The 71,083-nt window shown below is 35.6% G+C and overlaps 7 protein-coding genes across 9 annotated transcripts in view; 6 read left to right on the top strand and 1 right to left on the bottom strand.

Annotated features, from left to right (window-relative positions):
• LOC132631079 (zinc finger BED domain-containing protein RICESLEEPER 2-like) overlaps positions 1-1,845 on the top strand; it is a 2,675-nt gene extending 830 nt beyond the window's left edge. The window contains exons 2-4 of the mRNA XM_060346681.1: positions 1-421; positions 1,099-1,264; positions 1,731-1,845. The exon at positions 1-421 is cut by the window's left edge and continues 398 nt beyond it. Of these exons, the coding sequence (XP_060202664.1) occupies positions 1-421; positions 1,099-1,264; positions 1,731-1,845 (702 nt within the window). The remainder of the gene's footprint in view (positions 422-1,098; positions 1,265-1,730) is intronic.
• Positions 1,846-11,686: 9,841 nt separating this feature from the next.
• On the top strand, positions 11,687-18,661 carry LOC132631710 (uncharacterized). Of its 2 annotated transcripts, none has more exons than XM_060347389.1 (7): positions 11,687-11,919; positions 12,023-12,167; positions 13,479-13,580; positions 15,506-15,618; positions 17,223-17,506; positions 17,604-17,694; positions 18,042-18,661. In XM_060347389.1, exons 1-7 carry the CDS (start codon positions 11,809-11,811, stop codon positions 18,483-18,485), a joined length of 1,290 nt encoding a protein of 429 aa, XP_060203372.1. In that variant the 5' UTR covers positions 11,687-11,808; the 3' UTR covers positions 18,486-18,661. The 2 variants fall into 2 exon arrangements, with proteins under 2 accessions (XP_060203372.1, XP_060203375.1); XM_060347392.1 differs by having other exon boundaries at positions 11,710-11,919; positions 12,010-12,167.
• Positions 18,662-19,938: 1,277 nt separating this feature from the next.
• Positions 19,939-23,162, bottom strand: LOC132631709 (uncharacterized). The gene is made up of 2 exons (XM_060347388.1): positions 23,002-23,162; positions 19,939-20,443 (listed from the first exon to the last, which is right to left on the bottom strand). The coding sequence occupies exons 1-2, from the start codon at positions 23,049-23,051 to the stop codon at positions 20,206-20,208; spliced, it is 288 nt and encodes a 95-aa protein (XP_060203371.1). The 5' UTR covers positions 23,052-23,162; the 3' UTR covers positions 19,939-20,205.
• A 2,770-nt stretch (positions 23,163-25,932) lies between these two features.
• LOC132633978 (probable aquaporin TIP5-1) lies at positions 25,933-27,843 on the top strand. The gene is made up of 3 exons (XM_060350320.1): positions 25,933-26,212; positions 26,563-26,807; positions 27,280-27,843. The coding sequence occupies exons 1-3, from the start codon at positions 26,074-26,076 to the stop codon at positions 27,664-27,666; spliced, it is 771 nt and encodes a 256-aa protein (XP_060206303.1). The 5' UTR covers positions 25,933-26,073; the 3' UTR covers positions 27,667-27,843.
• Positions 27,844-29,432: 1,589 nt separating this feature from the next.
• LOC132631708 (putative nitric oxide synthase) lies at positions 29,433-37,699 on the top strand. The gene is made up of 13 exons (XM_060347387.1): positions 29,433-29,958; positions 31,041-31,226; positions 31,828-31,914; positions 32,014-32,093; positions 32,450-32,531; positions 33,630-33,650; positions 33,785-33,830; positions 35,400-35,518; positions 36,166-36,279; positions 36,383-36,490; positions 36,579-36,668; positions 37,007-37,116; positions 37,242-37,699. Exons 1-13 carry the CDS (start codon positions 29,566-29,568, stop codon positions 37,477-37,479), a joined length of 1,674 nt encoding a protein of 557 aa, XP_060203370.1. The 5' UTR covers positions 29,433-29,565; the 3' UTR covers positions 37,480-37,699.
• Positions 37,700-39,401: 1,702 nt separating this feature from the next.
• On the top strand, positions 39,402-52,159 carry LOC132631707 (structural maintenance of chromosomes protein 2-1-like). 2 transcript variants are annotated; one of them, XM_060347385.1, is made up of 21 exons: positions 39,402-39,915; positions 41,159-41,839; positions 41,970-42,113; positions 42,203-42,493; positions 42,599-42,784; positions 42,905-43,069; positions 43,148-43,207; positions 43,389-43,451; positions 46,310-46,401; positions 46,554-46,650; positions 47,380-47,496; positions 47,659-47,877; positions 48,750-48,890; positions 49,021-49,188; positions 49,278-49,462; positions 49,611-49,704; positions 49,775-49,863; positions 50,005-50,230; positions 51,243-51,317; positions 51,583-51,711; positions 51,830-52,159. In XM_060347385.1, exons 1-20 carry the CDS (start codon positions 39,598-39,600, stop codon positions 51,697-51,699), a joined length of 3,528 nt encoding a protein of 1,175 aa, XP_060203368.1. In that variant the 5' UTR covers positions 39,402-39,597; the 3' UTR covers positions 51,700-51,711; positions 51,830-52,159. The 2 variants fall into 2 exon arrangements, with proteins under 2 accessions (XP_060203368.1, XP_060203369.1); XM_060347386.1 differs by having other exon boundaries at positions 51,583-51,748.
• Positions 52,160-69,111: 16,952 nt separating this feature from the next.
• The window catches only part of LOC132631706 (structural maintenance of chromosomes protein 2-1-like), a 2,347-nt gene continuing 375 nt past the window's right edge, over positions 69,112-71,083 (top strand). The window contains exons 1-4 of the mRNA XM_060347384.1: positions 69,112-69,162; positions 69,304-69,529; positions 70,542-70,616; positions 70,882-71,047. Coding sequence (XP_060203367.1) covers positions 69,344-69,529; positions 70,542-70,616; positions 70,882-70,998 — 378 coding nt within the window. The 5' untranslated portion in view covers positions 69,112-69,162; positions 69,304-69,343 and the 3' untranslated portion in view covers positions 70,999-71,047. The remainder of the gene's footprint in view (positions 69,163-69,303; positions 69,530-70,541; positions 70,617-70,881; positions 71,048-71,083) is intronic.

Genomic DNA, 71,083 nt, shown 5'->3' with positions numbered 1-71,083 from the left:
GGGTCCTCTTCAAGTGTGAAATCAAATGCTTTGAGAACTAAGCTTCACTTGAAGAAACAAAAGGAAGATTCTGGAAGTGGGTATGCTAAATCTGAGTTCGAAAAATACATTGGTGAAGAACAAGAGCCAATAGATGAAAATGAAACCGCCATTGAGTTTAGTATCTTACGTTGGTGGAAAGTTAATGCTCCTAGATTTCCTGTTCTTTCAGAGTTGACTCGTGATGTGTTGGCTATTCCGATTTCTAGTGTGGCATCGGAATGTGCATTTAGTACCGGCGGTCGTGTACTTGATTCGTTTAGAAGTTCGTTGACTCCTAAATGTGTGCAATCTCTTATTTGTGTTCAAGATTGGCTTAGGAAAGAGACTAAATCTGTTAGTGTGGAAGAACGTTTGGATCATCTTAAGGAACTCGAACTTGGTAAGATTTTGTATTTTTTTTTATGTGTTTTAGTGAAAAATAATATACTTTTTTATGTTGTATGACATATTTGATTAAATTATCTTTAGACATGACAAATAGTGGAAGAGATCCTTCCATTGTTGATGTATGATTGCAATTTGCTTCTTTGTTACTAGTGGTAAGTTCAATACTTTATTTTGTAGTTTTGTTCTTTTATCTTGAAAGTTATATTCTAACTTTTGGTTTTATCTATTTTTTTGTTATTTTCAAGTTCAACCATGCCTTCTAGAGCTCGCTCACAAGTTTAGGAACATTTTGTGATGGTTCAAAACAATGAAGAAGGGTGTAAAGCTAGGTGCTTAACATGCGGTGCGATACTTAATTGTCATAGAGAAAATGGCACATCTAGCTTAATGAAGCATATTGAGAGATGTCTTGAAGATAGGCGGATTCACCTTCAAATTTAAGCTTATGTTTTGAATTTGGTGAATTTCGGACTTAATTATGATTGTTATGTGAGACGATGGATTTAACACTTAGTGTTACAACTTATGTTTTGTATTTGGAGCTAAAATTTAGGACATTTATGTTGTTTGGCCGTTTGGCTGTTTGGCTGCTGCTTATTTTATCGTTATGTTGTTTGTGTTGCTTGTTTTTGTCTTGTACGTTGTTTGTTGCTGGTTTTGAGCATTCAGATAACTATTGTTGCTATTGCTACCGAAACTATGCTGCTGCTGCTGAACTGTGCTGCTGCCATAGTTTCAGTTGTGCTGCTGCTGCTGAACTGTGCTGCTGCCACAGTTTCAGCTGTGCAGCTGCTGCCACAGTTTCAGTTGTGCTGCTGCTGCTGCTAAAACTGTGGTGCTGCTGTTGAAACTGTGGTGCTGAAAGCCTGAATTGAAAACACCGAATTGAAAAAACCGAAACCGAAACCGAACCGAACCAAACTTCAAGAAACCGAAACCAAAAGAACCGAACCGAACTAGTTTGGTTCGGTTCGGTGTCCACTTTCAAAACACCGAAACCGAAATAGCCGAACCGAAGTATGAGAAAACCGAACCGAAGAACCGAACGCCCACCCCTAATTGGAAGCTAGACACAAACCAATTATAAAGATGTTTGAGGATAGTAGAGGTAATGACATCTAAATTTTTGTTCTTCATTATTTCTTTTACTCTCTATGTATACTTAATTATTAATTATTATTTTTCATGAAGGTGATGAACATGTTGAATGAAAATGAAGTTCACAACCCAATTTTTTTCCAGCTGATCCAGTTCCCATCCAGTCTTATTCACAGACCAGATCTTCAAATGTTATAATGTAGTTCACAGTCCATTAGCAACACTGTATTTCCAGATTTTGAGTATCCAGACTTTGAGGCTGAGGATAACATTGCTACAAGGCCAAGGAGTTTCTCAGAGGCAAAGACCAGATTTTAATTGAGGCTGTTGCAAAGTATACCAGTTGCAACCAGGTAGATTAGTTTTGTTGGTGATGCAAGTGGTGTGAGTGTGCCATCAAATTTGAGTACCTCACCAAAGCTGAAATGTCAAGGAAAGACTCCCATAACTGGAAATCGGTTGAACAAACAAGGATGTAACGACCCTTCTGGTCGTTATGGGAATTTAGGACTCCATTGGGAATTCCGAGGCCGCGGGTGGATTCGTAGGGCGTCTTTTTGTATGTATACATATTTTGTGTTGTGTTTTTGAGGCCTTGGGTGAAATGTGGGGTGATAGGGGGAAAACTAGACAAAAAATCGAGCTTACTGCCCAAAATGCACCGCTGTGGCAGTGGGCTGACCGCTGTTGGGAACGCTGTGGCGGGCCATTGGCCGCTACGGCGATGCCGCTATAGCGGGGTGGTGAACGCTATAGCGGTGAGCGGATTTATCTTGGGTCCGCTATAGCGGTGGCTTGGCCGCTATAGCGGGACCGCTGCAGCGGCGTAGTGACTACCGCAACAGTCGACAGGAAGGCAGAATCAGGTTTTTAATGCCTTAGTTTTATATTTTCATTCATAACACACCAACACACTTCCCAACAAGCACCTAGAGAGGATTTTCAAGCTAGGGCAAGTTAACCTTGAGAGGTAAGTCTCTTTGCTTTCCATTCTACCATTCCATTCCCTCCGTTATTGTAATCATCTTCACGGGTCTATAATGGTGAAAGTGAAGTAGGAACCCTAGAATATCAATAAACCTTCTAAACTTGATGGGTTGGGATTATTAATGCGTATTTATCATTATTTAAATGGATTGATTAGTTGCTATTTGTCATAAATTGAACATTTAGAATAGTAAACTAATTGATTGAGACCTAGGGTTCTATAAAAATAGTGTCTTTGCCATAGAAAACTGCTTGTAATGGGAATGTTTGATAGAATGTGGTATAAATTGATGATTTATGAATATTAGGGGCTTTGATAGGTTGTTTATCACCTAGAAAATCATCCACCCTTAGAATGGGGAGAGGGAAGGGTATTTATTGCCTTGGTATTTGCAAATTGAGCAATGTGACTCATTAAGCCTTCTATTTTTAGACCGCAAACGTATTGAGGCTTTGAGGAAAGGAAAGGCTGTAGCAGAGTGACAGGCATTGTTCCAGATCTACTTTGAGGTAAGTTACGGTTTACTTAAGTTAGACTTTGGTTAATTGATTGTATGTTTGTGATTTCCTTAGGACAAAGCATGTCTAGTTTTCATGCACGACATTGTGTGGCTAAACTCTTATGTGAATGCGAATTGAGTGTTTGTGTAGGCTTCGTGCCATTATTCCTGTGTGATTGAATCTGCAGTGGATGTGTTGTGATGAGAAGCTAATCTAGAGCCTGTTTGGATGGGCTTAAAATAAGCAGCTTATAAGCTGGAAACAGCTTATAAGTCAAAAAAAAAAAGTTGGGGTAGGCTAACTTATTTTTTTTGGCTTATAAGCTGTTTTCAGCTTATAAGCTCCTTTAGATAAGATAAGTCAAATGGGCCCAATTATATTTTTGGGCTTATTTTATGCACAAAATAGCTTTAAGCTGGCCAGCCAAACACTCAAAAAAACTGAAAACAGCTTATAAGCAACTTATAAGTCAATCCAAACGAGCTCCTAATCTTTTCAATAGTATTATGACATTGAAATGATGAGTTGAGTATTGATACTGAAAGGTAAGAAATAATGTTATGTAAGAGGTATGAAAAGACACACATGTGACCTAGATTATGGGCTCGTGGTCCGAGGATAGTTCTGGAAAAGAGAGGTACATTGATTTGTCCCGCGTCCGAGGTTCGTTCCGGAGCGGAGGTTTGCGCTCGGGTCCGAGGAGTATTCTCGAACGAATGATACATGGACACCATGGGTCCCCTGCAGGTCATGACTGCTGAGCTAAGACATCAGCTAGCATGTATGTACAGTGTGTGTGGTTATTATGGTAAATTTATTCCCGTTGTTGACTTACATGATTGTGATGCTTGACATCTTGGTGATTTATTGTGATTGTTCTTGGTTGACTTGTTGTGATTTATTGATGTTCCTGACTATTGACTGGCTTGTTTTATTCTATTGATTTTACGAAATATGCATGATACTAATCTTAGTCGGCCTATGATGCTTACCGGTACATAGTGTTTGTACTAATACTACCTTGCTGCATTCTTTGAGTACAGATTTTGATATAGTGACCGCTGATCGTCCTCACATCTAGCGTGGAGGATACTTGTTGACGGATTTTGGGGTGAGCTTCTTCCCATGCCAGGCCGCCTGAAGATCTTCTTGCTATGATGTCTTTTCGTACTCTAGACATTATGGATTACTTACTTGTTAGACTTCAGATTCTTAGACATGTTTTTGGCTTAGAGTCCTATACGATGACTTTCGGATTTTGGGGATTGTAATAGTTAGAACTTCTGCACTTACTACAGTATTTATGGTATGATTTACTTGTTCTTTTATTATTAAATGAGTAATAATTGTTTAGCTTGATTTATATAAAAAAAAACGAATTGAACGGATAGGTGTTTTGTATGTTGGTTCGCCCACTAGGATTTAGATGGGTGCCAGTCATGGCGGGTTGGGTCATGACAAAAGATTGACCAAGTTGCAAGCAAGAAAGGGTTATTGCAAGCAACAAGTGTAATTGAAGTTGAATGCTAGTGAAACTATATTTATTTATGTTGTATATTATTGGGTACAATTGAAGTGTTGTAATTACTGCCTTGACAGTACATTTAATGTTTTGGTTATAGTTGTTGTGAGGTTTTAGTTGTTATGGGGTTTTGGTTGTGACAAGTTGGACGTGATGTTATCATTTGGTATTGACTTGTTTTTGGGGTTATGCATCTTAACTTGCTATTTAATGTAGTTTGAAAGTTTATGGTTGATATGTATTTGTCACGACCCTAATTACCGATCGTGCAGGCACCTACGTTATTATCACTAGTAGGCGAACTCTTACCTGTTAACCTATTAATCACTAGCCAATTTTAACTTTTTTAATCATTTATACTTAAACAATCAATGAACATGTGAATGAATAAATAGTCTATCAAGTCATAAATAATAAATAATATAAGTACAGAAGTCTTAACTATTACACCCCCAAAATCTGAAAGTCATTGTACAAGGACTCTAACCAACAATGTCTAAAGAATGAAGTATATCTCAAACACAATAACAAATAATGTCTGGAATGTGAGTAGACATCTGGAAAGAGAGATCTTCAGGTGGCATGGCATGGGTAGAAGCTCACCCTCGGATCTAATCGAGCAAACTAGCTTCAAGCTAGAGATGTAGTCTGGATGAAATCTCTGAAACACAATCTGCACTAAAAAAGGATGCAGCAAGGTAGTATCAGTACAAACACTATGTACCGGTAAGCATCATAGGCCGACTAAGATTAGTTCACGTATATAAGCATAAAATCAACAAGATAAACAGATAGACACTTAATACTCAAATCCAAGTCACCGAATATCCCATAACAGAGTCACAACCTAAGATGAAGCTTCTAAAACCACAAGTCTGTCAAGTCTCAATAATCTCACCTGATAATCACAAGTCCAAGTTCCGACCCCAGGTAGAGTCACTAATCCACAATTTAACTCAGTCAATGATCATATCTATATCATAATAGCCATTCAATAAACCATACCAAAATCAGAACTAAACGAGTATATAATAATGCATAATAAGATGTAATTATATGCAATGCAAAATATGATGAAGTACATGCAATGCAATGCAATGCACTGCCAATCACCCGAACTGTACATACATGCTAACTGGTGCCATTGCCCAGTAGTCATGACCTGCAGGGGACCCATGGTGTCCATGTACCATTAGTTCTGGAATCACTCCTCGGACCCGAGCCACACTCAAGGCCATATCCTCACCCCCAGTCAAATGTGCCTTTTCGTATATATGTATATATCATGTACTACTCGTTCCGGAACGAACCTCAGACCACGAGCTCACAACCAGGCCACATCCTCACCCCCGGTCAAATGTGCCTTTTCGTGTATATATATATATATATATATATATATATATATATATATATATATATATATGTTTATGTCACATGACTTTCAATGAGCAATTATCAAGTACCATATATTAAATAATATCACAAGTTCAACAAGAAGATTATATTAACTTCTTCGCCGATTTCACATCACAATGTATGTCTCAACGTATTCCAGTTCATTAGTATGTACGAACTACGAGCAATTAGCAATATCAATGTCAAACACAAATCATCATGCCACAAGTCTTTCATGAAACGTTTCCGAATCATTTCCATCATGTATGAGTGTATGAATGCATAAATGAGTGTAAACATGGTAAATCAATGCAAACCAATAAAGCAACAATGAAGGTACAAGTCACAAAGCCACAAGTCATATCAAGACTTAGATCAGCTCAACCATGAAATGAATCATACCAACCGTCTCAACCAATATAAGAGGCTATGTCCCTCTTTACTTCCACATATAGCAAGTATGGCTCACAACTAAGTCCTGTATCACCAAGATGCTCCATTTTTCTATATATTATCAACAACAACAACAACAACAACAACAACCCAGTGAAATCCCACATCGTGGGGTCTGGGGAGGGTAAAGTATACGCAGACCTTACTCCTACCAAGGTAGGACGGCTGTTTCCGAAAGACCCTCGGCTCAAGAAAAGCATAAAAGCATAAAAAAAGTCAGATAAGGCTAAGAGATTCAACAGTAATTCATACATCAAGTTTTCATCTGAGTACTATCATAAGTATATATCACAGTCCAATTCTAAACTCATTAACCTTTCTTTCTCCAAAGATGTGCTTCACAATAAGAGAGAATTGAGTGCAACACGTATTACAACACAACAATTCAGATGACAAGTCTAATCACAATAACAGGGCAACAAGCCACCATCAATAACAATCAACCTAATAGAAATCCATCCCGAATCACCACAGTATGAATACAACTACACCTTTACAATGCTTAAATAACGGCGACAAACCCACATAATCAGAAGTCATACCAACCTAGCTAATATCCAACCAAACCACCAGGTCCAAAGACCTAATCATGCTTTATCCCGTCAATTCTACACAATACATACGTTTAGCTAATCAAAGTCTAACTAAAGTAAGTCGTAACCTACCTTGAACGCAGAACAGGAGCCACAAATTATTCCACACTAGCCTTTTATTTCCGAAGCGCCTCAGAACACTCAAGGTCTAACAATATGATGCTAAGTAAGCAACAAACCATGTATTTAAACAAGAACAACAATTTGGGGAAGAAGACTCACTTACTTCTACCCTTTTCAATGGATGAAACCATCATTTAATGGTGAATTTATCATGACTTCTATCTCTAAAATCATTAACCTTCAATTCATGGGTTTCTAATCAATTTTACCCTTTCAAACAGATTTTAGGACAAAGTTAACATTTTTATTAGAACCCTAAGTCTCAACATGCAATTACAACCAAAAGAAATCAAATTCCCTTCCTAGAAAGTGATAATCTATACTCCTAGATGAGTAATCGACAATAAAACAACCAACCCATCAATTATTTAAGGCTTTACTAATTCTAAGGTTCTAGGATTTTCACCCACCATAATGGACCTTAAACTAATCATGGAGCTTGAAGAAGAAAGGAAAAAGAACAAATAAAGGTGGGGACTTACCCTCTAAGATGCTTTGATCAATGAATGGAATGAAGTTTGCCTCTTTCTCTCTTGAAAACTGATTTTTGGGGTCTTGTGGGTAATGGTTCGGAGTTAAAATATAAAAATAGGGTATTCTGCCCCCGTTGGTCGCTGTAGCGGTCACCATGTCTGCTGCAGCAGTCCCGCTATAGCAGCATTGAGTCAGCTATAGCGGACATGTTGGAACAGTCCGCACAAAAATGATCATAACTTCCTCATACGGAGGCGGAACGCGACGATTCTTTTTGCTATAGCTTCGTAATTACGTACGGATCTAATGGTTCAATCCTCACACAAAACAAAGGTTGTTTGATCAATATGGAGCCCTTTCTAGCCAAAGACCTACGGCGAAAACATCGAATACGAGCGCAACAAAACCCAAACCCGTCTGAAACTCTTCGGAACCTCACCAAAACTTGTGGATAAGTTCAAAATTATCATATTAACTTGTTGGAACTTCCAAAACATTGACACGGGGTCATCCTAACCAAACGTTGACCGTGGTCAACTCTAACTCGTTAACTTAATTAACTTCTCCATCAATGACTCAATTTACACTCGAACCTTGCGGGAACCAACCCAATGACTTCATTAAGTCATAGATCATACTAACAGGACTTGGGGAAGGGTCAACAAGGTTAAATAGGTCAAAACACTATAACGGCCAAACGGGTCGTTACAGTATTGAAATTATTGTCTAGCTTGTTTGTTGTTTAAATTTAAGATTCCAGTTTTTTCATTTTATAGTTTCAGTTTTGCATTTTTGCAGTGTCCATTTTTCAGTTTTGTTATCCATTTTTGCTTTACAATTTACAGATTTAGTTTTTCCAGTTTGTACTGCAAAAAAACTAAACTAAAACTTTACAATTTACTGTTTTGCTTAACAGATTCCATTTTTTCCAGCTATATTACCATAGGAATTCAGTAATGCACCCCGACGTTTCTAGTTTGTGGTGCAAAAAATCAAACTAAAACAATACCTCAAACACCATAACAAAATACTTCATACACCATAACAATACTTCATACATCATAACGACTAGCTCAACCCATCATCCATGACATTTAGATTACAAGTACTAATTAAAGTTCTTAGGGCCTGTTTGGAAAGCCACCCAGGTAATTGGAATTGAGTGTAATTATACAGTTTGGCCTGTTTGTTTGACCAAGTAATTACACAGTTATGTGGGAATTGAGTGTAATTGAGAGAGTGTAATTACACTCTCCAATTCTCGGGGGGAGGGGGTTGAGAATTGGATGTAATTACACCCTGTAATCACAAGGTTACTTCTTTTTTTTATTATTTTTTTAATTTCTATTATTTTAATTTCTTTTGATTTTTTTTTATTTCTATTATTTTTATTTCTTTTTTGTTTTTACTTTTTTATTATTTTTATTTTTAAAAATATTTTTCTTTTTATATTATTTATTTTTCATTTCCTTTCTTCTCATTCTCAACCTTTACTTTTTGTGGTTCCATCATTTAGCATAACTGTGTTATTATTCTAATTTTTGAACCTACACCTCTTAATATTGGAAAGAATGAGTCAGTAACAAACTTGGCATATAATGAGTGACGTTATTAAAGTAGAATTTCGTTGTGAATGAGGTTATAGACTTATATTTTTTCTTTATTTTGAATTATTTACTTAAGTTACGTTGGAACTTACTTATGTAATGTTTGAATTTGACATAAGAGTATTATGTTAAACTTTTTCTTTTGGATTTTGAATTGAGGTTATATTTTCAATTTTAAGTTATTTGCTTTCACATTGCAGGTTGTTATTTTTCACTTACATTTGATGGATTTTTTTGTGTCAAACATTTGAATAATGTTATGGCATTATATTTATAAATATTATTTTATTGTCAAACATCCAATCCATGACGTTCTCACAAAAAAAGTCTTCTTTTAAGTTTTATAATTAATTAACATTAAATATTATTAATTTGAAAAGATATATCAATTAATTTTTACAATATTAGCTACAAATATATGATTATTAATTAATATATTTTCAAGAAATAATGTGTTATTAAATAACTAATTTAATATCATTTATGAAGGCAAATATTGCTTAAATATTAATTTTAATTTTTTTTATAATTAAATTTATTTTTAAATTAAACTAACTGTATTACACTTGTGCAACCAAACAACACGCTTGTAATTACGTTATGACAAACAAACATGTCGTTGTAATCACACTACTGTGTAATTACTACCCTAGTAATTACACCAATTCCAATTACCAGGTGGCTTTCCAAACAGGCCCTTAAAGTAACTAAAAACCAACTACACAATTATAACATCATAACAAATTACAGCAAAATGTCCAGAAAGAAATTCACTTCATTATAAACGCAGCCAGAAATCCAATGAAACCATAAGCAACATCCTCGTATTTGCAAGTTTCTCCTCCAAGTTTATGAGTTTTTTCACTTCATATTGGTGTCTACTCTCTGAGGCAATTAATTCCTCCTTTATTTTGTTCACTTCAAGGAGGTGTCTAGCCTCAATGACAATTACTTCTTCTTCCAATTTGTCCCTTTTGATCTTAACCACATCCAACGATGAATGTTAAATTTTGAATATTAGTCAATCACTTTGCGGGAACAAAGCATCTTCCCATTCCCAAAGCCCACACGAGCTGGCCTATCCAAAAAAATCCAAACAATACAACTTAATTGAACATTATGAAGCTAAGAGTCGTTTGGTACAAGGGATAAGAGATAATAATCCCTGATTAAATTTGAGATAAGTTTATTCCATGTTTGGTTGGGTTAAAATCTAATTCTAGGATTGTAGTGTTATTTTTATCCCTGTGGGAGGGTGGGATAACAATCCCGTGGGAGGGTGGGATAACTAATCCCGCGATAATTAATCTTAGGATAACTTGTTCCCCAAACAAACGACCCGTAAGAGTGTAGATCCAAGTAAAGATAAAGTTTCAATGAAAATTGTGAAACACAAAATTAAATCGAACTTGGGCCTTGAACATTTGTAGAATTTCCTTCTGGGATTACTTGAAGTCGATGAAGTGAAGTGTTTAGCAATGATGTCACATCGACACTTTATGTGAGATGAACAACTATTTTGAGACATTTATGAACACACGAAGAGAGTAACTGAAGGGAGTGGGAAATTATGGACAGAAACTGGTGCAAGAAGATAATCCTTTGATGAACCTTTGTTTTAGCGGCAATGGTGGAGAAGATCGAAGACGGTGGGTTTTAGTGGAGAAAAAGATGGTGGATTCATGGTGTTTTATTAATGGAAAAGGGCCAAAAGTACTCCTGAACTTTCGGAAATAGTTTATTTATATCCTTCGTTATACTATTGGGCCAATTGTGCCCTTACCGTTATACTATGGGCCAAATATACCCCTGAACTTTTGGAAATAGTTTATTTATACCCTTCGTTATACTATTGGGTCAATTGTGCTTACCGTTATACTATGGGCCAAATATACACGGTCTGTCATGTGTCACAATCACACTGGCTAACCCACTTCCCCCTATAATTACACCTAGATTAAATTAATCACCGGATCCGACTCGCTACTTTATTTCACCCAACCCGTTTTGTTTATTTCAAACCCAAATAAAGTATCCGTACCCGTTTTGTTTAGTTCATTATAGGTTTCGTTTTTGTAAAACATGGTAGTATACAAAAACTAGTGGAAGAAGACAATCCTCTGATGAACCTTAGTTTTAGCGGCAATAGAGAATGGTTTTGGTGGAGAAGATCGAAGACGGTGGGTTTTAGTGGAGAAGAAGATGGTGGATTCATGGTGTTTCATTAATGTTTAGGGCGAAATTAGGATAGGTGAGGTCAAATTTTGGGGTGGGTCCATAATATTAGATGGCATGTTGACTAGGTCCTATGTGGACTCATTAATTAACATGACAATACTGCAGTGGGCAGCCGATAGGCATAGGGGTAAACTTATATTAGCTTATTAACAGTAAGGTTATGAGTTACTAAAATAACTTGCTAGGAATAAATGTATACTATTAAGTCAAAGTATGGACTAAATTTGACCATTTTCCCTTTTTAAAATAATGACTACTACTAGTTGATAGCATGTGTTTGAAAAAAAGTGTAATTAGCCATTGTCCAACACGGTCGGGTCATGAAAAGTCTAAAAGGGGGAAGAGAAGAATGGAGTAAAGTTGAGCAAAACCAAAAGAGAATAAAATAATGGCGGCAATAGTATGTTACGGTCCTTTAATCGACCTCTCTAAAGCAGCAGCTCACATCGACGACTATGTCCAACTCCTCGTTTTTGTTCACAACATCACCCCTATTCAGGTACTCTTTTTCTCTCTGTTATTGCTTATCTATGCCTTAGCTACTTTCAGTCAGTGTTGGTTTAATTTTAATTACTGAATAAGCATATAGTATAATTTTGCAGTACAAGCTATGGAGAAAAGGTGGTGCAGAGGTAATAAGGACTGACATACAGGTGGGTGATGACACCCGCCCATATTTTCCTGTTACAATATGGAATAAACAATTGCCCTCCACTTTGGTTGCTGGAAATATCATTTTGCTTCAAAGTAAGTTTTTCCAACTTATATTCAGCGAATAAAGTAATTATCACTGCATCAACCCTGTTTTTTATTTTTTTCATGAGAAGAGAATTAGTATTAAATATATAGTTTTAAAAAGGCCCTTAAACTTGCCAGTTCATTTAGACACTCGAACTACTCTTTACTCCAATTGATGCTTTCGGTTCAATTTTTGGAAACACTTTTGCGCATGTTCTAAGTTGTCATTAGTAGATAAGTTAACCACTTATAATATATCACCTCCTTTGGTTATATTCATTAGCCTCAATAGGTCGTAACACCTCATGCTTGTTCCAATTGAGGTTGATGTGTATAATTAAGGAGATGACATATTTTGTGTTACCTAATAGATGCTTGAGAACACGCACAAGAGTCTTTCCAAAAGTGTCTAATAGGAAAACTTTATCATGTGTTCAGTTGCTTAATTCGAACAAGCCGTAGTAGAGTTTCTAAATACTCCCTCCGTCCCAAAAAGATTGTCTTACTTTCCTTATTAGTTTGTCCCAAAAAGATTGGCACATATCTATAGCTAGAAACAATTTAACTTTATGAGATGATTTACAGCCACACAAATATCTAAGACTTGTTTTGGACCATACATTTCAAAAGTCTTCCTTTATTTCCTAAACTCCGTGCCAAGTCAAACTAAGACAATCTTTTTGGGACAGAGGGAGTAATATTTACCGGCAAGTTTAAAAGGTTATCGATGTTTTAAGCCTTTTAAAAGTATTTCAACAATACATATAGTTCAATTTGAAAACAGTGTGTGTGCACTACCAACTAATCCGCGGGATATTCTACCACTGAACTTATTAACAACAAACACGAATAATGATGGGATTTGAATTTTGGAAATAAAATTATGAGATCTTACAAGAATGAATGGAAATATACAGGCTTTGTTTAGTATATGACTGGTGAATTTGAAATTATCGAACTTTCTTGTTGTCTTCGCTTTGCATTTGCCTATTTCTTATTAGTTTACCTAGAGCTCATGGATAATAACAAGGTTCATTTTGGAGTTATATGCAAAAAACTTCTAAAACGTAGTATGTCACATTGAAATTTTTGTGGGGTAATGGTGCTCACTGCTCAGTCATTGCCTCATATAGCTATCTCGTCCTCTCTACTTCTCACTTCCATGGAATCTGCTATTGTATAGTTGATCAGGTTTATATATTAATCAGCATTGTTAAATACTCTTGAGTATGTGAGTTTGTGTGTTCTAAACTTTAGTTTTCAAATAATGATGTTGCTCCAATTTTCAGGTAATGCATTTAATAACTTTTTTAATTTCAGATGTTAAGATAATAAGAGTTGGCGGATTAATCGAGGCTAGAACTGTACATTGCTCAACTTTGCAATGTGTAGTCCATTCATACAAGTCACTTGCTTCTAAAGGTACTCTCTCTCTCTCTACAACTCATAAGGTTCTGCTATACTATGGTCTTGGTCACTACCCAGTGTAATCCCACAATAGTGGGGTCTGGGGAGGGTAAGATGTACGCAGCCTTACCCCTACCTGGGTAGGGAGGCTGTTTCCGATTGACCCTCGGCAACCCTCCTCCTTTATCCGGGCTTGGGACCGGCAATGTGAGCGAGCTCACACAGGCGGAGAAGGTTCTGCTATACTATATTTGGTATATATGATCAGGCTTTGGAGTATCAGGAATGCATGACTAGACACTCATTGTTGTAAAGGGTGACTCGAATAAAAAAACTAATCCTTAATGGCTGCCTAGCATTAACTGTTTTCCAGGGGGCAGAGCCCAAGAAGACTATGCATGTTTGGATGCAGTAGCGAATTTATATGTAAAAAAGGGTCATGTGAACCCGTGGTCACCCAACTAATCTCAGTATATAACTCTTAAAATATATCTAGTATTACCTTTTGGCACCCATGCTACAAAAGGCTTAGTGGTGCACTTGGTTGAAGCTAAGTTATTTACCTAGAGGTTCAAGGATCAATCCCCACTTGATACATTTTTTGCTCCTTTCTTTAGTAGTGCTCCCATCTTCTCGAAATCCTAGATTCGCCTCTGTTTGGATGCCAGTGTAATCTTTTCTGAATAATTGGGTGATGCCACTAAATTAACCTTCTTCGAGAGGCTAGTATATCGAGTTACAAACACTGATGAAAGAAAAATCAAGGCAGCTCGAATGCTTATTTCTCCTATGGATATCTGTCATTTTGAACACCATTTCTATCTTCATGATATAATATTTAGATTGCGAGTCTTTGTTCGCCCTCTCTTTCTCTCTTTGTTGCAGATGATAAAGAAATGCATTTTTCCTTGTTTCGTTGAACCTTTTTGGCGGCCCCATTAATAATGTGATATTGCCAATGAACTTTTGTATCAAAATGCAGTTAACCAACATGCTAACTATCAATTACGATAAATTGGATAATTTTTTCGTTTCTTCTTCTTCTTTTTCTTTTTTGCAATACCTTGATGTGATGTGGGTGTAAATTGTTAAATGTGTTAAAAATTGATAAAAACGCTCACAAATATCCAGTCCTCACAAGACCAAGAACAGAATAACCTTGAGGTGTTGGATCAGTTACTCGGAGAACAAAAAGGGATCCCTCCTTGTGTAATTTAGCAGTTCTCCAAAAATAGAATAGGGAATTTTCGGGAATTTTTTTGTTGAGATTAACAAGAATCAACCAATAAAACATGCTTTCAGCCATATAAATACCCAAAAAAGAAATCTATTTCTCTAATCAGCTATTTCTAACCTCTTACAAAATTCTCATCAACTGTAAATGTGTAATCTTGGGAAATCACACCCTCAATCTGTAGTGACAGGAAGCTTATCTATTAGCTTAACATAATCTTTCTTACTAACTTAAGAGAAAAACTTATAAGCAGCTTTACCCGTAGGCCTTTCTCCAAATAGATTAATTTAAACTTTCATGCAGTTATTCAACTAAATAATTGTTAAGTACTATGCTTCGAAAGCGGGTCAGACTCCTCTATGAGGTAGCCACCAGATTGCGATATTTGCAGGAGGGATTTGAAAAATTAGTCTTCGACTCCCATGTGGCACCACCAAACGTGTTGGACAGCCGAATTTGATTTTATCCATGCTTCACTTGTCATGAGTGCCCAAGATAAATTAATTTCTGCTCTCTGATGAGACTTCTAGTACTTAAAATTGTATTTTATGTCTCAACATTAGTTCTTCGCAAACTTTCACAAGCATAAAAAAGGAAATACACACTGTTTGTTTAGTGTGTTTCTTTCAATATCACTGTAGTTCGCTGGAAGCTAGACCAGTCTACTCCAGACCTGGGATAAAATATTGATTTATTGTCTTTGCAGGTGTGGATGAGCTGATGCGAAGCTGTCGAATTGGTATGGCAGCAAAGGATAAGCTTCAGAAAATTGTTACATGGCTGCAGCAGGGAGCTGCTGTTGAATTAAAAACCCATCAAGTATGTATCATTTCTCTTGAAACTTCTGTGCTAACTTTCAGCAGCATACACTTGAGTAGAGACTAGGATTGATCAAGCACCCTTTTCTCCTTCTCAAATTTCTTTTTTCCCTGTGCCCCACCTATGCACGGCTGAGACGTAGGAGGTTTCTTTTCTTCTCCTTAATTAGTCTCACAGTTGATGAAGTCCAAATTTGGATGTATTTATGCTGCAGAATGAATTTATTTGTAGACTATCTTGTCCTCCGTTATGTATTTCAGGCTGCTTTATCAGATCAAACCCCACCCCACTCGGATCAAACTCCTCTGGTAGAAACTTTTCGGCTGTTACTAGGACCATTAAAAGCAATGATTTAATTAAAAAGTTTTTAAACTTGTTGTCCTATTTTACCCTCAATCTTTATTGTATTTACCTAGGAAATACTGGAAATATAAGTTTGGACAATTTTTCATTATTTTAGCTTAACTTTGAAAAAGTGAATTTCTTACAAAGTTCAAGATTAGGATTTGAGTCTAACATTAGACTTTGCTGGGTTATTTATGTAGAAGGTGCAGTACCATGAAGATAAGTCGTCCCAGTTGTGCTGAAATTAAAACCACTAACTTTTACTGGTAAAGAGGATATGATATTTGTCAAAATAAGGAGAGTCAGGTACTCCATCAAATTATAATTTGTCTGATGGAAGAAAGCTGTGGCTTTTAATTAGCTTTTATTGCTTATTACTGATTTTGTATTACCAAAGGTATTCAAGATTGATTGGTATCCATATCATAGTGATAAGTGCATGGTCATCTATCTCTTCACATCTATTATCAAATGAGGATGTTGAGAATGGATGTGTGGGCATACTAGGAGATATAGGATTAGAAATGGAGATAAACGTGGCAAGGTGGGAGTGACCTCCATGGTGGACAAGATGAGGGAAGCGAGGCTGAGATTGTTCGGGCATATGAAGAGGAGGAGAACAGATGCCCCCGTGAGGAGGTGTGAGAGGTTGGCAATGGTAGGTCTGAGGAGAGATAGCGGTAGACCGAAGAAGAATGGGGGAGAGGTGATTAGACAGGACATGTCACATCTTCATCTTCAGCTTACCGAGGACATGATCCCAGATAGGGGGGTTAAAGTCAAGGATTACGGTCTAGTAGTAGACGAGCGATGCCTCGCTTTTCCGTGGGAGAGGCATGGTTCTAGTGTGGATCGAGCTCCTTTCTGCTCCCTCTTCTCCTTATCGATATTATTACAATTATTCTCGTGTTATTCTATTCTTCAATTTATTACTACGTGTTGTTTCTTCTGCTTCAGTTATCTTACTATTTTACTGTTGATATTTTCTTTCTTCAGTATTTTCAACATTGCTTCTTTACTACTATATTCTTCAACCCTGTTTTGAAAGTCTTTACTTGAGCCGAGGGTCTATCAGAAAAAGCCTCTCTACCTCACTCAAGGTAGGGGTAACGTCTGCGTACACTCTACCCTTCCCAGACCCCACTTGTGAGATCCCACTGGGTATGTTGTTGTTGTTATCAAATGACTGCAGTTAAAGGATATTTATCAACTGACTTGCTTTATGACATATAATGAATGCTGGCTTCACGTATTTGCAGTGGAAGCAGGCATCAATAAATTGGAAAGCGCATGAAGAGACAAAATCTCAGGGTTGCGTCTCTCTTAAAGATTTATCTGATCTTCCTGATTCCTGCAAAGCAACCTTATATGCATCGGTTGGTGAAGTATTTCTGCCAATTACCTGGAGACATCTTCCTGAATCTGATGTTGAAAGCATGTTCATTAGTAAGACACTATACGTGCACCCAGATTGCAATGTGGCTGACGATCTAATTACCGCTGGCTGCCATCTCTGCGGTAGTCCTTTGAGTTACGAATCTAGGTAAGACGAAGAGCTGAACCACTCCTCTTTCCTGTATGTATGCTGATGAGATGTCTATGACATTTAGCAAAAGATATATCATTGTGGTTTGCAACAGTACAGGCAGTGTTAAAGATGCCACATCACTCTATTGTCAGGAGAGCTCCAATCACCTTCATGCAGTGAGCATGATATATCGACCTTTCATGGTAAGATTTTTTCTTTCAACTGGTAGCATTCTTTTTCTTGTAAAAATTAGCTCCAGAAAACTCTTCCATTACTGCTTATGTCACATTCTTTTTCTTCCAAAGCATGGTGTTTGACGCCTGAACTTTTTATGTTTCATTCTGGAACTTAAACTTCACTCTAGTTGACACCAGTATCATAAATGTTTTTCAAACTCATTGACATTGCAATCACTCAATGATAATGATGGACGGGTGAGATACTTTCAGAGCAGAAATTAGCTGAAGTGCAATAAGAGCATCTAACCTCTTATTCTTAGTTTAGCTTTGTTTATTTGGATTTTTTAAAATTTACCATCTCAATTTTGCAGCTATATGTGTGGGATGATGCAACGTATGCTCCATTTCTTGTTAAAAACAAGGCAGCTGAAGCGTTGTTTGGAAACGTTAGAGCTGAGGAAGTGTTATCTTGCTATAAAAGGCTAAAGGATGGAAAAGATCATGCTACAAATTTAGCCTGCAGAACGGATGGCATGGCTGAAAGGACTCTGCTTGAACATAGTGTTGTTGGGGAAGGTATTTCAGTCACTGGCACATCACGCACCGATGAGGGCAAGGAATTGAAAGAAAAATACAAATTTGATGTAAGACCAAATTTTTATTTGGTTTGGTTAATTCTATTGAAGTTGCTACTGCAACAGGAGAATAACAGCCCTTTGAAATTTAAAGTTACTATTAATGCAGCAAGAGATTTGGAATGTGGGAGGTATGAGATGATCTCTGTTTCTCTGCCGTCCTTTATAAATGTCAATTAAGTATAGGAGTCTTTTTACCCCTAAATGTATTGAATATATATATATATATCTTCGGAAGAGTTCGTGTGTTCATAAACTTCATAATTGGGAGTTCTTTCTCTAGACTCCTTGACTGAAGAAATTATGAATAACATCTCTGTTGCTCAAGTGTGAAATAAACTCTCCTTTTGATACGAGTCTACCATCTTGATTTAATATTTGTCATTAAATTAAGTTGGTGTGCTTTTGCATTCGTTTTGTCCTTGTATCATCTAGGGGATGCTTCTTCTGTAGACGAATTTGTTTTTAAGTAATGTTCTCCTGGGGAGGAAAACTTGGATTGAGTTGGGTGTTTTCGTTTCTGTTGTATTCAGGTTCAATGTGTTACCCAAGCCAGACTGTGTCATGTAAAGAAAGAAGTCACTGTGGTTTAGGTCCTATTCTTTTTAGAAGGCTTTTGGTCTTGTCAGACACTTATATGCCAATAGAAAATATAGAGAACAAAGACTTACATGCCAATAGAAAATATAGAGAACTGTATAATATGGGTCTAACATGAGCTTAAATGGAGTGACGACGTTAGTGAGGATTCATAATATAACTGATGACTCCAATTTATTTGGGATTGAGGTGTAGTCATTGTGGTGTTGTATACTTGCACATAGAAATTCTTTTGGTTGTAAAGGTTTGTGTGAGTGGAAGTTACTCCAGTCCAAGGCCAGAAGATGCCCAAACAAGTTGTTTCGAAAAACATTTCTCAAGCCTCTACAAAGATCTCCCGATTTATCTGCCTGAACTTCGATTTGATTTTCCAAAACATGAGAAAATCATGTAAGTTTTGGCCTCTGAAAAGGACGAGCGGTGGAAACTAGAACTCAGTCTTGACCACGATCTCGATATGAACTTGGTCGCGCTTCTCCGATTGACAGATTTCCAAAAAGGACGAATTGAAGCAGATGATTGTACTAAAAACAAAGACCTCGGCGGTCTCATATTATTTAAAATAGTTAGGAAGCTGATCCTACCAAAAAAAAATCAGTTCTTTTGTCTAAAAGCTGGCTGGTGCCTTTTCACATTCAAAAAAGACTGCATTCCAAGTTTCTGTATATAGTTTACTGCAGCACTACGCCTAAACTGTGCAGCCCTGGTTGATCTTCAATGCCGAACTCTTTGTCTAAGGGCATGCAGAGTTATTTGAAATAACTTATTTCGACTGTTTGAGTTGGCTGATAACCTTATCTTCATTATGTTTCTTCTTGCATTGTAATAATGTAATGTTTCTACATGCTTTTGGAGGACCAAATCTGGTGTTTGTTTACTAGAGCTTAGAAAACTTGGAATGGGTTGCTGGAAGGTGTGAGAATATTACAGTAACGTTAATCTGATTTTGCCGCATAATGAAATGAATAGAGTAAGAGGTTATGTAAACTACTTTCATCTCCGAAGTACAAGGATGTAAAACAAACTCAAGGCATGAAAATAATTTCCCTGTAATTTAAGAACAATCAGGCCATGATGGAGTAATTTTGGACTTCTACATTGTTACTGATAGAAAGCATCCTAAGAAAAAAATAGTTGTGAAGGCACATCACAAGTGTAATCACACCATACATTATTTGACTTCTTTTCAGCATATGACGATATTCAAGTTACAAGCCAAGGAAACAGTAAACTGACAGCAAACAGTACTCGAAATGCTACATGAACTGCTTAAGCCAAGGTCCAGACGGCCTGAATGCTATCAATGTTCGGTTGCAGTATCAGCCAAGGTATCAACAGAAGCAGATCCTTGTGCTTCTTCCAAAAGCTTCATTTGCCGTTCTGCATGTTCTCTTTCACAAGCACTGATACCCATAATTATATCTAGCATCGTCCCAGTTGTGCCAAAGAATACAAGGGGTGCCAAGGATTTTCGTTTTATACCCACTGGAATTGCAAGCAATGCACCAGCTACAGAGAAAACCCATGTCCCCAGAGCACTGCAGTAATTTAAATATCAGACCAGAAAGCTTCGGACTAGAATAAATAAGACAAGCAACACAGCCCATATACAAGCAATCATGATTATACCACTCCAATAGAACAAAGTATAGCATGAATTCAATTTCTCATGACAGATACAAACATTCGCATTCAGAATTTGTGGTATGCCATGCATTGCCTGATTGCCAGAAGGCAAGCTCAAAAATACGAATCAAGGAAAAACTCTCCTTTTCCGAACCCACATAAAGAAAACTGCCTCAATCTTTCCTACTCCCTTCCAAATTTAAGGTTTAATACCAATCTAACACATGTATTAGGAGCACAATGCCAACTTCTCTCCATGTATAGATACATAAATGCGTTCACATTGAATTTTCCATCTGTTGATTTTACGAATGCAATGATAGAGGAATATTAAACAGCATGATACGGACAAGAAATTACGTCACAACTGCAATCCTCATGGAGATCAAAGATATTCCAACCTTCTCTTTCAAAAAATTTACCTAGGAGAAAATCATCACACAAGCTCCCAAGGGCTGAAAAATCTTAAATATATTCAGGTTCCAGTACTTATTATTTTTATTTCGTATACTGTTGGCCTGATATGAAATTAAATGAAGAAACATGGTCAATAAGGATTCGTCTAACAGGTTAGAATTTTTCAGGGCTAAAGAATACTTAAAAATGAGAAAGATAGAAGAGCATGACCGTTACAGTTTGAAGTTGTATCAGAACTGCAACACGAAATAATAACACTGAATTCTATCAAAGAAGAGTACTTGAAATGACAAGATGAACGTGACTGTGATTTTATACAGTATGATAATCACCAGAGGGTCATGAAAGTTTATTTCCAAAGAACATACACCGTATACAGTTTAAGATAGAAAGGATCAAATAGTGACTTTGGAAGATGGAGCACATAACAAGTGGCATGAAACATTCGATCAAACGTGGTGTGGATAAATATCATCCATCATACTGGTTTCTCATAACTGTCCTGTTCATATTTCACTGAACGATACTGCTATCATCTGCGGTGCAAGGCATGATGACCCTAAAAGGAACTAGAAATGGCAATGAGAGGTGGGTGGCACTACATATTATACTGACACCATTTTTTTTTATTTTTTGTAATTTTGAGAAGTATTATACTAACACCATTATTCGCCCATTCCTTTGACATTTCCTATTGAATCAAAGCATTTAGCTGCTTTATTAACATGACCTACATTGAACTACACATCTATTAAGAGCAAAATTTTTGCCTGACACAAGTTTTAGAAGTAATGGTTTGAAACATAAAAAGGTGAAGAGCATCACAAGAAACAATTAGTAGTTTATATTTGTTTATTATTGGAGGAAAGAGTTCCATACAAGTAAATAGATCAAATCTTTATGACAAACCAAGAAGGGGAAAGAGATTGGGCAGCGCCTCAGTAGCCACCGTAAGTCTGTAATAATCTCACCCCCAAATTAAGCAAAGTTCCACTTCCGTTAATTCTAAGGCAAGCAAACTAGACACTAACCTTCTTGACACCCTCAACATTTTCATATGTTATTTTCTTTCTCTTTTTATGACATAGCTTGGAGACAACTCGGCTATTCTATTGTATACCCGCATCCTCCCGTGCCTAATGATTTTGATTACTAAGGTTTAGGCCGACTGAAAAAAGTTGTTTCACTTTTCTGCCTCTAGTGGGATTTCAATCCTGGACTTCATGCTCTTCATTGACCGGTAAGGTCACATCCTGATTGCATTTTTTGTGATAACTTTAGAGTTGAACTCAATACAATGTGTTAGCATTGTGGATTTAATCAACTACAACATACCCAGTGTATTCCCACTAGTGGAGTCCAGGGAGGGTTGGATGTACGCAGACCTTACATTTTTTGTGGGGGTTGGGAGGTTGTTTCCGATAGACCCTCGACCCGAGAAAAAAAGGATTTGAAGCATGATATCAAGAATAAATATGAAAACAAAGTAGTAAGATAAAAGGCAAATGAAGAAACAGATAGCAGTACACCTCGAAGAAAAGAATCTACACGATTACTAACTAATACTACTAATAAGGAGAATACTCAGCTACCTACTAATCTCCTATCCTAATCCTCGACCTCCACACTTTCTAGGTTTCATATCCTCAGTAAGCTGAGTTATGTCATGTCTTGTCTAATCCCCTCCCCCAGTTCTTCTTCGGTCTAGCTCTACCCCTCCTAACTCCTATTATAGCCAAAAGTGGATTTAATCATTGTTTTGATTCTAAAGTAATTATTTGCTAGGAGAACGATTAAAAATCAAATAACGAAATTGTTCCCCATTTCCCCCTTTGCTCTGACATGGGAAAAAAAAGTTTTTTGACATGGTCAAAATCTTGATTGGTTGTCAGAAGGGAGAAGCATAGAATCTTTAAACCTAAATGAAAAGTACAAAATTTCTTTCCTAATATCCTTAAAAAAATTGACAATGGATTCAGAAAATTTGCAGATAGAAAAATATGTGTATTTTGTGTATATAAAACCAATAAAGGGATAAGGAAAGACTACTGACTTGGAGACTGAGCACTCAGACAGTTGTTTTACTTCCTCTTGAGCTGCCATCTTTCGTCTGATTATGCATAACAAAAGTGAGCCTCTATTGTTGAGAAATTGACATTCATACAGTAGTTGTAACCCGCCCGGATCAATCCTGATCCATTTAATACAATGGGTCCTTTCTTTCGTAAAAGCAAGGCAATTCACACAAATGTCCCTATTTTGGGGTGGTCTTTAATTTTTGTGCCTAAAATTTGTGGTCTTTAAATTTTAGCTTTCGATTTCGTTCGACATAGTTTATGTTTAGGTTCTACGCATGTATTATAATATCTCACAAGTTATGCCAGACAAAGCAAAACTTTCTAACACCCAACATAATCTGAACACCAACATAAGTTTAGAATTTGTTCGGCATAGTATACCTTTAGCTTCACATATGTATCATAACATTCACACAAGTCATGCCGGACCCAACAAATTCTTAATAATGGCATAAGTTTAGATTTCGCTCGACATATTTTATGTTTAACTTCTCATATGTAGCATAACATCCACACAAGTTATGCCGGACAAGGCAAAACTTTCTAACACTTAACATAATCTGAAAATACTACACAACTTATGCCGGATAACTTAGTTCCTACATAATTTGTGTCGTGCAAGGCAAAATTTAGATTTTCGAGGATAAAAATATTACAGAACTTATGCCGAGCGCAGTAAATCTGGATATTTTCATTAGATAAGCAACAGGGACAAAAAATTAAAGACCACATATGAGGACAAATTTAAAGATCCGTGCTTTTGAAAGGCAATCAGGGTAAAAACTTCTAAAAGTAACCCAATCCAAAATCATACCCATTTATTGTTGAGAAATTGACATAAATAGTTGTGCACCAAAATGATAACCACCAAATGTATATTTTTGTATATTAAAACTAGGGAAAAGGGTCACATATACTCTTCTATTTTAGTTTATTGGCTAACTTTATCCTCCGTTAGTCAAAGTGATCAAATATATCCATCTGTTAGCTAAAGAGTCCACTTATACCCTTAAGTGGATGGAAATCCCCAATTCAGCCAAAATTACTCATTAATTAAAAATATTCATGCCCCATATTATAACCCGCCCCGACCCACAAAAATAATTTCACCCCACCCAAATATATCCCTTTTAAGTTCTAAAGCATTTCAGCCCCATATGTTTTGTTCTTTCCTGTGTTTGAGCGAAACTTTTTTTTGCTTCAAAATAATTGTTGCTTTAGGAATTCAAGAAAATAATTACGTTGTATTCTGTTCACAACTATATTCTTCCTAATAGTGCTCAATTATCAAGAATCATCTAGTAGGAGTAATAAATAGGGATAACCCAAATGATATCTTTTATTTATTGTTTTTTCAATGGGTGTGAATAAATTCAAAACGACACTTATTTTTTATTTTGGGACAGAGGGAGTATCTGCTCTGGCATTTTGGTTTGGTTTTAATTTTGCTTTTATGAAAATTTCGACTTTGATTTTTTTGGGAATTGCCAAAGTAGCTGCGTGTGATTTAATTCTTCGAAAGGCTCCTTTTGGAACTTTTGTAGTTTTTTGTTTCTCTTGCCTTTTTACACAAGTTTATGAGTTTTTGCTAAAACAACAGCCAAAATATAAATATCTCCTGAAAAGAAAGTAATTGGTGTTCTAACAGTCAAAAAACTGAACCAAAACATGGGACTGAAATGTTTTAGAACGTAAAAGGGATATATTTGGGTGGGTTGAAATTATTTTTTGTGGGTCGGGACGGGTTATAATATGGGGCATGGGTATTTTTAATTAAATGGGTAATTTTGGTTGAATTGGAGATTTCCATCCACTTAGGGTATAAGTGATCACTTTGGCTAACGGAGGGACATATTTGATCACTTTGGCTAACGGGGGATATATTTGATTACTTTGGCTAACGGAGGGCAAAGTTACCAATAAACTAAAGTAGAGGTGCATATTTCACCCTTTTCCCTTAAAATTAATATGTAAAAGATATATATATATATATATATATATATATATAATAGTGTATATATTTTTTTATAAATTTGACTAGCGAATGTAATTATTGTTTACCGCTCGGCTAAATATTTAACTTTTCCTTGTATTTATAGTCTATTTAGATGCTCCTTGGACTATGTGCTAGTAAATTATGGGACTAGTTTTGAATTTCATTTGTATTCTTAGCCCCCGTTTGTCCATACGAATTATTCACTTTATTCCGAATTTTTTTTTCACTTTTTTCCGAAATCAGCGTTTGACTATGAGAATTCCAAATACAACTTGAGTTGTATTCCGGAATGACAAAAACTAAAAAAACTTGTTTTTAAAAAAAATTTCACTTTTTTCACTTTTTTACAACTACATTTCACCAAAAATTACAATTTCAAAAACTATGGCCAAACACAACTCTAACTCCAACTCCAACTCCAAATTAAAAAAAAAAGTGATTTTATCTATGAACAAACGGGGCCTTAGACTTCTGCTTTTGTGTTAAAAAATGTTTTAAACTTATTTTGAATCTCTTATGGTTTACATATTTCATACAGGTTTAATTTCGTTTGGGTTTTGCTTATTGAGTAATAGCTCTCTAGGTGTCCTTAGATTTGGAAGACGTAATTGCACGGTTTCCCTTCAAATGGGCTGGTCTTTACTTTTTGCGGACAAAAGTCCAAATGACCTGATTTGGCGTGTGACATTTTTTCAATTACCTTTGAAACACTGGTTGATTTTCCGTCGGTAGCCAAAAAGGTGGCTATTTGTCAAAATCATCCGTTCCAGGCCCTTGTGAAAATTTTGACGGTCCATTGGTTGGAACAGCCCAACAAGTAGCCCAAGTTGGTCATAAGCATGCAGTTAAGCAGAAAGAGCCACCTGTATTTTGGCGGTTAATATTTGAATCAAAATCCTTCAGGAATCGTTGCAACTCCTCTCAAAATTCTATATATAAACTATTGGAAACCGCTCAACTGTCTGCTAAACGATTTCATTCTGTCTTTTTCTTTGAGAAAAAAGAGGATTAGAGCAATATTGAATTCAACATCTTCTCTTAATTCTTCTTTATGAAATCACCATTAATGGCCACACTTGCTTCCCGCTTGCAACACTCTGTCACTCCCAATGCCCTCCGATCATATGTAGCTGAGTTTCTCTCCACTTTCTTTTTCGTCTTCGCTGCTGCCGGCGCCACCATGTCTACCCGTGAGTTCTTGATCTTTCTCTTATTCAAGAAAACAAATTTTATCATCAAGACTACATTTTACGTAGTAAAATATTGTAAATTACCACAATTATAGTCAGACGCGGAGCCAGGATTTGAAGCTAGTGGATTTGGGATTCTAATTCGTTTAAGTTACTGAGTCTTAAAGTAGCAATTTATACATATTAAATGAGTTTTTCAAGACAAATACAAATTTTGAACCAACGTTACTGCAAGTCTTATGCTAACTCCGCCCCTGATCATAGTAGTGTATGATGGCATTTCTGACTTGTTAATTAAAGTGAAATGGTGCTCTTAAGTGTTGTATAACTTATATAATGTGATTTTACAGGGAAAATGATGCCTGATGCGACATCAGATCCATCTAGTCTAGTGGCAGTTGCAGTAGCAAATGCATTTGCGTTGTTCGTGGCAGTGTATATATCAGCCAATATATCCGGAGGCCATGTGAATCCGGCTGTGACGTTCGGCATGGCTATTGGAGGCCATATAAGTATTCCCATGTCTATATTCTACTGGATTTCTCAGATGCTTGGGTCTGTCATGGCTTGTCTTCTTCTCAAATTCACTAACCAGGTTAGTTATTTTGAATATATATAGCTTTCGGTTTTAAGAAATTTCCATGCTTGTGGTCCTTTTTACATGTTAAATATCCCACATTTGTTGAGGAAATATATTGTTGTCTCCTTATATGATCTTGCGCATTTCCCAACTATGAGTTCACTTTTGCAATTGAGTTTGGTTTGAAATTCGTTTGCTTAATTAACACGTTCCTCTCAGTGCCAATTTGCCAAAAGAATTTCATTGCAAAGACTTTCCCTTTACTTGTGTTGCAAATTTTAGTTACGTAGCAACGCTAAGTTCTAGCAACATACTAGAATAGCCTTATCTCTAGATCTTGCCAAATGAAATAAACTAGAGAATTTTCAGTTTCACGTTCTATAATTTCCTGAATCCAATGATCAACATCTTGAATCTGAACTCATTCTTCTATAATAATTTGCTGATTATGGTACACGCTGATTTTCTCTTTTTGTAATAATTGCAGCAAATTCCAACACATGGAATTCCTCAAGACATGACTGGTTTTGGAGGAGCAGTACTCGAAGGCGTAATGACATTTGGTTTAGTGTACACAGTTTATGCAGCTGCTGATCCTAGACGTTGCATCCACGCAGCAATAGGGCCATTGGCAGTTGGCCTTATTGTTGGAGCAAATGTCATGGCTTCAGGCCCATTTACTGGGGGATCAATGAACCCTGCTTACTCATTTGGCTCTGCTGTTGTCAAAGGCAGCTTCAAGAATCAAGCAGTGTACTGGATTGGACCTTTCATTGGTGCAGCCATAGCTGGGCTTGTGTATGATAATGTGGTTTTCCCTGCACAAGTGACTGAGTCTTTGATGGGAATAGGTGGTGGGATTACTGTTGTTTAAGTGCTGCAGTTTTTAGTTGCTTTTGTTGTATTACGTATTCATAGTCTGTAAAATAGAATGTCACCTTTTCTTTTGTAGAACATCAAAGTGCTTAATCATAGTCTAGTTAGTTGTTTTAGTGGCAAATTAAGATTATTCAAGACTTCTTTTTTTGTTATATTAATGTCAATTTAAAGAGTGAAAATAATGCTCTCAACTACTTTTTATATAATGCGTTATTTGGATAACTATCATCAACCATAACTCCCAAAAAAGGACCATAGGAGGAATAGGATTCCCCATCTATGAACCCACCTGCTTATTATCTTCTTGATGATCTAGTCTAACACATTAAAGTGTTAGCTAACAAGTCCACCAATGATCTAATGATCCACTAGTCAATTCTCATGAGCTGATAAAGAGGTTAGTTAATGGCTGCTATCCTTTTCCTATCTTTTCATTGATTCAAGTATTCAAATTGTGAACTGCTGTTAGCAAAATTGCTATCTAAAAATTCGGACTTGCAACATATCTCATTCAGAGTAATTAAAGCTCGAATAACCCTAGTCGATAAATAGAGCCCGTCTATCCTCCTTCAGACCATTATGAAGTAATCAAACTAGTTCCTGTTTTTATGCAAGAGATGAAATGGAATGAAGCATTTACTCGTGTTGATAAAACTGATTTAAATTATTATTTTGCCTTCTTTTTTTTTTACTTTAGTAAAATTCGGGTTGAGAAATTTGGTAAAATGTGATCACAACTATATCAACTGAAAGTAGATATGCGATCCTCTTGCGAAGCACTTAATAATACATGTAATAATAGTATATAGGCTTAATACATAAACAACTCCTTAAATACCTGAACACATAATAAATTGTTTCTATTATATATTTTTTGTTCAAATATTTTGTAAAAGATTTTGTGATGCAAGCCAACTTTCCTCTAGAACTTGCACACCTCGAGCTAGGAAGTTCATGGACTTTTCATCAAGTCACTACTTTGAAGGCTTAGAGGGTGCTTGGAGTGAAGGCTTGAAGCTTAAGAACGTGCTAAAATGGAAGTAAAAGACTCCATTTGAAAGAATACTTGAAGTAGGGAGGAAAAGACTATTTATGCAAGGAGACTATTTTTTGAATGCAAACTATCATCCCTAAAGAAGACTAAAGAAGACTTTTATTTCATTAAGGATATTTTTGTAATAAGCCTATCTTTTAGTCTTACCTAGTTTAGTATACATACCACATTATGTCATTTTATTCCTTAGTTTTAGATTTTGATGAATATGAATATTGATGTTGTTCTTAAGAGAGAATTTTGAGAGGCTTAGGGGGATAAGCTCTTGTTGAACCTGGTTTGGAAGAGGGGTTGTTTGGGAATACAATTCCATTTAGGTTCACTTCATAATTTTAGGTGATTGTTTTGGTTAATTCAATTGAGGTCTTAAGCTTTAATATAGCTTTTGGTTGCTTTTGATTCCATATCCTTTTATTTTATTGTTCTTAGTTTCTTGTTTCTCATTTCAACATTGCATCATTTTGTATGTTTTCAAGCGTTCTTAACACATTACGCAAATAAGTTAAATACTTAAAATATATTTTTGGCCCTTATAATATATGACTCGGCATTTTTGGTTCCTTCAAAGAGAAAAACATAAGTATTATATTTGGTAGTTTATAGAACTATATTGAAGTAATAATACAAATTTAACAAAACACGTCAATAAATTTGTGAAATTTTGACAAGCAAAATCTCCCCCAACAAAGCACGGTAAATAAACAAAAGATTTACATTTCCTCTTACCAAGAACAGAAAATGAGTTATTGCAGTACATAGAAATAGAATAATATTATGTGTTCAATATCCTTGTGTTGGAGCATAATAGGAGCGAGTGACAATTGAGAAAGTAGGTCGACAATGGCGCCTAAACTCGTAGCTCTATCCTCCTTATCTTCCCTTTGCCCATTTCACATTCCCAATTACCAAAATTCAGCAAGTAAGCTTAACATGCACAAATTCCACACTACTCCCAAACCCAACCTTATCCTCTGCAAATCCACACAGATCACTATCTCAGAATCCGAACCCGAGGGATATGGAGCTGCTGCCCCGACCCTAGGTGACATATATCTTCAACGCCAACAAGCTTCATCTGTGTTAGCCACAACTACAACTAACAAGAAAAAGAAGAAGAAAGATAGAATTCTCAATGTTTCCAACTTGGCTCCTTGTTGTTATGGTTGTGGAGCTCCTTTACATACATTGGAAGTGGATGCTCCTGGTTATGTTGACCAGGACACATACGATTTGGTATTATCGAGTTTTCTACTTTGTTTGCTAATGCGTTCTATCCATTTGTCATAAAGTCTATTTTGTTTTGGGAGTTCTACTCAACTAATTTATCCTCAAAATTTTAGAGATAATGGTCAAAACACACCTAAGTATCACCTTTTTTTGCCAGTTTTCTACTCAACGATTAGGTGTTTGTGTTTTCTACCTGAACTATTTATCGAAACACGCCTTGAATCTGACTAGACCAAGTGTTTGAATACAATTGCTATAGGGCGTGTGACAACTTAATCTGCCCATAAAATTTCGTCGACGTGGCAGCTGACTTATTAATTTTGTGGTGTGTTTTGATAAATTGTTGGTGATCAGGTAGGAAACGCAAACACTTGATAGTTCAGGTAAAAGGCTCGCAAAAAAGTGATACTTCAGGTTGTTTTTGACCATTATCTCAAAATTTTAACTTGGTAAAGTATCATATTCACTAAATTTGTTAGATTGCTACTGTTATTTCCGAGATATGGATTGTACTCCCTCCATCCATATTTACTTGTCCATGTTTGACTTGGCACACCCCTTAAGAAGCAATAAATAGAATGATAATTTTATTATATCACCCTATTTATTATAAGTCATCTCACTCATTGAGAAATGAATTGGAAATAATTACTACTTAATACTCCCTCCGGATCAAAAAGAGTGTTCACTAAGCCTTCTTTTCTTGGGTCAAAAAGAGTGTCCACTTATCAAATCAAGAAAAAATTAACCTAATCTTTTCAGATTTGCCCCTATTAAGTGTTATGTGATCAAATCCAATACCTATTTAATTAGGGACAGTTTAGTCAAATTACCTATTTTGTCTAGGAGTTTGTATTTTCTTCAGGGGTGTGCAAATGCCTAAGTGGACACTCTTTTTGATCCGGAGGGAGTAGTTAATAATGAGGGTAAATTAGAAAAAAAATGATAAATTATCTCTTGTTTTTCTAAACTGGACAAGTAAAAACGGACATCTATTTTTAGTAAAGTGGACAAGTAAAATTGGACGGAGGGAGTATAAGTTTACTGTTGATGCTTTCACTCAGTTTTTTTTTTGGGGTGGATGACAGAAAAAGAAACATCACCAACTTCGTAAAATTCTTTGTGGACGGTGTCGCCTATTATCTCATGGGCACATGATAACTGCAGTAGGTGGAAATGGAGGTTATCCCGGAGGCAAGCAATTTGTTTCAGCAGAAGAGCTTCGAGAAAAGTTGTCTCATTTGCGCTATGAGAAAGCTTTGATTGTTAAATTGGTAATCACTGAAAAACAACTCCAATTTGTTTGTGATTTCTTAATGATGTTCTAATCTCGGGTGCTGCCAGAGTATTATCCTGACTGCTTTATTCATATGTTCACTGTCCTATTTGAACGGCTATACAGCTTTATCCTGCGTTGAATTTGTAGGCCTCGGGCTCAGCCTAGGCTTATTATCTGTGCATTAGGAATCCTTGATAAATCTGAACAGCCTTGAAACCAGGAAGTAATTGACGGATAATAACATTTCAAGTAGCATTTTTCTTGTTAAAAAAATGAAGATTGTAGTTTACTATGAAAAACATTACTTATTATTGATGCTAAGTATACAAGTGAGTTTTTTTGCAATGAAACTCACTGATGAGCAAATGCTTTCATCAATTAACAATGTCAGACAAATTAAGCTCTTATCTAATGGGTTGAAGAATTATCATCCAACCTTGTGAAAGCTTGTATTTTAGTCTTAAGATTGATCACCCTGGTGTTATTACTATATTGATTAAACAATGTTCTCATTTTCGAATTCATGTCATCGACTACTAAACCTTGTTTATTTGTGTTTTCTGTGCTCTTTGTGCTTTCATGATCACCACATGTAGGTTGATATTGTAGACTTCAATGGCAGTTTTTTGGCTCGTGTGCGAGATCTTGCTGGTGCAAATCCCATAATTTTGGTTATAACTAAGGTAATAATAGCAACTAAGTGATATACAGTTAATGGCAATACTAACTTGTATATTTTTTCCGACTAACATATTTTGCATTCTCTATTTCACTTTCTTAAGGTGGATCTTCTTCCAAAAGAAACTGATCTTAATTGTGTCGGTGACTGGGTTGTGGAAGCCACAATGAAGAAGAAGCTTAAGTAAGTTTGAGGTGTATTATGTATCCTTTATATATTAGACTCGTATGGTGCAATAGAAGTTATAGCTTCAGCTTGGATTAGTTGGCTTGCTTCTTTTGAGATCCTAATTGTCAGTTTGTCATCTATAACCACTAACCAGTATTGCTTTTGCGTGATCCTTTTGGAGATTATGTTCACTTGTAGTAATTTGAGTATCTCTCTCCTGTTTAGTAGTAATATTCAGTTAGTGATTGTAGTTTAGGTAAGTATCATTTCAGACTTCTAATCCCAAGAACAAAAAGATCACATAAAAATCTAAAATAGTATGCTTTTTTTTTTTAAAACTGGTAATGTTAATAGTATGCTCCTTTTTGCAGTGTTCTGAGTGTTCATTTAACAAGTTCAAAGTCATTGGTTGGAATCTCTGGGGTGGTGTCAGAAATCCAAAAAGAGAAAAAGGTCGGTTTCTTCTCTATGAAGATGTAAGATTACATTTGTCCATTTTTGGATAAAACTGCCTTTGTTTTGTATGGCTATTGTTCGAAAATATGAATTTTTAAACCCGCAAGGGTCGCTCAGTTGGTTAAGCATGGGGCTTCCATAATGGAGGTCTCAGATTCGAAACCCCCTGCCTACGAAAGTAGGGATTTGCCTTCTGGGTCAAGCTCGTCGCACATGGCTTGTGCCTAGTGCGGGTTGTCTCACTTGTGTGGTTTGCGGGCTAGTGCACAGGAGCGGGGTTTACCCTGTGCGCACCCAAAGGGTAGCGGCTGCGGGTTCCCTTGTCATTAAAAGAAAAAAAAATGAATTTTGATATGTACATATTCATGCACTTTCTTCTTAAAATTTTGACGCTTACCAACTTTCACTTGGACTAGAACGCAATAAAATTACCATCAGGAGATCCTTATATCTAAATAGGATGTTTGCATTGCGATGTCTGCATTGCATCTTTTTTTGGGATGCTGATCAGTATGCTGTGGCCCATTCCCTCAGAATCTCATTTAGCATCCCCCAAAGGAAAAACCTCATGTTTGCTGGAACTACTATTTCATGGTTTATTCTAGTTCATCCATCGCTGAATGAGCTGATAAATAAATAGACGTGTCGTGATTCTGTTTGATGTATCTCTTTAGACAGAAACTGGATAAAGTTAAGTATGAAAGAGATTGAGTCTGAATATGTAGTAATAAAGACACCTAATGGAATCAAATCAATCTCTTCAAGTAAAAGTTCAATCCATCTTGCTAGTAATTTGCATTAAAGGCTTGTTAGTTCTTTCTCATATATTTAGATATCTTGTGATCATTATTCAATACTTGAATGCCCAATTCCAACTTGAAATAATCTTGGTTGTCCAGTATTTTTTGAATCAAGCCCAATTGCTTGTTCTTTCAGCTATTAGATGAACCTTCTCGATTTTAATTGAAGGATCTTTATTACTTTGTAAAAGGAACTTTCTTCCTGCTTACAAACATAGGGCAGGCTTTACTTTTAGATTCCATTTCTTCACACCATTTTACGGCTTACTAATCTGCTATTAATATTTTCCTGCAGGGAAGGGATGTATACATTCTGGTCAGTATCTGAACTTGGACTCTGAGGATTAGTCACATTTTATTTTTTTGTGCTGTGTCTTTGTGACTTCTTGAATTTAATTCTTAGTTGTCTGGAATCAATTTATGTAAATATCAAGTGCTATTGACTTTCAGGGTTCAGCAAACGTTGGAAAATCTGCATTCATCAATGCGCTGTTAAGTAAGTCGTTTATGAGCCCCCGTATTCATCAAGCTGTTGGTGGGTGATTTAGTACACAGGTTTAGTTCTTAAAAAGTGTTTTCTCTTTGGGGGCTCAAATGCAGTAGCTGAGTTGCAATACATGAACCCTTAGATTTGATTGCTATTGCTGTAATTTTGTTAGGGATAACGCATCATTACCCCCCTAAACTATACCCGAAGTTGCTACGACACACACACCTTACCTTTTCCTGGATTCTATTGTCTCCCTAAACTTTTTAAAAACGGAATAATTACCCCCTAAAGGCTGATGTGGCAAGAGAGAGCATTGACGTGGCAAGGAGAGTGTGTTTCACTCTCTTTGGGAGAGTGAGAAGCACAAAAATGTGGAAAACTTATTTTTTTCTTAAAAATCTGTATTTTCTTAAAATATGGAAAACTGAATTGTATTTAAAAAATATGAAAAATCCCTTTTTTTAGAAATCTAGTTTTCCAAATTTAGTTTAAAAAACGGGGTTTCCACATTTTAAAAAAATAATTAATTTTTCCAAATTTTTATAAAATTCAGTTTTTCACATTTGACAAGAAAAACACTTTTTTCAGTTTTTTTTTAATAATCCAGATTTTATTTGAAAAATATAAGTGTCCTAACAAAATGAAATCATGAAAATCAAGATTTTTAAATACATTTTTAAAAAATAATCAAGTTTTCCATATTTAAAAAAAATCAATTTTTCCATATTTAAAAAAAAATCCATGTTTTCAGTTTTTTTTTTTTAAATACGGGTTTTAAAAAAAAAAAAAAAACAAATTTTCAGATCTTTTAAATATCCATTTTTCAATATTTTTTTTGAAGAAAATTCAGTTTTTCATTTTTTTTTAAAAAAATTGACACGTAAGCCAAAAAAAAAAAATTAAAAAAAAACAAATAAATATACGTGTGGCAAGGAGAGTGTATGTCACTCTTCCATATGAGAGTGGACATCAACGTTTAGGAGGTAATTATTTCTTTTTAAAAAGGTTTAAGGGATAATAGGACCCAGGAAAAGGTAAGGTGTGTCGTAGCAACTTCGGGTATAGTTCAGGGGGGTAACGATGCCTTATCTCATTTTGTTATTTTCTTATTTTTCCTTATCAAAAAAGAAAAACACTTATTTTTCCCATGTCACTTTAAAAAAGAGCAGGTTTCTAGTGTCTATGGTCATAGAGTTTGTCTCAAATTGGAATTTTGTTCTGCGAAATCACTAGAAAGATCTCGTCGACAAGTCTGCCTACCCAACATAACCTAATATGCGGATGTACTCTTTCCATTACTTCCAACATCATATTTTATGAGTTTAGCTTATCAATTTCTTTTTATTTAATAGATTATTAATATGAAATTTTACCAAGTGATGGTCGCTTCAATTTTCCAATGAAATCTTGCTTTGACCTGGACTAATGTGCTACCAATATAATGGCAATCCGGAATTGTAGTTTTCAGTCTTCTCTTTTAATGCATGCTTGTTCTTTAAATCTGCTCTTTCATTGCTTTGTCCACTCCTCATTTTTTTCTGTTATTACTCTATCTTACTGTGACTGTGTAATCAGATACAATGTCATACAAGGACCCAATTGCAGCCTCTGCACGAAAATACAAACCAATACAATCAGCTGTTCCTGGAACGACACTGGGTCCAATCCCAATTGATGCTTTCCTTAGTGGTGGGGTAAGTGTATCTCACTATGGCAAATGATCATCCAACTTCTTTATGTGATAGCTTCTAAAATGGTGTTTGAATTACCGCGTGCAAGGGAAAGTTAAAAGTGTAGTTCTTGAATCTTAAAGAGGAAGAGATCCTATCTAACTTCAATTAAACTCGTGGGAACTTAATTTGCGGTTGAGAATTTTTTTCCCTAATGCTTGAATATTTAGTTCCACAGTGAAACTCTGTTAGAATAGTACTAAAACATTTGACCAAAGCTTCAAGCTGCTCATAACCTTTTTGAGTCTCAAACGAAGCCCAGGAAACCAAATCTACACAATGCTGATAAATCATTCTTGAGAAAAATGAATAAAGATTCATAATAGCTGATGACATTAATCAAAGTCACCATAGTGTCCTTAATGTGACACACACTAATTTGCTGAATGAATCCTATGAATAAAGATTCATAATAGCTGATGACATTAATCAAAGTCACCATAGCTATTGTCCTTAATGTGACACACACTAATTGCTGAATGAATCCTAACTTTCTTGTCTTTTCTTTTTCTCAAAAAATATTCCAACATTAAAGATGAATACTTGATAGATTGATATTTCTTCCAGTTTGTGTGATTTTAACAGTTTTTATGTGCTTTATTACAATTTAGAAATTGTATGATACCCCTGGAGTCCATCTTCATCATAGGCAAGCTGCAGTTATTCATGCGGAAGATCTCCCTACTCTTGCTCCACAAAGTCGTCTTCGGGGTCAAGCTTTTTCAGTATGCTCTTTCTCCAACATTTGCTTTAAGAGATTTTGATGTGATCAAACTTGACGTGTATTGAGTATTTCTCTCTTTTTTTCCTGGTTTTCTAATGAAACAGAGCTCTGCGCTAAACTTGGACTCACAAATAGCTGACCGAGTGAGATCAAGTGGCTTGAGTGGATTATCAATATTCTGGGGAGGCCTTGTGCGAATTGATGCTTTGAAGGTTTCTCATAAAAATCTAGTCTCCTTTGCATATATAAGCTTTCCCGATCAGTCAGTTTCAGTTGGTGCTCACTTTAATATTACTTCAGGTTCTCCCAGAGACTTGTTTGACATTTTATGGACCCAAGGCATTGCAAATTCACATAGTGCCTACTGATGAAGCAGATGAATTCTACAAGGTAATGCCAAACTCTCGTATTTATACTAAGTGGTCTCTGACCTTTGACCTTTTCGGGGTATGGATGGCAATGTAAAAGAAAGAGAAAAAAAGCACAGCACACACAGATACAGAATTGAAAGAAATATGGAAGTTCCTTTTCTGTTTTTTTTTTTTTTTTCTTGTTTTTCTAGGAAGAGAGTTGAATGAAGGAAAATTAAGTTGTAGAATTCATGGGTTCTTATTCTTTTTGTTCCAACCGTTGCTTACCTTCATGATAATTTCATAGCGAAGCCTTAAACAATAGGTAGAGTAGTCAATATATGTACTTTGCACTTGAAACATCTCTCATTGTTGCAGAAAGAACTAGGAGTTCTATTGACACCTCCGACAGGAAAAGAAAAAGCAGAGGACTGGATGGGACTTGAAATGAAGCGCCAGTTACAAATTAACTATGAAGATATTGAGAGGTGAGCACATTCATGTCTCACAAATTGTGACACGATCTTCTTTCTCAAAAAAAAAAAAAAAAAAAAAGTGACTATCTGGATGCCTAATATGCTTCTTTTTTCTGTGTTGCAAATTGTCGCAATAGACCTACCTGCGATGTGGCTATATCTGGTCTTGGATGGTTCTCCGTTGTACCAGCCGGAAAACCTAATCCAGTTTCAGAAGTTACAGCTGGAGAGCTAACATTTGTTGTCCATGTCCCGAAGCCAGTAGAGATTTTTGTTCGACCTCCTATGCCTGTTGGCAAAGCTGGAGGACAGTGGTACGACTACAGGGAGTTGACAGAGGAGGAATCAGAAATGAGACCCAAATGGTTTTTCTGATTGTTACTAGTTTGAGTTTTACCTTTTATATGATTGACGGCATTAATTATTTTTACATTATTAGTTCAATTAAATGATAACTGTAGGTAATCGTTGTAAAAATAGGTGCCTAACCTGGGAAAATAGTGCAGGGTACCTGCTACAACGAGTATACATGGTTAATGTAAAAAAATCTTGCACTGTAGGTGTATATAGTTTAAATCCACTTTGATTGCTTCAATCCGAATATATCATGCATATGCTGTCTGTAAAACAGCCATGGTACCAATTTTTGCAGCTGGCTAGGGGAAATCTATCAATTTGACGATCATAAATCTCTAAACATTCCACCAAACCCAAAGAGATGGTAGATCTGACTGCAGAATTACACTGTAGAGTTAATTGAGGAAGACAATCCAGTAGCAGATAAAATTGTATCTTCATGTTCTGCAGCTTCTCACGGAAATGCCCGACTTTTTTTTTTTCTTTTTTTTAAAAAGAAGGAAAATGTCCCAACTTGGGTAAATTGGATAACATATGCGTCCTGAATAGATAGATATGTGAGGCGCGAGTAATACAAAATACATATAACCAAAAAGGTGTTATAGTTACCAACAAGGGTTATGGTGGAGTAGCAAGCACACCTTTATCCTTATTTCATAATTAAAGATTTCGAGTTTGAGTACTCAGTCACTTTTGTTAAGGAGCTCTTTGCCCCTCAATGGGGACTTCCTAGTACTCCTCCCTAACAATTGTTATATGTTGTTTTTTTTATGTGCAAATAAAATCTTAGTTTAAAAGAGAAATCAAAACGTTTGAATAATCTTATAGTATAATTAAAACACATGTAATAAACTTAAAGTCTTAATAGTCGCCTTTACACATTTTCCCTAACACTTAAAATGGTCAGACATCATGGAAGATATCCAATTAAGAAAAGCAAAACAATTTAACTTTATCTATCCCAAAACGATTGACATTTTTTCTTATCCTTTGGTCAAAGAACGTGATTCCTTGAATAATAATTTTGATTTTGTTCTCCATCATTTTTGGATATCGAAAAATTGCAACCTCTAGTGTATGTATATATATATATATATATAGAAAAACAACCTGTTCTATGTCTAATTTAGCTCAAAGGATTGGTTTTGATAATCCACAAGCGTAAGAGAAATTTGCAAGTTAAGGATTTGTTTTGTTCATTTTCTCAATGTTTAAAATCCAAGTCATATGTTGAGGTGTAGTCGCTGGCTACATCCGAAATTAAGAGAAATATTTTATGCCTAGTGGGTCATAAGTTGGTTAAGAATGCAAAAAAAAATTAGCATTTCTTATGAGGGCAAAAGAATTAGCATTTGTTATGAGGGACAACAATTAAACACCAACACAAAATGGGGACAAAAGTGTCAATGACCCACCAGAATAAAATTACGAGCCTCGAAATATTTTTTTGTGCGGATTGCCCTTGAAATGCACTGGTCTTTAATTTTTGTCCTTCGCCGAATACAATGAGGAGTTTTGCAAAATTCCAACTGAATAAAAAAAAAAAATCTTTTGCCTTAATGCAAACCTCTACCTTATTGCCTTCAGGCATATAGCAAAACTCTGCCTTAAGGGGGAGTTTGGCTTATGCCTGAAGGCAAAACTCTATTCGAAGGTAGCAAAACTCAAAATATCTGCCTTGCGAAACCAAACTCTACCTTGAGATTTATTTTTAAAATTTTTGACTGAGCGGGGATTCAAATTCGAAACCAAAGGATTCTAGCGAAGGACAAAAATTAAAGACCATCAATTTGAGGGATAAAAATTAAAGAGCATCCCCGAATAAGGACAATCGCACAAATTGCCCACCTGGAAAAGCCGATCCCTAGGCCCAAAATCAGTCCACCCGATAGAATAGAATTAAATTTGAAAACAAAAAGCAGCAACCCCTAAATTCAAAAACAGAAAGGCATTGAAATCTCCATTTTCCCGCCTAAATACACAGTCCAAAAAGCCCCCCAAATAGGCTAGATTTATAATTCCACATTTTCAAACAAAAAAACTTCGCCCTTTAGACCAATTTCTTGGGTTTTGACCTCCAAAGCCCTCTTTTTTACTTTCATTTCTAGGGTTTTGATTTTCTCTCAGTAACCAACCATGCATATCAAAGAAATTTGCTTAGAAGGGTTCAAATCCTATGCAACAAGAACGGTCGTCTCGGGTTTCGACCCGTTTTTCAATGCCATAACCGGTTTGAACGGGTCTGGTAAATCCAACATTTTGGACTCAATTTGCTTTGTTTTAGGGATTACCAATTTGCAACAGGTTAGGGCTTCTAATCTACAGGAGTTAGTGTATAAGCAAGGCCAAGCTGGGATTACTAAAGCTACGGTGTCCGTTGTGTTTGATAATTCGGATCGTAGTCGAAGTCCTTTGGGATATGAAGATTGTTCTGAGATTACTGTTACCCGTCAGGTGCAATACATTTTCTTTTATTCTGTTTCGGGAAAATATGTATAATTAGCTAAATGGGGTTCATCATTGTGAAAATCTTCATTTTGAAGTTGAACCAGATGTTTCAATTAGCTAAAGGGGTTCAAAATTTTGCCTTTAGAATGGTATTGGGTTAGTATATGTGGCTGATTATGAATACTTAGGGTATATGTGACATGAAGGTGTATCTCTTATTTATTTTCTAGTGCTTAAGTAAGCAGAAAATACTATGACAAAAACATCAACAACATACCCGGTAGTGGAGTTTGGGGAGGGTAGAGTGTACCCAGACCTTACCCCTACCTTGGAAGGTAGAGATGCTGTTTCCGAAAACATCTGTATATAATCTAGGCAGACACTATTGAGGTTGGCATGGGGGCTAGGCGTGTGGGGGTGGTGGGGATGGGGGCTATGGGGTTTGGAGGTGGGGGGAGGGGTGTGTTGGGAGGGTGGGTATTAGACAGTTAGTGTGGAATGATCCTTATGGAACTTGGTTTCCCTACTTCCACTAGGGAAGTCGTTTTCCTCATTTTAAGGAACTTGTTTTTCTAGAGAAAATGTTTTTCAAAAATTTTGACCAACCAAACATGGGAAAATTGGGAAACATTTTCCAGAAAATGTATCAAACACACCCTTATTGTTGAAAGAGTTCCCTGGAGATATCAAGCAGAAATAAACAGTTTTTCAATTGGTGCAAACCAAAGATTGAGCTTGTATCTTGATTGCAAAAAGAATGGATGCACTTCTTTTATTATTTGTTCTTGTTTAGTGAATTTCAGATAATGTAAAGGCAGGCAGCTCGATCACATGACTTATTACAGGGTTGTTTACAGGATATTAGGGCTTCTATTATACACATTGTAATATGAACCACCCGTCATTCCCCCTTTTTCTCTCTCTTTATCAGGCAGAACTATGGTTATAGGTGAAAACTCCTACAATGAGTCACTTTTACTATATTATATCTGTCAGTAGGTAGTATTTCTATGTTAAATAGAAGATAGCAAGATCCAACTTGGAATTGATTGGTTAGATTTTAACTTATGGAAAAGCCAAGGATCTTGCTTTTCCCCTTATCTTTTAATTCCTAATCCATTTGAAACCAATTACTACTTTGTCATACAATGCAGTCAAAGACTGAAATTCGTTTTCTACTCATCCTTTCTAAATATCTGCTTTTATTTGTTACTATATTGTGAATTATTAATTGATCATATATGTGCAGATTGTGGTTGGTGGAAGGAACAAATATTTGATCAACGGGCACCTTGCACAGCCAAGTCGGGTTCAGAATCTTTTTCACTCTGTGCAGCTAAATGTAAACAATCCGCATTTTCTTATTATGCAAGGGCGCATTACAAAAGTCTTGAACATGAAACCTCCTGAAATCTTGTCTATGCTTGAAGAAGCTGCTGGTACAAGAATGTACGAGACAAAGAAAGAAGCTGCATTGAAAACTCTTGAAAAGAAACAAAGTAAAGTTGATGAGATTGACAAGCTCTTAGATCAGGAAATTCTTCCTGCTTTGGAGAAGCTGAGGAAAGAGAGGATGCAGTATATGCAATGGGCGAATGGAAATGCAGAATTGGACAGACTTAAACGGTTTTGCGTTGCCTATGAGTATGTTCAAGCTGAAAAAATTATGGCTGATGCAGTACAAGGTTTAGAAGGTATGAAGTCTAAGATAACTGACATTGATAGTAATGTGGGTAAGATGCACGAAGAGATACAGGAAATGGAAAAGAGAGCATCAGAATTGCAAGCTGAGAAAGACGCGAACATGGGTGGGGAGATAAAGCTTTTGACTGAGAAGGTTGACGCTCTATCATGTGATCTGGTGAAGGAAACATCTGTCTTAAAAAATCAAGAGGATATTTTAAAGACTGAGAAAAAGAATTGTGTGAAGGTCAGAGCTTCATATTTTCCAGCCTTGCCTTTCCCTAATTCTCCCTTTTCCCTCCCAGAGATTTCACTTTCTTAAGCTCCGTTGTTGTTATGTCCCTTGGATTATAAAAAATGATGAACTGATGTTGCAGATTGGAAAAAATCTCGAAGAATTGAAGCAATCCGCAGAAGAAAAGGCTGCTGCTGTAAGAAAGGCTGAAGAAGGAGCATCAGACGTCAAGAAAAGGGCTGAGGAGCTTTCTATGAGTCTTGAAGCGCATGAAAAGGAGTACCAGGTGAGCGTACAAGATTTTTGTGGGGATCACTGCACAATCCCTATTAAATCCTATCATATATCTATCAGCTGATCTCAATTCTCTTATAGGGTGTGTTGGCTGGTAAAAGTAGTGGGAATGAGGAGAAATGCCTCGAAGAACAACTAGCCGACGCCAAAGTAGAAGTTGGAAATGCTGAAACGGAACTGAAACAGTTGCAAACAAAAATAAACCATTGTGAAAAAGAGCTAAAAGGGAAGAAAACTCAGCTATTATCAAAACGTGAAGAAGCTGCTGCAGTGGAAAATGAGCTTAACAATGGGAAGAAACAAGTGGAAAAACTTCAGAAAGCTTTGGAAGCTCTTTCATACAAAGAGGAGCAGATGGATTTATTACAAAATGTATGTCTCTCTTGATGATGCCCCCTCAAATCCAAACTATTCATACATTTAAAAAAAAATGTTTATGCTTTTCTTGTTGTTGATTGATGCTGTCTCTTAAATCAGGATCGTGCCATTGAAGTAGAGGCTATACAAAAGTTAAGAGATGAAATACGTGTTCTTTCCTCTCGTCTGGCCAATATTGACTTCACATATAGTGACCCAGTGAAGAATTTTAATAGATCAAAGGTGAAAGGTGTAGTTGCGAAACTCATTAAAGTGAAGGATAGTTCTGCAATGACTGCGCTAGAGGTTTGTGGATTACATTTATTATGATATTTTTCTTTAGTTGTCTGATAGTCTAATCCTGTCAGGCTTTACTACAGCTGAGTAGTATGTTGGTTGTGGCATTATAGTATTAATCTTCTGCAGGTAGCTGCTGGAGGGAAGTTGTTTAATATTGTGGTAGACACAGAAGATACAGGAAAGCAACTTCTACAAAAGGGCGGTCTTAGGAAGAGAGTGACTATTATACCCTTAAACAAAATTCAAACTCATCCTGTTCCACCAAAACACCAAAACGCTGCTGCTAGACTGGTAAGTTGCTGCAATTTTCATGATATATAAAGGCCATTAGTTGGTGCTTTTATTAGAACACAAGTGTTTATTTTACAGGTCGGAAAGGGCAATGCTGAAGTGGCAATTTCTCTAGTTGGATATGATGAAGAACTCAAAGTATGCCTCTACTCTGCCAGTAACTCTTTGTTTCTGATGTTTGCAGATTTATAACACAAAATTCTAAGTATGATGCCAAGTTTGTGATATCTCATTATCGATTCGGCTCCTCTGGTTTCTGACTTGGAAAGTTTGGATTCATCTGTTTCGTGCCTAATTTTCAGTGCTGTGTCAATTACAGAGTGCAATGGAGTACGTATTTGGTTCAACGTTTGTTTGCAAAACTATTGATGCGGCACGAGAGGTAAGGTTTCAAATGTAATATTTGCAATGTTGATAATTTTATATTATAGTATTTCTCATTGTCCTTGTGTTTTTAATCTGCTAACAAGTATACAAGACTGCAGAAAATTATGTACTACTGACTTTTCATATCTGTTGGAAGTTAAGAGAATTGATGATGTTATACATGTCTTGATTTATTGAATTAAGGTGGAAAATATAGAGAATACTTCATAATATTTTTCAGAATACCATAGGAACTCAATAATTTAGTTTGTTAAATTTACTTGCCTTGTTATTAGTAGAGAATTGCTGCTTGCCATTAATGTTGTTGAAGGGCTGGTTGAGGTGCGCGTTAGTCCTGAAGCTTGATGCTACACAAGTTGGACACGTCTTTTCTCTAAGTCAGCGTTTTAGCGCAGATGCAATGCACACTTCAATGCCCATTGACTCTTTCTTAACAAAGAAAACATAATATAGTTGGCAAGATGAATGTGTCAGTGATGAGAATAAGTAGAAGTTTAATATAAGAAAGCTAGTCACTATGAATCAGAAACTTGAAATTACACTGTTACATCTGAATTAGAAATTTAAAACAAATTTTGAACTCGATTGACATGGTGTTTTCTTCATATTCCAATTAAAATGAAGTTTTTGAATCCTTTAGTTTATATGATTGTTGTTTGAACTTAATCACTTACATAATACACACACAAATATAACTATACTCCCAATATGTATATTTATATGCGTGTGTAGTTATTTTGTTTCTTTAATCTGTGCCTTTTTCACTGAAACTTGTTGCTAGTTGCACTTAAAAGTTCAGTAGACACTTAGCTCTTTTTTGAGCTTCCTTTGATAACAATGCTTGAGATATTATATGTAATCCGAGACTCCTATAAAGAGCTTTTCTTGCACATTATTACTCAAATAAGTTAGTAAAAGCTAAGATTCAGAAAGTGTTCTCTCTTATCTCATGCTATCAAAGTCTCTTATATTTTGACATAGTAACAAAGCCTCTACGATCTTGGTAGAGATTTAAGTAGCTTTTGTTCACTGATGAGTGGCCGCTTAAGTAGGAAATTTAATTGAAAATTTAAGTAGGAAAATATTTGCACCATAAATACTTTGTATTTAGTAGCAAACATTACTTACCTTGTAAGTAGAAGGCATCCATATTGTATATAATTTAAACCTCCTATAAAGAAGCGCTTCTTGCATTGTTATTTTACACAATGTCAGTGCCCAGGGGAATGCTTTTATTTTCAGTTAAGGGTTCTGTTCAGTTTTCTTTTCTTATTTTCTTGCTGGCTGATTAGGCTTGTTGGTTTGAATTTGCTTGTTAGGAGGGACAAGGTTTTTATGGAATCTTTGTCCAATACACTAAATTCTGATTGTTAACAGGTTCTGCCTGATTGAACACTTTTGGTTTTACATCAGAATCCTGTTTTCTGGTTGTGCTGTTAGTGGTTGTGGAACATTACAGTAGCTTGTATCACATAATATCATCATTTTTTTTTTTTTTGATAATCATAATATCATCATAAATATAGATGAACAGAAGCTGAGATCTCAATATCTATATGATTTTTTTCATCTAAACTAAAAGTTCATCCATACGCCTAGCATGTCTTGCAACTCTCAAAAGTCAAATGTATTTATCTATTCAGATTGTATTTGTTGAGTTATGTATTTGGTCAAACTATGCCTGGTAACATAGCAGGGATGGTGGACTGATAACCTGAAAAAAGAAGAAAAAAAGGATGACCCTAGCATATTAAAATTGGGGCACTATGCAATTGTATACAATGCGAGAAATGGCCCAAATTTGCCCCTCATATTTGGTTTTGGACTCAAAATTGTTCCTATTCTTTCACATGGAGTACTAGTAGTCTTCTTGTTTGCAAAATAGGTCCATTTTTAGTTCTCCCTTAGCTAACAGTTAACTTTTAATAGATTCCAGCTCACTTGCTGGTCAAAATTCTAACAAAACCTAATTTTTGCATCACTTCTTCAATCCACTCCGAAATATCCTCTTGGGAATTCACACATTCTTGGTTCTAAAGACCAAGAACTTTGAAATGCAATCAACATCTCACAACTAAAAATTGGTAGTTTTTTTAGAACAACACGTTATGCGTAATCACGATTTGGAAATTTCAAATCCTCTATGAGTGAACTTTCAAATTTCATTTCTCCAGAACAAGCAGCTGGAAATGCAAGTTGTGTCGATTATGTATTGGCTTCTTCAATTTTCATGGCGATGAAGTGCCGGAAAACGTAAAAAAACAGAGGTGACAATAAGGTGGAATCGTGGGTTTGTTCTTCACACTATAGAAAAGAAAAGAAAAGAACGATCATTACCTAATCTAGAGCTTGAAAAAGTATAAATATTATACTAATTACGTGGCTCATAACAACAAAGGAGAGGAGATTATTAGTTTTTCTTTTTTTCCAATCATCCTATTTTTTCCATGATTTTCATCGCAGAAATAGAAAAGAAAAAAAAAGTAAGTAAGCTTTAAGTTTAATTTCTTGAAGTTCTGTATATGATAGTTCTTTTCTTTTTTTCCTCTGAAGTCCTTAATTATATTCTAGTCACATCCTGCTCATGCGACACCAAATTGCTGGAGTGCTGCAAGTTGATTAGGGGAGAAGCTAAAGAGCACCAGTTCAACAAATAAGGAGGAGTTTTAGTACTCCATGTGAAAGAATAAGGATTAACTTCAATCTTAGCCCAAATATGATGGAGTATTTCGGGCCTTTTTCTCTATAAAAAGACTTTATTAGCTTTATGCAATGAGTTGCGCAGAACTTGTTTTAGTACACCTTCATGGTACTCCCTGCCATCTGATCTGTATTTTATTAAATGAATTATAGGTTGCTTTTAGTCGGGAAGTTGGAATACCCAGCGTGACACTTGAAGGTGATATTTTTCAGCCTAGTGGACTTTTAACTGGTGGTAGTCGAAGGTAAGCGATCATCTGCTGCTTCATATGGTAATTTTTTTTTTTTTTTTTTAATGGAAATAACATCCAAATATCTCTAATGTTTTGAGGACTGTAGTACTATACATTTCATGATGACATGTGAAATTTCAAATGCACCAAAAACTTTTTTCCAGGGGCGGTGGTGATTTATTGAGACAACTTCATGCTTTGGCAGAGGCAGAATCAAAACTTTCATTTCATCAAAAGCGTCTTTCCGAAATCGATGCCAAGGTTGGTCAATCTATATTCTTCCTATCATGTGCACACCAGAAAGTAGTCATACATACTTTTGGGTTGGGGAAAGGGATAAGTCAGAATTTAGGTGAATTTCAAGGACATGATGTTGGGTAGCCGTGTAGTTCGTTAGTTTCAATTAATAAAATGGATGTTGGGCCTAATTCAACTCCAAAAGCTAGTTCTTAAAATGAGGATTGCCTAAATCATATAAGGAGATAGCAGTCCATTCATCAACAAATGTGGACCACTTAACACCCTGGGCTTGTTTAATGTGGACAACATAATATGAGGATCCAACTTGGGGTAAACCAAGAAAAGATAGAGAGGATGGGTTTCGCTCTGATATCAGGTTAAGAAATGGACCTTGGACCTAACTCAACTCCAAGAGCCAGCTCATGAGGTGAGGATTGCCCAAGACCATATAAGGAGACTATCCCATTCTTCATTCAATGTGAAACACTTGCCATCTTTTTTCATTAGCTATTGCTTCAATCCCCTTAATAAAGAACTAGCTGGACAGTATGTGACAAAGTAAGTTTCAATAACTGTATCATATATGGCGATTCTTTTTAGTGATCTGTCTGGCAGCGTAGAATCAAATACCGGATACAAGCTTGAGATCCATCATCTGACCCTTAATCTTTTTTTAAATTTTTATAGGGGATAAGTTGGGCCATATTTGGTTCATTTGTGGACTTGACTTCTGTTGTTTGTGCTATTCAGATTAATCAGCTCATTCCCCTTCAAAGAAAATTCAAAGACCTGAAGGCTCAGTTGGAACTTGCATCATATGATCTGTCATTGTCCCAGAGCAGGGCTGAACAAAATGAGCATCACAAGGTTGTCCACCTTATTCTATTCAGTGACATTCTTTAATAGATGGAGAGTGATATTTCTTTTTCCTTGGCATTTTGTTATATCTTGTATGGACTTCTCTATTTCCCCTTCAACGATAAGCGTATTGATGCTTGTAATCTCTTGCATTTTTTATTGTGCCTGTAGCTTGGTGAACTTGTAAAAAAGATAGAGCAGGAGCTTGGAGAAGCAAAATCTGGCGTCGAAGAGAAAAAACTTGTCTACGAAAGCTGTCTGGCCAAAGTATCATGTCTTGAAAAGTCAATTCGTGATCATGCTGGTAATAGGGAGACCAGACTGAAAGATCTAGAAAAAAAGGTTAAGACTATAAAAAGTCAGATGCAGTCTGCACTGAAGGACCTAAAGGTAGGTTTTTGATGTTTCCACTTTCCAGCACTTGCGGAAGTGATAAGCACTAGGAGTAAATTGCTAGAATGATTTCTGTTATGAATGTCCATATTAAAACAATAGCACCACTTCTTGGTTTCTCTTATCCTCTTAGTAGTCTTTATTATGTTAAAAATATAACTGATAAAGAAAATAACTAGAAAGCTAATGATTGGAAAGTTACAGTCCTCAAACTCAAGTAACCAACCTCTCAGCATCACAATCTTTTTTTTGTCACTTTGTTGCTACTTTATGACGATTGATAGGTTTATGGTTTTAATTTTATGCTTTGTATTGCTTGTAGAATTAAAGTTCTTGTAGCACCTAAGCATTCTCCAGCTTCTTACAACAACGTGCCTCAAACCCAATCTAGCTGGGTTCGGCTATATGAATCCTTGTTATTGATGTTGCTCCATTCGCCTCTTCTTAGTGAGAAAATAATAGAAATTGAACAGAAGATAATGAATGCTAATGTATATCTGAAAATTTTGAAATGTCATACTGAGTTAAAATAGTGCAGTGGGACAATATATATCATTCATGTCACCCAGAGGTATTTCCTGAATCTGTCGCCCGCTAGACGTATCTTTGTTTACAGTTTATTAGTTCTGAAGGCCTTTTAATTAGCCTATTGTGATTTGTTTTCTACAGTATGATTTTCATCTGAATGGCCGAAGAAAATGACTAATGTCCTTACCAATTTGGGAATTTAGTCAAGTGGATGAGGCTCTCCTAGGACTGACATACTTTATTTCACATTGTTAACACCTCTGTCATACATAGTTTGGCTGCTGCAAATGAAGATTTTCTGATCTGTTAATTTCTAATGACATGATTGTTAATTCTTCAAGGGGCATGACAATGAAAGGGAGAGACTTATAATGGAGATGGAAGCTGTCAAACAGGAACATGCATCCCTTGAGAGTCAGTTAGTTTCTCTGAACAAACAGATTGAGGATGTTGCATCTGAAGTGGATTCCCAAAAGGCAAAGGTGATTTTTGCAAAGAAACATACACATAACAGAAGAGTTACTTTTGTTGCTAAACTAAAATGAAGAACATTAATATTTATTTGCGATTTTGTTAACTTTCTCTGTGAGTTTTCTTGACTTTCTCTTGCAGGTTGCTTCTTTGAAAGATAATCAAGGCCTGGTCCAGTCAGAACTTAACTCAGCTCGTCTGAAGATGAAGGAATGTGATTCTCAAATCTCAAGTATTCTCAAGGAGCAGCAGCGACTTCAGAATAAAATTAGCGAGACCAATCTTGAGAAGAAGAGAATGGAAAATGAGGTTTACGGCCAGATTACCGTTGTGTGCTTGTTCTTCTTCTTGATGTCTTTTATGGGAAACTAACTTCTTTCATCCTAACCTCGCTACAGGTGAAGCGCATGGAGATGGACCAAAAAGATTGCTCCTTGAAAGTTGAGAAATTAATAGAAAAACATGCCTGGATTGCGTCTGAGAAGCAACTGTTTGGAAGAAGTGGTACTGATTATGATTTTGGATCTCGTGATCCTCGTAATGCAAGGGAAACTTTTGAGAAGCTTCAAGCTGATCAGTCAGGGTGAGAATCTTCTAGTTTAGTTCAAAAATATTATGCAATGTTGCAGAACATTCTGTTTCTTCCTAAACAACAGCAGTTAGCATGTGGGCTTTGTCTAATCACAATGCTATGTTTATCTCTCCTTATACCTTTCCATTTTATGTTGAAGGCTTGAGAAAAGGGTCAATAAGAAGGTTATGTCGATGTTTGAAAAAGCTGAAGACGAGTACAATGACTTAATGTCAAAGAAGAACATTATTGAGGTTGGTATAATAATGTAACTAGATATTTTCCCGCTGTGTTATGTATTTTACTTATCCTGTGTTATTGCAGAATGACAAATCAAAAATTAAAAAGGTGATTGAAGAGCTTGACGAGAAGAAGAAGGAAACACTTAAAGTTACTTGGGAAAAAGTTAACAGGTATCATATTCGTTCATTCTGTGATGGTAACCTGTCATAAAATCTACCAATTTGGCATATATTTGTACTTGAATGGAAGAAGAATAAACATTATTCTTCAGATTCTACAAAATTTCACTTCGATATTTCCTACCTCTTCAGAGATTTTGGATCCATATTTTCTACTTTGTTACCTGGTACCATGGCAAAGTTAGAACCTCCTGAAGGAGGTAGCTTCTTAGATGGCTTGGAGGTTCGTGTTGCATTTGGAGCAGTTTGGAAACAATCATTATCTGAGCTTAGTGGTGGGCAGAGATCTCTACTTGCACTCTCTCTCATTCTGGCTTTGCTTCTTTTCAAGCCAGCCCCACTTTATATCCTGGACGAGGTACTGAGAATTTCTTAAAGTAACATGCTCTGAGATTTATTCAATGAAGAAAGAGTATTTGATCATTAATCATATGACTTCTCATAAGATGCTAAGTAATGTCAGTGACAAGCTCCAGATTCCTAAAGTGTGTGCTGCATATTACTATTTTGGCAGAGTACATTATGTAGTTTTATGGCAGTGGCCAGTGGCTATTATGATGCAATTAATGAAGGAATTTGTATCTGTGAATTGTAGGAAAACATCTTTTGTTGCTGTGATAGAAACATTTATTTGAAAAAACAACTGAAAGCACCAATGTGATGTTCATTCGTTTTCCTCTTGTATATTTTTAATTGCAAGAAGCATAGAGCAGAAGAAGCTAAGATTGACAAGGTTGGCTCATAAGGCATGTGTTGTCATCCATCCGTTCTATATTTGAGATAATATTTGATGTTTATCAAACTAGAAATTCATAGTTCCACTGGAACATTCGAAGTACTTGATACCGGTCTATTAATAATATTATTCCACATAACTTCCAAAAATTCCAAAATTTTGAATTCACCCTCTCTGACATGGGCAGTGAGGATTCTAATAGCTAACATCAACTTGTTTGAGATTGAGGCATAGTTGCTGTTGCTACAACAAAATACATATTTAATTTGATATTTACTCTGTCGAATATTCCATGAATAACCTGAAAATTTTCTTCCACCACTACTGCTATTATACAAAAAGTTAAATCAGCATCTCCTCCTTTGTACCTGTCAAATGGTGTCACATAAAAGTGGGATGGAGTTAGTATTTAAGGCTAGAGACTGCGGTAAAATGAAGTTTCCTTTGAAGTCCATCTGCATGACCTATTCACTTGAAATTTTAAGAACTGCATATTTATGTACTGAATTTTAAATATGCATAATCAATATTGATCTATTGATAATTAGATTTGCCGAACCTTATGACCGATTCTTTCTTACCTACCTACAAACTTTGTTAGTAATTTGCATCTTTCACCTGTGTTGCTTGGCAGGTTGATGCAGCTCTTGACTTAAGTCACACACAGAACATCGGAAGAATGATCAAGAGTCATTTTCCACATTCTCAGGTTCACTAGTTTATCATGATTGAATTTTGACATATGCTATGTGATCTTTTGAGAAATTTTTTTGGTCTGGAGAGGAACAAATAACGTCAGTGACTTTTCTAGAAAAGTTAATTGTTTTACAGTTGTGAATGTTCATAACATGATTATCTAGTGGCTAACAATTGAAGAGAACTCCGGCATAAATAGTTGTCGGATGAAAAATGTGAACTGTTGTGCAGCTTTTGCTAACCTTCATTTTTTGATTTTGTTATTTTGGATTCTGCAGTTTATTGTTGTATCCTTGAAAGAGGGTATGTTTAACAATGCCAATGTTCTCTTCCGAACAAAATTTGTGGATGGCGTCTCAACAGTGCAGAGAACAGTTGCAGCTAAAAACAAGTGATTTCACGAAATGGTGACTGTAATTTTGCTTGCAGTAAATTCAGTTTCATGTTAGGTTTCTGTTCAAAGTTCTCTTTATGATGTATAAATGCTCCTATTTGCTCTTATATGTTTCTGCACTTTATTTGCAGATGCTCGGGGGCATGTGTATAAGTTCTGGTTTCCCTCCAATGTGTAGTAAATCTCACCCCAATACATTCTAATTATCTTGTCTAACACCTTCCTTTTCCTGCATAAGTAGCATCTGCGACTACTTTTTGGCTTATTTCTGTATTATTTAATTTTGCCGGGGGCATTTTATTTGTGTAAGAACTATTAGCTTGGTGCAGTAAGCCCATAACTCCTCGTTGTGACTTGAGCATAACATGCTAGTGCTATCAAAATGCACACATGCTCTACGCCTTGGAATATTGCAGCATAATTAGCTTGCAGAAATTAGAAGTCAATTGTAGTATTGTATCTGGTCATGAAAGTGTTATGAGGTAATTTAGTTGTTTGTAGGTTAGTTGCTGCAAACTTCCTAGCAAAGAAACCACTGAGTACGTCTTTTAAGGGTAAACTGGCATCTGTTGTATGGTCAGCTTTAGCAGAGGCTATAGGAAATAAGTTTTCAGATTCCCTACCTGAGAATGATGTTGCAGTGGCAGAATACCAGAGGCATGAACTAGACCTATATAATCATTTGAGTTGTGACATAGGTTCGAAGACATGTCAATAAAATTAGTGGATACCTGGAAGAGAAGAGTTTCTATTTTGTGCCTTTGAAAAGACTAACTGGAATGATAAAAGGGGTAGAGAAGTGATACTGGAGTGATGTGTTAGATGCCTTCTTTGATGAAAGACAAGTTCTGCATAATGGCTGAAAGACCTGTAATGTTCTAATGGAGTGAATACTGAGTCTTTAAAGTCTTTAACATATTTACAAATGGAAGTTGCACCTATGCAAATATAAAGATAGATGTGAGGCCATTCAAGGTACAAAATGATCACATTCGATAGAAAAGTTTAATTTGCACACATTGAATAAACTAGAAGGTCGTCAAAGATGATTTGATCATATCTTACATCGACCTCTAGATGTACTTGTTTGTAGGTGTGAGATCTTGGTGATCGAAGGTATTAAAAGAGAGGAGTTATATACGATTATAGGGAAGGATGTAAGTTCAAAAGACGTATCTCTTGGTATCCTTGCAGACATAGGAGAAAACACGGAACAATGGAAAAATAAATAATTATATACATGTTAGCATGTGTGTCTTAGGTTTGACATTTCTTAGGAGTTTTTTAATTTTATTAGAGATTTACAGGTCAGTAAAATATATAGTGAACTTTTTGTCTTTTATTTGTACATTTTTAATTGTGTTATATAATATTGAATTAGGAAGAATTTAAATGGAGTAATATGGACGATGAAAATTTATTTAGCTGATCCCTACTTAATTAGGAAGGTTCAATTATTGTTATTGTAGAACCATAACTTGAGGATAAAATTGTATATGTAAACTAAGTTGGTGGCAAAATTATCTCACAATCCTCATTGTTAATCAATCATTCATAACTTTAAGCGTACAATGAAAATTTTATTTTCTACCACCAAAAGTTGTAGTGAAATGATAAATATCAACATATTAAAATGTGTTTTCTGATTGAGTCTTAGGATGAGCCTTAAAGCGAGGTGCAGTAAAAACTCACCAAGGTATACCGGTGGTAGCCCAAAGAACTTTTTCATAGTCATGTTATAGGTATGATTTATCTTTACATGTCACTTTTTCAAACAAGATTTTTTTGTAATGCTCGTGTACATGCTAGCATGTTTGTATTAATACTTACACTTTCTACTAAGGCCTCATGTGTTTTCATTAAGATTAAGATGTCTGAATTTGAATGCACATTTGAATGATTAAGATGTTGTCTCTAGATTTGAATACTGAATAATTAAGACTGTTTATTTTTCAACATTTGAATGTGCATAATGTATTTATTTAATCATAATAAATATACAATTCAAATAAAATATTAACTAAATATGAGAAAATAAATATCTATATATCTAATAATTAAAATTATTATTTGATAAGAAAATGAAACATTTATGTTCGCTAATGATGGTGGATATGCTTTGTACTGGTGATGGTGATAGTTGTGATGGTGGATGTGGTTGATAATAGCGCTGGTGGATGTGATTGATAATAGCGCTGGTGGATGTGATTGATAATATTGTTGGTGGATGTGATTGATAATTGTCACACCCCTATGAGGAGTATGACGGGCTCCGACCCGTAGGCCGGGAACCACCTGACTTATCCGTTACTTTGAACATTATAAACTATAACTCAAAGAACACCTGCACGCAGAAAAGACCCAACATAAGAATATCCAATCATTCAGCACATATGTACATATGCGGACCAACAAGGTCGCCACAACATAACGTGTATTATAAAGCCGGCAAGGCTAACAGTAAAGTATTAAGAGCTCAAAATAAGGCCGACAAAGCCACCAATATATTATACAAAAATATGAATCGGTGGAGCTATAAAACATCTAATTGTACACACACGTCTACGAGCCCCTACATAGAATATAAATGATCATAAGGACAATACCAAATATACTGCAGCTTCGAAGTAGGTGGAGTGCTCCTGAGAATCCACTAATAGAACACCTACGGGTCTGATCCGTCTCCCTGCCTACCTGTGGGCATGAGCGCAGCGTCCACAAGAAGAGACGTCAGTACGAATAATGTACTGAGTATGTAAGGCATGAATAACAACATAATATAGATATGAAAGGTAACATAGAATAAGAGAGATAACCTGTACATCTGGATGCCTCATAAGGCAGATATCATGCATGTTTGGCCTTTAAAAAAAACTTTTTCATACATATATAATATCATCATCATAACGTACCCTGCCTTTTCAAGACTCGGTGTGTAACGTATCCGGCCCTTTCGGGACTCGGTGTGTAACATACCCGCCTTTTCGGGACTCGGTGTGTAACTTACCCGGCCCGTTCGGGACTTGGTGTGTAACGTACCCGGCCCTTTCAGGACTCGGTGTGTAACGTACCCGGCCCTTTCGAGACTCGGTGTGTAACGTACCCATCCCTTTCGGGACTCAGTGTGTAATACCAACTGATCTGTGGTTGCACAATAGGTGCCGTATCCGGCCGACTATAGTGCGGCTCAGTAAAATACACACACACACACACACACACACACACACACATAGATATATATATATAAAACATGCATGAGAGCCAAATAAAAGCTACGACTCTATCGGAGTGACGTAAGGTCGGCAACCTCCGATTTATATTATGGAGCAATCATCGTCGTTGTATCTCACCTTGAAGGAACAATTATTATAAGATGAGATCAACAACAATGAATAAAATCGAGATAATCATGAAATAAGCTCAATAATCTCATAATAGCATTGCTTTGTAATTTCTAGAATTAAGATCATCATCATCATGTTCATCATAGAAAACATCTCATTTTTAGTATCATAAGAAGCTTTTAAGAATCATGAACTTCTAACTTTTGGAAGTAGAAGGTTATGGAAACATATATGGAATCATAACATAGGAATCATGCCTTTTGAAAAAAATCATAAGATGAGATCAACATCAACAAATATAATAAAAAATCTTTGAAACCAGCTCAGTAATCTCATAATGAAATTAAAACCATAACTTTAGAATCTCCAAGAAATGGGATCACCATAATCCTCATCATGGTCCTTATAGAAAACATTCGTCTTTAGCATCATAAGGATTTTGAAAATCATGAACTGGTAGTATTTTCAGAAATAAGGTATTATGGAAGGCGTGTACGCGTTCATAGGAAAAGAATCATGCCTTTAAAAGAAAAAGGACTAGCCTTAACATACATGGAAGATAATTTCTCGACTTCCAACTTACTTCCTGTCTTGCAATTCACTTAAGATCATTCGTAGCCTCGTAATCTATATATACGAACATTCATATTATAATTAGGCTCATCTTCATACGCTTGTCTTAAACCCTTAATTTAAATCCATTTTTTGAATCTGCCGAAATTCGGGTAGCATCTCTCCTGTTTATATGCCTAGCCCGAAATCATAATATCACCAACCAATCAACAACCACAATACCAACATCATCAACACCATTATCCATACCAATATATTTCCTAAAATATCCCACACTATGTTTTCCAAATTTCTCAACTAACTAACTTGTAATACGACTATTTAATAACTTTATCTCTGTAAATAAACCTATATCAATATTAATAAGGGAAGATTCATACCTTGTCCTCTCTAGAGCAGTGATATCTTCAATATTCACCTTGAATCCAAGCTAACTCCATCGCAAGACTATACTATAATCGCAACTATACGTTAACCGGACCTCGATTAATACTCCGTCACTTGAAATCTCTCAAAATCCTCACTTTTATGTTATATGTAAGCTCTCATATGTTGTTGAATGTTTTGGGAATTATTATGACAAAAAAGAGGGGTTTTAACCCTTATATAGTGTGCCAAAGTCGGTGGCACTGTAGCACTGTAGCAGCGCGCCCTGCTCTGCCTGCCTAACTTGTAACGTTCATAATTCTCTACTCCGACGTCGTATCGATGAGAGGTTTGTTGCGTTGGAAACTAGACTCGATGAACTTCATTTTAGGCTTTTGAAACACCTTAAAACTCGTAACATACATGGAGATATACCCCTCCAAAGTTGACCCAAAATTCTGTCCTTAATTCTGCTAACTTTTTTCAAATTTTCGACAAACTTATTTTCTTTGATTTGCTTGGTCCTGGAATCTTTCAAAACTCCCCCTACATGATATTTATCATTTATTATACTTGATAATGGTCATGTTCTTGTGTTTCAAGATTGTCCTTCCCGCTTACGACTTACGAGATCGTAATTCATCCTTTACTTCACTATTATGTACTTCCCATGACTTATACCTTCCAAAACTTCATGGACGTCTTCGATACTCACTACTAAAAACAGGGGAAAAACCGACGACGAAAACCGACGGACCGCGTCAGTTTTTTTAATGAAACCGACGGGAAACTGACCCTTTACGGTCCGTCGGTTTACATAGCCTCGCTTTTTGGAAACCGACGGACCACGTCGGTTTTTTCCGACGGACTGCGTCGGTTACGTGATCCGTCGGGTTTTATTCAATAATTTAAAAAAATAAAAAAAAATTATAAAAACCGACGGACTGAGTCGGTTTTTTTAATTTCTAATTTTTGATCTTATATAAAAACAATATATATTTTATGAAAAAATCAACGCACTGCGTCGGTTTTTTATTTTTTATTTTTTATTTTAAATAAAAAACTGACATAGTGCGTCGGGTTTTTCATAAAATTTAAGAATTAATTTCCAGAAAACCGACGGACTGAGTCGGTTTTCTGGAAAATTTCCAAAATTAATTTCCAGAAAATCGACGGACTGCGTCGGTTTTCTGGAAAGTTTCCTGCATGCAATTCATGCATTTTCTGCAGCCACACCTGTACAGAAACCAGTACCAAAATGTCACGACCCAGCTAGGGGCCGCGACGGGTACCCGGGGCTAACCACCGAGCACCGCTCGTTCTATTTCTCATCATGCTCATTTAGCTCTTTTATCACATTTATACTCAAATTGTAGGAAAATCATATTTCGTATGGAAACATACATACTTTTTCATACATATGCCTCTCGGTCATCAAAATAATATATATACATAATAATCTCTCGTGAGACCATCTAACCCGCACTGCGTATCTACGAGCCTCTACTGGAGTGCTAAACATAAGGACGGGACAAGACCCCGTCATGCCCAAAATACATATACAAATGTACACAAAAGAATAATCAAGCACCTTCGGAACAAAGGAGTGCTTTCAATCAGCTAGCAGCTACTACGGGTCAGGATCAAGCTCACCTCCCTGTCTACATGTGGGCATGAACATAGCGTCCAAAGAAAACGGACGTCAGTACGAACATTGTACTGAGTATGAGGCACAAAAAATGAAATAAGACAATGATATAAAAGAAATATCAATATGGAACATATGTATCTGACTGTCAAGTACAAAGGAAATAATGCATGCTGGCTTACTCATAATCATCATCATGTCATGAATGCATAAATGTATAAGCTTCCCGTCCATATAGGTACAGTGTGATAATCATAATATTAGCCTGCGTCCAGGCCTCTCGCGTCCGGGGTATCATCTCATGCCGCCCACTAGTGGTGTCTGCCCATGCCATCTGGCCATGGTGTATACGCTGCCCGCCTTAGCGGTGACTGCCCGGCCATAAAGGCGCGGTGTATATCATCATTATAACATGCTCATCATACTATACTCATCATAATATGTTTATCATAGTACATGCATAAGGCTCAAGGACAACTATACTTTATCGGGGTGACGTAAGGTCGTGATCCCCCGATTTCATTATGGAGCATTCATTGACATTCTGCCTCACCTTGAAGGAATTAACATATAAGGTGAGTGTACGCAATACATAACATCATTAACATCATAAGATCATCATATCATACATTTTAGAATCTCCATACTTTAACTCATCATCACCATTATAGGACTGATAGCATATCTCTTATCTTGTGTAGCTATTCATGGACATAGACTTTTAGCTTTCCGGAATGTAGGAATTCATGAAGAGGAAAGAGAGTCATGCTATAGAATTCATGCCATTAGAAAGAAAGGACTAGCCTCACATACCTTTGTCATTTACTAATCTATCGCTTACTTGTTCTCCTTTAGTGCGTACGTTCTACCTTCAAGAGAATTTGTATCGACATTAGCTAGCGATTATAAAAACAGCTTACTAACGCTAGAGAAAATTGGAAAACATTTCCTTCCGCTTATGCAACTCTCCCCATATTCTATATCAACTCTCAAACGTTCATAACAACATTCTCAATATGATAGACAACACTCATCATTCATTTACAATATTCGTATTTCACAATTTGTCTTCAATTTCTCCATAATCATGGTCATGGTTCATCGTTGCATTTTTCTCACATAGGATACTTATTCCATGTTCTAAATGTCATTCATAACATTTTCATAATCACAATTTATCAACGATCATGGTTCAATTCAAACCTTTACTCAACAGTGCTACTATACACACTTTCATGACCCATTTCTTACATCCTTCTATAATCTAAGTGTTTCAACTCTTCCATACCCTAAATAACATGTAAATTCCATATAACTTACCTTGGATGTTGTAGGAACAAGCCTTGAGTGGTATTACTCTTCTTGCACCAAAACTCTAGTTTACTTCTCTTGAAATTTCTTAACTTGGATGAACTTTGATGAGCTTCATACACTTGATTCACCTGGATTCTTGATGTTGATCTTTGATTTTCTTTGTTTTCTTGTAGATGAAGAGTGGAGAATATTCTAGAGGTTCTAGAGAGGAGTATCGTGGAAATGAAATGAATTAATGAGCTTGGGTCTCCTTTTTAATGACTTAAAATCTGATCCGAAATGAACAGTAGTTGAAGTGCACAGTGGTCGTAAACCCAATTTACGGTCCGTATTCCAGTTTACGGCCCGTATTCTGTGGGCGTATTTAAGCATAACAGAACCAGAAAGTCAGGCTGAGGACATGGTGGTTTATAACTCAGTTTACGGGCCGTATTTCAGTTTACGGTCCGTATTTCAAGTCGTTTTTAACCATTCAAGTCTTTGGCAGAAAGTTGAAGTTTTGTAAGTTGAAAAACGACGTGGTAGTTTAAGGGCCGTATACCACTTTACGGTCCGTATTTCATTTTACGATCGACTGGGCCAAAGTGCAAATCTGCAACTTTCACGTCTTCAAAACCTATAATTAGTCATTGTGGAGCATAACCTATCTCTTATTCCCATTGCCTTTGAAATCTTACTTAGGGTCGTCAAACGTCATTCCCTTCTGATTAAAACATTGTATACTCGTATTCTTCGTTAGTCTATTCATTGTACGTTCACGGGGGAAATTTCCGTGGTGTAACACAAAAGCTGCTCAAAACTAGCATTAAAATGCTCCAAATCAATTCTAAAAGAGCTACAACACATAAAAATCACCCTAAGTAATAATAAAACACATCAAACACTATCTAAACACATCAAATACGATCTAAATAGACCTTCAAAGTTCAGAAATATTTAAATGTCCAACCAGGAGGACGAAGATGGGTCTGAGACTGGTTGGATGGCAGTGACTCAGGCTCAGAGCTGCTATCTCTAAGGAGCAAATTAGATACACTTAGAGGTGTACCATTTGGAGAAGGAGAAGGAGACAAAGTGGCCGATGTGCTAGGAGATCTGCCACGTGGTGAGCAATACATAGGTATAGGTATAGAAATAGGATAGGTAAATGATGTCGGCTGAGGTGGTGCCGACTGAAAGACCCACTGACCAGACTGGGCCTGTATAGAAGAGCCAGGCATAAAAAAATTAGTGATCCATAGGCAAGAATTGGCGATAACAATCAAACCATGAATTTTTGCGGGCATGTTTTAAAGTGAAAGCTTTACTAGTTTCCATGCAATGAGGACAAGCAAGCTTTCCAGCAGTCATCCAACCAGACAACATCCCATACGCAGGAAAATCGTTAATAGTCCACATCAAAGAAGCACGCATATTGAAATTGCTCTTAGTTGATATATCATATGTCACTACACCTTCACACCACAATTGTTTTAACTCATCAATCAAAGGTTGTAGATAGACATCAATCAAAGCTTTTGGATTACGAGGACCAAGGATAACACAATTTAGGAATATATAGGGACTTGTCATACACATCTTAGGCGGTAGATTATATGGAGTAAGAAATACAGGCCAACAAGAATAGGGTGCAGCCGAAATAGAGTATGGTGTGAAACCATCCGCACACAAACCCAAACGAATGTTTCTTGGTTCACTAGCAAAATCAGGATAAGTTCTATCAAAATGTTTCCACGCTTCTCCATTCGATGGATGACACATAACACCAGATGACCTTCTATTTTCGCTGTGCCATCTCATGTGAGGAGCAGATCTCGGCGATGCAAACAACCTCTTTAACCTAGGTATAATAGGTAAATAATGCATCGCCTTAATTGGAACTGTCTTCCCCACTAGGTGTCCGCTTATAACGCGCATGTCCACATATTTTACATTCATTTAAATCAACATCTTGCTTATAGAACAACATACAACCGTTTGGACAACAATGAATTCTATCATACGACAATCCTAATTTGGAAACCAATCTCTTTGCTTCATAGTAACTCTTAGGTATGTCGAATTCCGAGTTCCCCTACAAGCTTAATCATTGAGTCCATAGCAGCTTCAGCAACAATCCAATCTAATTTGATGTTAATCATTCTAACTGCAACATACAACTTATAATGCTGACTCCCTACCCAAAGTGGATGACTAGCCTCTTCTAATTCTTGATACAAGCGCATTGCTTCTTCATTAGGAGGTTCCTCAAAATTTTGCTCAGGTTCAAACCCAGACTGTACGCCAAAAGCATCATTAACCATATCATTAACTCTATCATATTGGACATGACTGTATTCCTGCGACACACTACTTTCACCGACAACCATATTGTAAAATATACCATTGACCCCATCAGTCTCTCCATGATCAGTCCAAACATAATATTTCTGCTTAAACCCACGACTATATAAATGAACCCTAACCGCTTCTGGTTTCAAATACTTCATACACCGGCAATGAGAACAAGGACACCTAATTACCCCTTCATTTTGAAAAGGGTGAAGTGTCATTGCATGTGTGATAAACCCATCAACACCTTCAACAAATTCATCATGTCCACCCACACGATTACTATTATTCATATTATACATCCACATACGATCCATCTACAAAAATATACCCACAAATTATTGAGGTTATAGAAATATATTATAACTTAAGAATTCTAACTTAAAATATAACTTAAGAAAACACAATCCCAACCACTTCTAACTTTGAATTCTCAATAACAATTCTAACTTTAATAATTTATAAATTCTAACTTTAATATAATTTTGAAAAGCACAATCCCAACCAATTCTAACTTTGAATTCTCAATAACAATTCTAACTTTAATAACTCATGGATTCTAACTTTAATTCTAAAAATTGAAAAGTAAATCTAGTCAAATAAAGTCTACATTTTAGTTTTGAGGTTATAGAAATATTATAACTTAATAATTCTAACATAACTTAATAATTCTAACTTTGAAAAGCACAATTCCGACCAATTCTAAAAATTGAAAAGTAAATCTAGAGAAATAAAATCTACATTTTAGTATTGAAGTTATAGAAATACTATAACTTAACAATTCTAACTTTGAAAAGCACAATCTCAACCAATTCTAATTTGGAATGATCAATAACAATTCTAATAACTTATGGAATTCTAACAAATAGCACAATCCAAAAAAAAAAAAAAAACTAGTCAAATAATTAAAGTATACATTTTTCCACATATTCAACATCAATAATATTACAAAGAATGATAACTAAGCTAACACAAATACATTGACAAAGAACGTGAAATATAGCACAATCTCAAGCAAAAAAAAAATGACAACTAAACTAGTCAAATAAAGTTTACATTTTTTTCAAAAATTCAACATTAATAACATTGCAAATGATGTTTAACAAAGCTAAATAGATTAACATTAGGCCTAAAATCTACAAATAAAACTAAAATTGAAAGAATTTTAAAAGCCCTAATTTAAGAGAAACTAACCTCAATTACTTAACTTCAAAACGGGTCTGAGGTTGGTGGGGACGGGCTGTGCAGGCGGCGGCGCTGGGCGGAGGGGAGGGGGGTGGCGGGTAGCTAGGGTTTAAGGGGAATGGGAGTTTAATTGGGAAGAGGAGAAGAAATGGGTATGAAAACCCGTCTGGAAAGTTTTTAAAGAAAAACCGACGGACAAAACCAACCCTGTCCGTCGGTTTTTCCCGCACGTTTGACCAGATTTGACCCCCTCCCCCCCCCCCCCCCCCAAAAAAAAAGGAAACTGACCCTGTCCGTCGGTTTCCTAAAAAAAAATTGTTTATTATTTTTTTAAAAAACAAATTGAATTGCATATTATTTAAAATATTTAAAAAAAAAAAACCGACGTCGTCCGTCGGTTTTTTAAACCGACGCAGTGCATCGGTTTTTTGTCTGTCGATTTTTGGCAGTTTTTTAGTAGTGACTCCATTACTACGGTGAAGTACGTGGCATGCTCATGCTCTGAAAGTGTGGGGTTTAAGAATAATAATAATGGCGGAGATACTTTGTAGTGTGGATTGGGAGGGTGGGGGTGGTGGTTGTGATAGCAGAAGTGGTTAGTGGTGGTGGGGTTGAAGGGGTGGAGAGTGGGTGGTTGGTGGTCGTGGGCATGGGGGGTTGGGTGGGTGAGGGTTGTTGTGGTGGTTAACAGTGGTGGAGGAGTGGGTGGTGGGGTGGGGGTCGGGAGGGAGGGTGAGGGTGGTGGTTGTGATGGCAGAGGTGGTTAGTGGTGGTGAGGTTAGGAGGGTGGTAGTGGTCGACAGTGGTGGTGGGGTGGAGGGGTAGGGGTTGGGAGGGAGGACGGAGGTGGTGGTGATTGTGATGACAGAGGTGGTTAGTGGTCGATTGGGTGGGTGGGGGGTGATGTTGGAAGGGGTGGGTGGGGTTGGGAGGGTGGGGGTGGAGCCGGTGATAAAAAGTGTTCATACAAAAATATGTCTTAATGATATTAACACTTTGTTTAAGATCTTAATGATTAAGACTTATTCATATCAAATAAGCGTTTAGATCTTAATGTAAACAAATGCACATAATGGCCTACGGTTTGAATCATTCAGATTCAGTCCATTAAGTGTAAATAAATGAGACCTAAATTTATAATTTTCTTGAATTTTCTGTAATTTTAATTAAGTTTTATTTTTTTGTTATTTATATATTTATTTTGTTAATTTATAAGAATACTAAAAACTAAATTACATGAAGCTTCTTCCTGTGCTTTGAGGTTTATGCGTCTCTTCGTGTTAAATAAAATGCTTCTCCTTAGCAGTGGCGGAGCCACAATGTTGAAGACGGGTTCGGCCGAACCCACAAGCTTTTGTTCACATCTTATATTTGCCTTAAGAAATTTATGTAATATGCATAAATTAGTAATTTAGAACCCAGTAACTTAAAGAGTTTGAATTCGGAATCCACAAACCTCACATTCTAACTCTGCCTCTGCATCTCAGGCTTATTAAGACATTGGTAAGCACCTTCCATATCTATGATCTATAATAATTTTAAAAGTGAGAAGCCCCATAGTTGAAAGTTGGACTATGATAATACCCTTCAAAAGTTAAGCAAAATTAGTATAGCAGCATTTTTGTATAAAGATGGATTACACATTCTAATAAAATAAAATAAAAATTAAAAACCAGCATATTAAAGTAGGCACATTACTATTAGTATTCCCAACTAATAATGATGCAATTAAGTCTTCATAATACCTATCATTATTATGAGTTCAAAACAATATGGCCGGTTAATAACATGAGAACAAATGAAAAAACAATGACAAATCTTATCATTTATGTTGAAGTAGTAGTGGGAATTACAAAGAGCAAAATTCAAGTCTTTTTTTCCCTATATATTTATGGCATTGTACTTCATTTTGTTCTCTGAAGGCTCAACTAGCTAAACTTGACAGCAAATGAAGAGGCTACTATTTTAATTTCATCATGTATGTGAATTACTTGTATTACAAAGAGCCATTTTCAAGTCTTTCTCGGTGAAACTGCATTTCATTGTGTTTCACTTTAGTTATAGACTCACAATTACACAATTTTAACAAGTCACAAATTTTCAAAATTATAATTTACACTTCTTATGGAAGGAATTTATGTTTATTAATTCATCTAGATTTGCACCTATTGCTCTCTCTTCGTATAGTCAGTAATAATACGATGGAGTTCTCTTTCACAACTTTCAATATATCAAGATAATATTACTTCATCGTCAGTTTTTTCTGAGGCACCTGGTTAAATTCAAATAATTCTATTTGAAATAGATTTATGATTTTCAAGAAATGGTAGTTTTTCTCTCTAACAGAATGTGAATTATTACCAATCGCTCGGGTACTTCTATTTCTTGATGATAAATATGTGAATTATTACCAATCGCTCGGGTACTTCTATTTCTTGAAGATCATCATTCAATATCTTGAGATAAATTTACGTAGAGTGAGTCAATTCATGTCAAACTATTCTTTTTCAAGTTCGGTCATATGTGAATATTAGATCGACTCCTACACGATGTTTGTCAAAACGTTCAACCAAATTGTTACGTGGTATGTGCAACACACGTATCCAGAAACTAATTTAATCAAAAGTTTGAGTTCGAGTTATGAGAATAAAATCGCCTTTCGCATAAACCAGCGTTACAAGTCTTGTTATCATCTATGTATAATATAAAGCTAGGCATAGACAAGGTGATGTGACACCTCTCTATGGCCAAGAAACACAATTATCTTTTTTTCTCCTTTTTTTTGGCCTTTTCTCTATTTTTCCTCATCTATATGCTTCTTAAAAAAGCTCAAAATTCACTCTTTTAACTCTCTTAAATTATGTTAAATATGCTAAGTAAAATATTAAAGTCTGATAAAGGAATGGGGATATGTTCTTAAAGCTCACGTAGCTACAACATTTAAAGAAAATTTTGCATTTATTTTATTTCTCTTCTTTATTTGCTTTTAAATATTCACCTCCATAACTCATATTTAATTACATATTCAATTGCTACCCTTAATTATAATATTCATAACTCACATGCTTTTCATATTCATAACCCCAAAATATTTAATTTGATTGAAGAGAGCTTATGATATTCCTCTATATTTATCTATATAAATTCATAATTTTGGATAATCTTTTCATTTCATATTTGAAGTCATAAGATTATCCTTTTCATTTCATATTTAAAGTTGTAATACCTTAATCATTATTGCAAACTAGATTCATTTTTTAGTTTGGCTCAATGAAGAAGGCTCTTGAATGTTGATTAGCTTGTGGGATAGGTGTGGACAAAAAGATCGCAAAATTATGCACTGATTCTGTATTTCTTTTTCCATTTATTCCTTATGAAAGCTCAAAATATTATGCATTGAATCTGTATTTTTTTTTTCATCTGTTTACTTATGATTAAGGTCCTAGACTCTCGAGGAGGATGTGTCTATTGTATTTTTCTACCATGTTTATTTTTTTGTGTGTTCTCTGTATTATTTTGTTGGGCTCAAATTAGTCATTCGTGAATTTATTGGAACCAAGGTTCACAATTTACCATTCGTTGCTTAAATGGAATACATCCTTCATTTCGTGTTTCTTGTGTTACGAAGAACCATTTATGTTTTCTTTAAATATTTGTTCATTTTTTTTTTTAGATTTGCCTACATAGATGATTTAAGATCATAGAAAAGACAAAATAAACAAAAGATAATTAGTTATGCTGCAAAAATTTGTTCATTTCGTCTATTTTCTTTTTTACTTTGAGAAATGGTGTATTTATTTGATTTGCTTGAAAATTGGTGTAAGTTTTTTGTATCCTCGGGATTATGAATTCACATTCTTTCTTTCTTTTTTTTATTGTAAGAATATATGTCTTAATTATTGTAGAAATAAATGTATCTTAGTTACTGTATAGAAGATTTAAGTGAAAGATCTTTTACTTGCCATGGCAAAGCTGGAATAAAAATGTTACTCATCTAACAATGCTATCCAAAAAAAAAAAAAAAAATCTTCATCACGCTGTTAAGAATTTATTTGTAAAGCTATATGCTGAAGGCTTATTAAATACTAATTGATTAGTTTTTGCTAGGGCTGACAAATGGGTCATTTAGGCTGAAGTTGGGCTGATCAAGATGGGCTGAATAGATAGATGGGTTAATGCCCAATCCTGCCCAAAGAATATTTGGGCCAGAATGGGCTAAGTCAAGATGGGCTAAATAATGGATCGTAACCCAACCCGCTCAAGTTGACTCAATTCTTTACAATTCATAACTTTTAAATGAATCAAAAATCAATATTTTTTAAAACAAATTATAAATTTAGTTTTTCAAGCTATATTCAAATTTTGACACAATGCATCCTCAATTTTTCATACACAAAGTTTTGACCAATTTTTTTAAGCATTGAGCAAAAAAGTTTAAAAAAAATAAAAAATTAATTTTTATGTTTTATTTTAAAAAAAATAATTTTTAATATTTTTTTAAAAAAAAATAAAAAATAATTAAAAAAAAATGAAAAATGAAGATTCTTATACTTTGTAGTGTTATGTTTTGTAAATAAGAAAAAGTATCGTTATGTTTTGTAATAAAGAGTATTAAGTAGCTAGTTTATGTCATTTTCCCAATAATGAATGGGTCAATTTGGGCTAAAGTAATGGACTGCTTTGGATTACCTTGGATAAATGGGTTAAGTTGGGCTAGCCCAAATTTAGCACATCATAATTGCATATCATGTCCAAACCCATGAAAATCTGGGCGAGTTGGGCGGGTCAATTGGGCTTGGGCCAAAATTGGCCCCCCTAGTTTTTGCTGAGCATGTTGCTTCTTCTTCTTGGTCTTATTGTTACCATTGAAATGCATTATTTCATGTTTGAGTGTTTTTCTGTTTCTTCTTTTTATTGGATCATATCTTCGAAGAGACCTTGAGAGATTTGCTTTCGATAAGGACAACAAGAGAATTTTTTGAGTAGATTTTTCATGTAATTTTCAGAATATTATAAGTATTTTTAGTATTAGGTCAAGAATAAGTATTGTTGGTTTGTTTACTCTTAGTGTTGATTATCGCTAGAGCTAGAGTTATTTTAAATTTTTCATCACTGCTAATGTTCATTTTTTAAATACAGATCTTTAGTACAATTATATTCAATTATTCAGTGTTAGTTTTTTTGTAACCACAGTTGTGAGGATTGCCTTTTAATAAGACAAGATAGTATTCCACCGAAATTACATGGGATTGTATTCTGTATAGGTAAGTATTGAAATGAAAGAAAGGTTATTTTAAGAACCGTAAAAAATAGGGAGAATAGGAGATTAGAGAAAACTTTGAACTCTCAACTTTCAAGAGGAAGATGTGCTTTTGGCAGCTATGGTACTATAAATTACAGTATTGTCCGAGGCTTTTATTTTCAAAATATATTTTTAGTTATTTGTCTCAATATATAATTATTGACGTTTGACTTTCCAAGAATGAACTTCGTATACTAAAAGTTTGTTTGCACAAGCAATATACCAAGTTTTATGTAAAATTTAGAACTTCGGATGCAAGTTTTTGTAACTCCAATTGACTATGTCGAAAGTTATTTTCGAAGTAGCTAAACTTTAAAAAAAATTATGAACTAAGATCGAGCTTTAATAGGGGTTCCAAAATCGGCTATATGTGCACTTGCCCTATCCCAAATGGCTGAATCCATTTGATGAATTATTTTTTCATAATAGAGTACTAATTAAAGACTGAGGATGTGATGAATAAAAAGAGAGCTTCTTTGTATAGGATGTGTTAATTTCTTTTAAGTCATTTTCCTATAGTTGTTTCTCCCTTTTGTTAAATGTTAATATTTTTTTATATTCAAATATTAAAAGAATTCATGAATTTAATGAGATCTTTCATGTTCATATTTTCTTATATTTGATAGAGAAATTTGATATTAAAAAAAGAGAGCTGCTAAATGACCACACTAATTTAGCCCAAATGTAGCCACACATGTGAAAAGACTATTATAACCTTATTTGGAGTTTGCAATATTTTCCCAAACAATTTTCCCTCCAAAATACTCTAGTAAATACATTAACTTATTTCTATTCTCAAAATATTGAGCAACTAAAATTGATCCATATTTCCATACAGATGAAGATGAAAAGTCTCTACATACTTTGTGTATTTTATATGTATAGCAAATTATACGGTTTATTTAATTTACAAATAATTACATGTTTTACTTATAAAAAAGAAAGAGTGAATCGCATTTTACCCCCCTAACATTTAAGGGTTGGGAAAAGATACTCCCCTCACATATTGAATGAGAACGATAACCCCCTATCCAATATTTTCCGGTGAGAATCTTTTATTTTTTAATAAAGATCTTTTTTTCTTTTTCTTTCTAGAATTAAATACAATATATAACTCTTGTTATTATCCCATTCACCAATTTTTCTGAAAATAATGTATAACAACGACTTGAAAAATTCTATTAATAAATTTCAAGCTATATTTCGTTCGTTTTTTTTTTTTTTTTTTTTTTTGTGGGGACTAGAGGGCCAAGATCTTAATTATTATACAATCTAAATACAGTCTAGTATTAGTACCCGCGCGAGCAGATGATATTAAAAGACACTAATCTATGTTACATTGTGATGCGGCTTGTTTGAGTGCATTGTAACACTTAAAGTTACTTGGGAAAAAGTTAACAGGTATCATATTCGTTCATTCTGTGATGATAACCTGTCATAAAATCTACCAATTTGGCATATATTTGTACTTGAATGGAAGAAGAATAAACATTATTCTTCAGATTCTACAAAATTTCACTTCGATATTTCCTACCTCTTCAGAGATTTTGGATCCATATTTTCTACTTTGTTACCTGGTACCATGGCAAAGTTAGAACCTCCTGAAGGAGGTAGCTTCTTAGATGGCTTGGAGGTTCGTGTTGCATTTGGAGCAGTTTGGAAACAATCATTATCTGAGCTTAGTGGTGGGCAGAGATCTCTACTTGCACTCTCTCTCATTCTGGCTTTGCTTCTTTTCAAGCCAGCCCCACTTTATATCCTGGACGAGGTACTGAGAATTTCTTAAAGTAACATGCTCTGAGATTTATTCAATGAAGAAAGAGTATTTGATCATTAATCATATGACTTCTCATAAGATGCTAAGTAATGTCAGTGACAAGCTCCAGATTCCTAAAGTGTGTGCTGCATATTACTATTTTGGCAGAGTACATTATGTAGTTTTATGGCAGTGGCCAGTGGCTATTATGATGCAATTAATGAAGGAATTTGTATCTGTGAATTGTAGGAAAACATCTTTTGTTGCTGTGATAGAAACATTTATTTGAAAAAACAACTGAAAGCACCAATGTGATGTTCATTCGTTTTCCTCTTGTATATTTTTAATTGCAAGAAGCATAGAGCAGAAGAAGCTAAGATTGACAAGGTTGGCTCATAAGGCATGTGTTGTCATCCATCCGTTCTATATTTGAGATAATATTTGATGTTTATCAAACTAGAAATTCATAGTTCCACTGGAACATTCGAAGTACTTGATACCGGTCTATTAATAATATTATTCCACATAACTTCCAAAAATTCCAAAATTTTGAATTCACCCTCTCTGACATGGGCAGTGAGGATTCTAATAGCTAACATCAACTTGTTTGAGATTGAGGCATAGTTGCTGTTGCTACAACAAAATACATATTTAATTTGATATTTACTCTGTCGAATATTCCATGAATAACCTGAAAATTTTCTTCCACCACTACTGCTATTATACAAAAAGTTAAATCAGCATCTCCTCCTTTGTACCTGTCAAATGGTGTCACATAAAAGTGGGATGGAGTTAGTATTTAAGGCTAGAGACTGCGGTAAAATGAAGTTTCCTTTGAAGTCCATCTGCATGACCTATTCACTTGAAATTTTAAGAACTGCATATTTATGTACTGAATTTTAAATATGCATAATCAATATTGATCTATTGATAATTAGATTTGCCGAACCTTATGACCGATTCTTTCTTACCTACCTACAAACTTTGTTAGTAATTTGCATCTTTCACCTGTGTTGCTTGGCAGGTTGATGCAGCTCTTGACTTAAGTCACACACAGAACATCGGAAGAATGATCAAGAGTCATTTTCCACATTCTCAGGTTCACTAGTTTATCATGATTGAATTTTGACATATGCTATGTGATCTTTTGAGAAATTTTTTTGGTCTGGAGAGGAACAAATAACGTCAGTGACTTTTCTAGAAAAGTTAATTGTTTTACAGTTGTGAATGTTCATAACATGATTATCTAGTGGCTAACAATTGAAGAGAACTCCGGCATAAATAGTTGTCGGATGAAAAATGTGAACTGTTGTGCAGCTTTTGCTAACCTTCATTTTTTGATTTTGTTATTTTGGATTCTGCAGTTTATTGTTGTATCCTTGAAAGAGGGTATGTTTAACAATGCCAATGTTCTCTTCCGAACAAAATTTGTGGATGGCGTCTCAACAGTGCAGAGAACAGTTGCAGCTAAAAACAAGTGATTTCACGAAATGGTGACTGTAATTTTGCTTGCAGTAAATTCAGTTTCATGTTAGGTTTCTGTTCAAAGTTCTCTTTATGATGTAT

This window comes from Lycium barbarum, chromosome 3 (genome assembly GCF_019175385.1).
Source record: "Lycium barbarum isolate Lr01 chromosome 3, ASM1917538v2, whole genome shotgun sequence".
In the NCBI taxonomy this organism is placed as follows: Eukaryota; Viridiplantae; Streptophyta; class Magnoliopsida; order Solanales; family Solanaceae; genus Lycium; species Lycium barbarum.
This window is presented reverse-complemented; position numbering and strand designations above follow the sequence as displayed.

Bases quoted from the DNA above. Each gene is read 5' to 3' on its own strand.
- LOC132631708 (XM_060347387.1), top strand. From the start codon at position 29,566: ATGGCGCCTAAACTCGTAGCTCTATCCTCCTTATCTTCCCTTTGCCCA. The intron at 31,915-32,013 runs GTAATAATAGCA...CACTTTCTTAAG, and splicing joins TAATTTTGGTTATAACTAAG to GTGGATCTTCTTCCAAAAGA. The intron at 37,117-37,241 runs GTGAGCACATTC...TTGTCGCAATAG, and splicing joins AACTATGAAGATATTGAGAG to ACCTACCTGCGATGTGGCTA.
- LOC132633978 (XM_060350320.1), top strand. From the start codon at position 26,074: ATGAAATCACCATTAATGGCCACACTTGCTTCCCGCTTGCAACACTCT. The intron at 26,213-26,562 runs GTGAGTTCTTGA...GTGATTTTACAG, and splicing joins CGGCGCCACCATGTCTACCC to GGAAAATGATGCCTGATGCG. The intron at 26,808-27,279 runs GTTAGTTATTTT...TAATAATTGCAG, and splicing joins TTCTCAAATTCACTAACCAG to CAAATTCCAACACATGGAAT.
- LOC132631709 (XM_060347388.1), bottom strand. From the start codon at position 23,051: ATGGCAGCTCAAGAGGAAGTAAAACAACTGTCTGAGTGCTCAGTCTCC. The intron at 20,444-23,001 runs GTCAGTAGTCTT...AAATTACTGCAG, and splicing joins TCTGAGTGCTCAGTCTCCAA to TGCTCTGGGGACATGGGTTT.
- LOC132631710 (XM_060347389.1), top strand. From the start codon at position 11,809: ATGGCGGCAATAGTATGTTACGGTCCTTTAATCGACCTCTCTAAAGCA. The intron at 11,920-12,022 runs GTACTCTTTTTC...ATAATTTTGCAG, and splicing joins ACAACATCACCCCTATTCAG to TACAAGCTATGGAGAAAAGG. The intron at 13,581-15,505 runs GTACTCTCTCTC...TTGTCTTTGCAG, and splicing joins CAAGTCACTTGCTTCTAAAG to GTGTGGATGAGCTGATGCGA.
- LOC132631707 (XM_060347385.1), top strand. From the start codon at position 39,598: ATGCATATCAAAGAAATTTGCTTAGAAGGGTTCAAATCCTATGCAACA. The intron at 49,705-49,774 runs GTTGGTATAATA...GTGTTATTGCAG, and splicing joins CAAAGAAGAACATTATTGAG to AATGACAAATCAAAAATTAA. The intron at 51,318-51,582 runs GTTCACTAGTTT...TGGATTCTGCAG, and splicing joins GTCATTTTCCACATTCTCAG to TTTATTGTTGTATCCTTGAA.